At 44.8% G+C, this 72089-nt stretch overlaps 1 protein-coding gene across 1 annotated transcript; it reads right to left on the bottom strand.

Annotated features, from left to right (window-relative positions):
* Nucleotides 1-27660: 27660 nt before the first annotated feature.
* On the bottom strand, nt 27661-57958 carry LOC112257542 (glial cell line-derived neurotrophic factor-like). The gene is made up of 3 exons (XM_024431189.2): nt 57114-57958; nt 55376-55606; nt 27661-30756 (listed from the first exon to the last, which is right to left on the bottom strand). Exons 2-3 carry the CDS (start codon nt 55578-55580, stop codon nt 30179-30181), a joined length of 783 nt encoding a protein of 260 aa, XP_024286957.1. The 5' UTR covers nt 55581-55606; nt 57114-57958; the 3' UTR covers nt 27661-30178.
* Nucleotides 57959-72089: the final 14131 nt, after the last annotated feature.

Genomic DNA, 72089 nt, shown 5'->3' with positions numbered 1-72089 from the left:
TGTCATACAGTACAGTATGCACAGCTCATCGTTGGGAGTATGTTCTCTCTGTTGTCTGTGATGTCATACAGTACAGTATGCACAGCTCATTGTTGGGAGTATGTTCTCTCTGTTGTCTGTGATGTCATACAGTACAGTATGCACAGCTCATCATTGGGAGTATGTTCTCTCTGTTGTCTGTGATGTCATACAGTACAGTATGCACAGCTCATCGTTGGGAGTATGTTCTCTCTGTTGTCTGTGATGTCATACAGTACAGTATGCACAGCTCATTGTTGGGAGTATGTTCTCTCTGTTGTCTGTGATGTCATACAGTACAGTATGCACAGCTCATTGTTGGGAGTATGTTCTCTCTGTTGTCTGTGATGTCATACAGTACAGTATGCACGGTGCAGCTCTTTTTCTCCCTCCCTTCTTCCACCTCAATCCCTTTCCATCGCTCCTTCTGGATATCTGAATACAGAGACTAACCTGTACCCCCGCACATTGACTCGGGAAACGGTACCCCCTGTATACAGCCTCATTATTGTAATGTGCATTTCTTGTGTTACTTTTTGATTGATTAGATTTTTTTAATACTTTAGTTTATTTAGTAAATATTTTCTTGATCTGTATTGTTGGTTAAGGGCTTGTAAGTAAGTGCTTCACAGTAAGGTCTACACCTGTTGTATTCAACGCATGTGGCAAATGCAATTTCATTTGATTTGTCTCCCTCCCTCTCTCTATCTCCATCTCTACTGTCTCTGTCGGCCAGGGGATTTAGCAGAGTGTATTTGTAGTCATAACAGTGAGGTCTGGTGGAGGCTAATAGCTTCCTCAGTATCCCTCTGGTCCAGGCCTGACAGCCAGGTTCGGCTATCCTCTCCTTGGGGTTACAGCGGCCATGTTGCACCCTGCTTGCCCTGCCTCTCTCCTCTTCCAGCCGGCTGCCATCACCTCTCCCTCTCCTGTCTGACAGCAGGCCTGGCACAGCCTACAGAGAGAGACACACCTCTAAGTGCATGTACCCATGTATATTTAGTACCTTCCCCATCCCAAACCAGATAAGCAGAGCTAGGTAGTAAAGTTAATTTTGGGGGGGTGGGAGGTGCACTCAGGGGACCTGACGAATGAGCAATTTACTGTGTTTACACTAGCCCGTCCCGCTCTGAGATGGGTTAAGAATTTAAGTGCTGTCTTTATGAAGTGGTGTACCATACAGTCGAGTGAAAGGCAAAGTAACTAAACAGTCTGCATAAACCTAGACCTGGGCCATAGGCTGTGCTAAGGAACGGAGGATTTTAAAAATCCTCGATAAGGTAAATACTCCATCCTCTCTTAACTTATCTCTGTCTATCACAGGAGGCCATGAACCAGGTGACAACTCACAGACTCACTCCCACTGAGGTACAGTGGGACATTTCTCAGAGAAATACCTCTCAGTGAGAGTACTAGTGGATGTGGCAGTCCTGGAAATCCTACAGTAGATTGCCCTGGGGAGAAGTGGTGTCCCTGCCTCACATTCCCATAGCGTGTCTGTGTGTTGATGTTTGTACTCTACACGTCACTTCTCACGCGTGGTGGCTCTCAAACAGAAGCCTGCCTCTCCCTCTCCTTCTTTCTTTGATGGACAGGTTTTAGGCTTTCATCTTTAGAGGGAGGAGGAGGGTGAAAGGTGGGACAGGGGCAAATGGGCTATGGTTCTCCTCTTTGTGGGTCAGTACTCTGCTCCTCCACAAAAGCCTATTTGGAGTTCATTCTGATGTCGGTTATGGGGTGCTAAGGCAAACTCACACTTTAATTGAGATTTCCCCCTTTAGTTATACCAAAGCTAGATGTTTGGCTGCTGTGGGTAAATAGTCAGCTGTGGTCCTTTCTCCCTTCTGTTTCTGCCGGGGAACCCTTTATCTCTCTCTGTCAACAGCAATACCCCTGTTAAAATGAACACACTGGCAGCTAACCAAGGGCCAGGAAGTTCTTTCTGAAGATCAAAAACATGCTCAGTTTGACTAACCAAAATCTAACCAATTTGTTTCTCTTCATCAGCCACACATTGATAGATACTATCCACTACATGTTCTCTTTTCAGACAGAAGGCAGAGAAAGAATGCTATTGAATAGCTGATTAAAGTGCCTCTCTCATCTCCTTCATGGTGTGATGTAGTGTAGTAGGAGTGTAAACAGTGTATTCCCCACACTATAAACACACTATAAACACATGGCTCTGAATATCCACATTTGAACCCTACTCCTGGGTCGCCTGGGTGAGGCTACCACATAGCTCTGCTGGCATGGGCTATACTTGACTGGGCTATGTCAGTTGGGTTGGATCGGACTGGACTGTTGTTCTACTTGGTTATTGCCTGTGTTAGGCTACTGGGTCAAGTCTCTGAGCTCAACTGAAGTGTAATGGAAATCCTCATGTGATGTAAATGAAATGATCTATAATCTCCAAGCTGATAGGATAGATTACCTAAAGACCCAGTCCTGTTTGGGAGCGTTTTCTTGATCTTTCTAAATCATCAATTACTCCACCACATGGTCAATGGGGCAGATTAACCCCTATATGTCCAGTACACTTACTCACTCGGCACACACACAGCTGCTGGTGGTGCCTGCCGGGTCTGGGGGTGGGGGTGTTTGGCTGACTGTTTACGTAAGTGCATGATGTGTAATGCCTATGCATTGTGTAAGTATGTGCATTTATACGGGTGTTTTGTGTTGCTGTGTGTGTGGGGTTCCCCTCCTACCAGGGGGAGCCTGGTGGGAGGCTGTGCGTTAAGCAGCTTTGACGCTGTCACAAACCCTTCCCACAGCACAGCACCCTTAGTCCTGCCTTTCCCCATCCTGTCCCACCCCCCACAGGGCTACCCTGATCCACCCGCAGGGCCAGGGCACGCCATGCCACAGCTATACCACTCTCTCTCTGGCAAACACACCTCACACAAAAAACACCACACTAATACACATGTACAGACAATCAGTCCCTCCACCCACATGCTCACGTTGTCAAACTGGGGTTAACTAGGGTCAACTAGGGTCTTCCAATCCACACTAATACTCCATCCATGCCCACTGCTTGTTATACTGCCCACTGCTTGTAATACTGCCCACTGCTTGTTATACTGCCCACTGCTTGTTATACTGCCCACTGCTTGTAATACTGCCCACTGCTTGTTATACTGCCCACTGCTTGTTATACTGCCCACTGCTTGTAATACTGCCCACTGCTTGTAATACTGCCCACTGCTTGTTATACTGCCCACTGCTTGTTATACTGCCCACTTCTTGTAATACTGCCCACTGCTTGTAATACTGCCCACTGCTTGTTATACTGCCCACTGCTTGTTATACTGCCCACTTCTTGTAATACTGCCCACTGCTTGTTATACTGCCCACTGCTTGTAATACTGCCCACTGCTTGTAATACTGCCCACTGCTTGTTATACTGCCCACTGCTTGTAATACTGCCCACTGCTTGTTATACTGCCCACTGCTTGTTATACTGCCCACTGCTTGTAATACTGCCCACTGCTTGTTATACTGCCCACTTCTTGTAATACTGCCCACTGCTTGTTATACTGCCCACTGCTTGTTGTATACTGCCCACTGCTTGTTATACTGCCCACTTCTTGTAATACTGCCCACGTCTTGTAATGCTCCCTACAGCTTGTAATACTGCCCACTGCTTGTAATACTGCCCACTGCTTGTTATACTGCCCACTGCTTGTTATACTGCCCACTTCTTGTAATACTGCCCACTGCTTGTTATACTGCCCACTTCTTGTGTTATACTGCCCACTGCTTGTTGTTATACTGCCCACTGCTTGTAATACTGCCCACTGCTTGTAATGCCCACTTCTTGTACTGCCCACTGCTTGTAATACTGCCCACTTCTTGTAATACTGCCCACTTCTTGTAATACTGCCCTTCTTGTAATACTGCCCACTTGTAATACTGCCCACTGCTTGTAATACTGCCCACTGCTTGTAATACTGCCCACTTCTTGTAATACTGCCCACTGCTTGTAATACTGCCCACTGCTTTGTACTGCCCACTGCTTGTATACTGCCCACTGCTTGTAATACTGCCCACTTCTTGTAATACTGCCCACTGCTTGTTATACTGCCCACTTCTTGTAATACTGCCCACTGCTTGTAATACTGCCCACTTCTTGTAATACTGCCCACTGCTTGTAATACTGCCCACTTCTTGTAATACTGCCCACTGCTTGTAATACTGCCCACTTCTTGTAATACTGCCCACTTCTTGTAATACTGCCCACTTCTTGTAATACTGCCCACTTCTTGTAATACTGCCCACTTCTTGTAATACTGCCCACTTCTTGTAATACTGCCCACTTCTTGTAATACTGCCCACTTCTTGTAATACTGCCCACTTCTTGTAATACTGCCCACTTCTTGTAATACTGCCCACTTCTTGTAATACTGCCCACTTTTGTAATACTGCCCACTTCTTGTAATACCCACTTCTTGTAATACTGCCCACTTCTTGTAATACTGTTCTTGTAATACTGCCCACTTCTTGTAATACTTACTGCCCACTTCTTGTAATACTGCCCACTTCTTGTAATACTGTAATACTGCCCACTTCTTGTAATACTGCCCACTTCTTGTAATACTGCCCACTTCTTGTAATACTGCCCACTTCTTGTAATACTGCCCACTTCTTGTAATACTGCCCACTTCTTGTAATACTACCCACTTCTTGTAATACTGCCCACTTCTTGTAATACCCCACTTCTTGTAATACTACCCACTTCTTGTAATACTGCCCACTTCTTGTAATACTACCCACTTCTTGTAATACTGCCCACTTCTTGTAATACTACCCACTTCTTGTAATACTGCCCACTTCTTGTAATACTACCCACTTCTTGTAATACTGCCCACTTCTTGTAATACTGCCCACTTCTTGTAATACTGCCCACTTCTTGTAATACTACCCACTTCTTGTAATACTGCCCACTTCTTGTAATACTACCCACTTCTTGTAATACTGCCCACTTCTTGTAATACTACCCACTTCTTGTAATACTGCCCACTTCTTGTAATACTACCCACTTCTTGTAATACTGCCCACTTCTTGTAATACTACCCACTTCTTGTAATACTGCCCACTTCTTGTAATACTACCCACTTCTTGTAATACTGCCCACTTCTTGTAATACTACCCACTTCTTGTAATACTGCCCACTTCTTGTAATACTACCCACTTCTTGTAATACTGCCCACTTCTTGTAATACTACCTACTGTGCCCAGCATCAGTCATAAACCTTTTTCATTATGTGTAGGATTATTGCATCCTCTTCCATTCCTACATTAGGACTCTTTGTTACAGAGGATCTTAGAGAGACGGAGAGAGCACAACACGCCTGAGTGAGAAGACTGCTGTGCATTCAGAATTATCCAACGTCCAGCCACTAATGTGTTACCTGCCACACATCTGCTGAAAGTCTCTCACAAAAATAGTGCTCAAGTGCTTCATCACTGCTAAACATGCACACTTGCGTGTGCACACACACCACACACACTCTGGATGAGCGTGGTCACATTTGCACTTGGCAGCAAGCCATCTGTCACACACAGACTGAGGGATCCAGGCCCCGTCCTGACGACCAAATATAGTCAACTAATGCAGAGACCACTCAGACTGATAAAAACCTGCCCGCGTCCCACTTTACATCTACAGTCTACCGCAGTCAATAGCACAAACTACTACCACAATGAATCCGCTCCATCGCTACGAATCATTTCAATCTCATGTTACGATGAAATGTTCAGTATGTCTCTGTATAGCTCATCTCCTGTCTCTGTTTCTCTCTCAGGGTGTGGTGCGCTGTCTCTGGCATCCCAAGCTGAATCAGATTATGGTGGGGACTGGAATCGGATTGGCTAAGGTCTAGTCATAGGTACACTGAGCTGATAATGTTTACCTTTGTGGTGGCTGGGACGACAGCTGTTTTTTTTATGACATGTTTTTACCTGTCCTGTACATTGTCTTTTTCTCACTTCACTGTACAAACTCCCAGCGAGAAACAATAGTGTGTATATGTGATAATGTGCCTGAAGTGGGTTGTCTAGACTCCATCCTGTGAGGAGCAGAGCAGAAGAGACTGGCCATCTCTATCCTACAGGCAGCCATGTTTGAGAACGGTGTATAAAGCTGACCTTGTCTCTCACAGAATGAAAGATGAACTGCGTGACGTCGCTAACTCTCTGTGTGCAGGGGGGCTAAGCTGTGTGTGGTGAAGAGCAAGATGAAAGAGAGACACTGATGCAAGAATACATCATCACACGTAAGTACCTCAACCCACACAGTCACACACACAATAGGGCTGGGCGGTATACTGTATTTGACGATATACCGGTATTGATGCACAGACCGGTTTGGGTTTTTACTTTACCTTCTTTAATATTATTTGAATGTTTGGTTTGTTCAATTTGATACGCTGTGTGTAACTTCCATAGTTACCTTCGCTACTTGAGTCATCTCTCCTCTCTCTCAAGAGAGAGAGAGCCCTTCCCTCTGTCACTCAAGTAGCACGTTTGTTGTTCCTCCAGTCTCTGCCTGGTCAATGCAGCACATGCAACAATTTTGACATCAACGATGCTGTTTTCACTTTGCTTCTTAATCAAAATCCCCTAGCATTCTATAATTACACTATTAGTTTGTGTTTCTTACATCTGGAAAAAGCTAGTTTGTATTTTCTTAATTAGTTGGGCCTAAATCTTCTTAGCCGCTAATGCTAATTACTAGCTAGCTCAAAAAGCTCTGAGTCAGAGCCAACATAACTAGCTATACAGCCTGATAATATCAGTGATGGTGTAGACCTACATCTGCATGCTTTTTTTGTGCAATAGTATCTTTTAAATCAAAGAGGAATAAGCAAAGCCCTAGGAAACACTTGTCAACACTTTGGTTCCTACCCTGTCACAATAACACCTTCCTGGCATTTTAATTTGCTGTCATGTCAAACACTGTAGTCAAAGTTCCCACTGTTATATTCTAACTGTAGAATTAGAATAATCATTATATTTCCATGATTCCAACAGTTCACCCAAGTGTTTTGCTCTAAATCACAAGTCAAATCGTAATTGCAACAATTTGGTTAAAAATAAGACCTAGATTGTTCGCCCAAATTGTGCCGTCCTACGTGGCCGTGTGGAAATGACCTCAAATGAGCGTATGAAATGCATACATTTATGAAAATGCTGAATTTTTGGGGGTGGGGTTGAATTGAACAGTATAAAACAATCAGAATGGAGAAAGACCCATTGAAATAATTTAGAATATATGTGTTGCCACCCTAGGGTCACGCACTACTCATAAAGCAAATGTAGAACTTTTATTAATCATAAACATAACATACCGTCACACCATCAAATTTTTATACAAATATTGTGATATTATATTTTGCCGATATCGCCCAGCCCTAACACACACACACACACACACACACACACACACACACACACACACACACACACACACACACAGTGTTCAGTCAGTGTTGTCACAGTGCAGGCCCATTAGCTGATGGTGACCATGAGTAAACAGACCGCCACAGGGCATGATGCCACGCGTCAACCACCAGGGCTCCAGTCATGCCAGGGACAGCCACCTCTCCCTCCTCAGGCAGCGTGATACCCCCCGCTTACACACACACACACACTCACCCCTCTCCTAAATCAACACCCCCCTTCCCTACAACCCACCACACTTGACCAGTCTTTAACCCAGACAGTCATTTCCACACTAATCACTGCTGCACTATGCATGGACGATGCGTGGCTCTCCTCTGTCAGCCTTGTATATCTCTCACTGAGGTATGAACAGGAATAGCAGGACCAGACACCTGGCTGAGCCGTGATTGACTAGTAGGGAAACACAGCTTATTGTTTAGGCGACAGAACCCTTTTTAATATCCATCATGTGATTTCATCGCCGCGCTGACAGGCTGTGAGAGTAAAGGTCATGGTCGCTGAGTGACAAGCCTGTGCCCTAGCGCTGGAAAATTAGAAGGAAGAGGAAGCGTGGTGATGGCCCATTGAGAAAAGAGTGGGGATCTGTTAACAGTAACCTTTTTGTTTAATGTAGCGTGGAGGAGAAGAATTAACACTGAGCAGTGACAACAGGAGCTCCTGAATGGAAAATCACTTCATCTAGCCGCCCTACACTAAGTATGTCTCTGTAATCCTTGAGGAAACACACACACACAGTGTTACTCAGATATTCAAGCATACGTATAATGTTGGGGACAGACACACAAAACGTGGATGTTTAAATATAAACCTGGAAGTGATAATGACCTTGTTGGGGTCCAACATGGCAGAAAGAGTACACTGAGAGGACATGGACCTCGCCAGAGGCCACTCGGTGTGTTTGAGTGTAATGCTATGTTATGCTTTGCTTTCCAGTATGGCCTGTTGACATGTTTGTTAGTCTATGTGTTTTGTATTTGTTCTCTCTATTCCTCACGTTCTGTTTCTCTTTTTATTTATTTTTCTCTCTCTTTTCTCTCTCTTTTTCTCTCTCTCTCTCTGTCTCTCTGTCTCTGGCTCTCTCTCTTTCTCTCTCGCGCACTCTCTGTCTCTTTCCCTCTGTCTCTCGCTTTCTCTCTGTCTCATTTTCTCTCTCCCTCCAGCCCATGCTCTTCCCATGTACCATGAGGCCCGGCAGCACAGCACTAAGAAACAGCTGGAGAAAGACAGAGTGGACCCTAATGAAGTCCCACAAGTCTGGTGTTGGTCTTGACCAATGTTAGAGTTCTCTTCCTTGAAATGGATAGGCAATATGTTTTTCTTTACCAGACACATTAATCCACTCACATTCAAGATTAGATTTAATACAATAATACCGTTGCAGTTCAGGGTCACAACAACACAATGCAACCCCTTTTGGGTTCCCCTACTAACACATTTGGTGATTGTCTCATTTACCTAACTGCTGAACCACCACTGCCCCAATGACCTCTGAGGACTCCTATGCCCACTGTGTGTACAGTCTATCACACACACAAACACTCTGCCTGACCCTCAGTCAATAAACTGAGGTGTAGTACATTTCCTGACTAAATGGCTCCCAGCTGTCTGTTTAGCTGTGACGCTTTGAGAGAAGTTTGCAGCCCAACGGTTCTCTTGAATGCTCACATATTCCCTTCCTCACTATTATATGAGTGAGAGAGACAGAGAGAGAGAGAGACAGAAAGAGAGAGAGAGAGAGAAAGAGAGAGAGAGACAGAGAGAGAGACAGAGAGAGAGAGAGACTTGTTGGATAATTCACTAATTTCTTTATCATCCTGATTTAAACTGCTCTTAAAAGTGTTGTGTAATGTTTGAGGGGTTGGCTGGGGGCTAGGGATGAATACTTCCCGTGAAATACCTGTAAGTGCCCATTTTAAATCGTTTAAAACCAACATATGGTCACCATGCCAATGTTCTCCCGAAATAAGAGGAGCGCTGCTATGTAAAGATTGCAGAGCAAAGTAAAGTATTTAGTAATGAGGGAGTAGGTTAACTATCGTTGATCTCCAATTACGTTGTGAATTGCGAAACAGGCCATTCATAACACAATGTCAAATGACCAAAGTTGCTAACCTTGCTAGATAACCTCCTTCAACGAAAGACAGAATACCTCCTACATTTGTCTAAATCGAGTTGATGATTATACAGACAGCAGATCAGCTCATTAATAACGGGGAGATAAAGAGTAGAGTAGACCAAAGAGCTGTCAAAGGACACCAGAAACAAAATTGTAGACCTGCACCAGGCTGGGAAGACTGAATCTGAAATAGGTAAGCAGCTTGGTTTGAAGAAATCAACTGTGGGAGCAATTATTAGGAAATGGAAGACATACAAGACCACTGATAATCTCCCTCGATCTGGGGCTCCAAGCAAGATCTCACACCGTGGGGTCAAAATGATCACAAGAACGGTGAGCAAATATCCCAGAACCACACGGGGGGACCTAGTGAATGACCTGCAGAGAGCTGGGACCAAAGTAACAAAGCCTACCATGAGTAACACACTACGCCGCCAGGGACTCAAATCCTGCAGTGCCAGACGTGTCCCCCTGCTTAAGCCAGTACATGTCCAGGCCCGTCTGAAGTTTGCTAGAGAGCATTTGGATGATCCAGAAGAAGATTGGGAGAATGTCATATGGTCAGATGAAACCAAAATATAACTATTTGGTAAAAACTCAACTCGTCGTGTTTGGAGAACAAAGAATGCTGAGTTGCATCCAAAGAAGACCATACCTACTGTGAAGCATGGGGGTGGAAACATCATGCTTTGGGGCTGTTTTTCTGCAGTCTGATGGCCAGAAGCTGTTTTTCAATCTCTCTGTCCCTGCTTTGATGCACCTGTACTGACCTTGCCTTCTGGATGATAGCGGGGTGAACAGGCAGTGGCTCGGGTGGTTGTTGTCCTTGATGATCTTTATGGCCTTCCTGTAACATCGGGTGGTGTAGGTGTCCTGGAGGGCAGGTAGTTTGCCCCCGGTGATGCGTTGTGCAGACCTCACTACCCTCTGGAGAGCCTTACGGTTGTGGGCGGAGCAGTTGCCGTACCAGGCGGTGAAACAGCCCGACAGGATGCTCTCGATTGTGCATCTGTAAAAGTTTGTGAGTGCTTTTGGTGACAAGCCAAATTTCTTCAGCCTCCTGAGGTTGAAGAGGCACTGCTTCACCTTCTTCACCACGCTGTCTGTGTGGGTGGACCATTCCAGTTTGTCCGTGATGTGTGCGCCGAGGAACTTAACTTACTACCCTCTCCACTACTGTCCCGTCAATGTGGATAGGGGGGTGCTCCCTCTGCTGTTTCCTGAAGTCCACGATCATCTCCTTTGTTTTGTTGACGTTGAGTGTGAGGTTATTTTCCTGACACCACACTCCGAGGGCCCTCACCTCTTCCCTGTAGGCCACCTCGTCGCTGTTGGTAATCAATTCTACCACTGTAGTGTCGTCCGCAAACTTGATGATTGAGTTGGAGGCGTGCATGGCCACACAGTCGTGGGTGAACAGGGAGTACAGGAGAGGGCTCAGAACGCACCCTTGTGGGGCCCCCGTGTTGAGGATCAGCGGGGTGGAGATGTTGTTACCTACCCTCACCACCTGGGGGCGGCCCGTCAGGAAGTCCAGTACCCAGTTGCACAGGGTGGGGTCGAGACCCAGGGTCTCAAGCTTGATGACGAGTTTGGAGGGTACTATGGTGTTAAATGCTGAGCTGTAGTCGATGTACAGCATTCTCACATAGGTATTCCTCTTGTCCAGATGGGTTAGGGCAGTGTGCAGTGTGGTTGCGATTGCGTAGTCTGTGGACCTATTGGGGCGGTAAGCAAATTGGATTGGGTTTAGGGTGTCAGGTAGGGTGGAGGTGATATGGTCCTTGACTAGTCTCTCAAAGCAATTTCTACGGGGCGGTAGTCGTTTAGCTCAGTTACCTTAGCTTTCTTTGGAACAGGAACAATGGTGGCATCCTTGAAGCATGTGGGGATAGCAGAATGGGATAAGGATTGATTGAATATGTCCGTAAACACACCAGCCAGCTGGTCTGCGCATGCTCTGAGGACGCGGCTGGGGATGCCGTCTGGGCCTGCAGCCTTGCGAGGGTTAACACATTTAAATGTTTTACTCATGTCGGCTGCAGTGAAGGAGAGTCTGCAGGTTTTGGTAGGTAGGCCGTGTCAGTGGCACTGTGTTGTCCTCAAAGCGAATAAAGAAGTTATTTAGTCTGTCTGGGAGCAAGACATCCTGGTCCGCGACGGGGCTGGTTTTCTTTTTGTAATCTGTGATTGACTGTAGACCCTGCCACATACCTCTTGTGTCTGAGCCGTTGAATTGTGACTCTACTTCGTCTCTATACTGACGCTTAGCTTGTTTAATTGCCTTGCGGAGGGAATAGCTACCCTGTTTGTATTCGGTCATGTTCCCGGTCACAACTGCCCTGGTTAAAAGCAGTGGTTCGCGCTTTCAGTTTCACGCGAATGCTGCCATCAATCCACGGTTTCCGGTTTGGGAATGTTTTAATAGTTGCTGTGGGTACGACATCTCCGATGCACTTTCTAATGAACTTGCTCACCGAATCAGCGTATTCATCAATGTTGTTGTTGGACGCAATGCGGAACATATCCCAAACCATGTGATCGAAGCAGTCTTGAAGCGTGGAATCAGATTGGTCGGACCAGCATTGAACAGACCTGAGCGCAGAAGCTTCCTGTTTTAGTTTCTGTCTGTAGGCTGGAAGCAACAAATTGGAGTCATGGTCAGCTTTTCTGAAAGGAGGGCGGGGCAGGCCCTTATATGCGTTGCGGAAGTTAGAATAACAATGAGGGTTTTACCAGCCCTGGTTGCACAATCGATATGCTGATAAAATTTAGGGAGTCTTGTCAGGTGAACAGAAGGACTTAAGTTCATGTATGTTGTTATGATCACACCACGTCTCGTTAATCATAAGGCATACCCCCTGCCCCTCTTCTTACCAGAAAGATGCTTGTTTTTGTCGGCGCGATGCGTGAAGACAAAAGCTGGCTGCACCGACTCCGATAGCGTGTCTCGAGTGAGCCATGTTTCCATGAAGCAAAGAGCATTACATTCTCTGATGTCTCTCTGGAAGGCTACCCTTGCTCGGATTTCATCTACCTTGTTGTCAAGAGACTGGACATTGGCGAGTAGTATGCTCGGGAGCAGTGCGCGATGTGCCCGTCTCCGGAGCCTGACCAGAAGACCGCTTCGTTTGCCTGTTTTACGGAGAAGTTGTTTAGGTTCGCCGGCTGGGATCCGATCCATTGTCCTGGGTGGAGGGCAAAACACAGGATCCGCTTCGGGAAAGTTGTTGCTCTTATATTCAGTAGTTCCTCCCGACTGTATGTAATGAAACCTAAGATTACCCGGGGTACCAATGTATGAAATAACACGTAAAAAAACAAATACTGCATAGTTTCCTAGGAACGCAAAGCGAGGCGGCCATCTCTGTCGGCGCCGGAAGTCACTTCTGTGGATCTGTGTTTCTGTTGGTGCGGTATGCAAATTGGAGTGGGTCTAGGGTTTCTGGGATGATGGTGTTGATGTGAGCCATGACCAGCCTTTCAAAGCATTTCATGGCTACAGATGTAGTCATTTAGGCAGGTTATATGGGCAGCAAGTACGAGACAGCGCAGAGAAGCATAAGAATTGTTATAGCTATAGTTATATTTTTCCATGCATAGGCAAGAGACTTGATTTGGTAATGCAACCTATCGATAATAAAGTTAGGAATTTTCGGGTTTCGGTGGGATTTGGACTGGATTTGGACTGGATATGAAAATAGCCGAGGCTCTAGAACAGGAGAAGATCTACTCATTAAGACTGCATATCTATGACAGAGATGCCTATGTAGTGAATTGTGCATATGCCTATGAAATTTGTGACATAATGACTGCTCAAAGAGGCACATGTTATTTTATAGGCTATAATGTAGCAGTTTATTAGGGTAGTAGGGTTTATTAGGGTAGTGGGGTTTATTAGGGTAGTAGGGTTTATTAGGGTAGTAGGGTTTATTAGGGTAGTAATAGTAGGGTTTGTTAACCGCATTCTGGTCACGACTCGCCTGTGCAGTCCAGCAGTGTCAATTATGTGTGTGCTTTGAATTCAGGGGGACTTTGTGTGAAGTAAATACGCTATGCTAATGGCTTCCATGTGACAACCTATTTTATTTTTGCTAATCTGCTGCTGTGCATATTGGGTATTTTGTGGAATTGCATTAGTGCGATATTGGGGATAATAGGATTTTGAATGGGAATCAATAGTTTGGTCCCCACAAGGATAGTGTGAGTGTGGCAGTCCATATTTTAACTAAACATAAATACTCTAACAACAATGAGTACATTTTTCCTAACATGCTCATGTGTGTATTTTTTGGAGCAGGAGGAATGTTTTTCAGGAGGATAGAATTGTGGTCAGATTTGCCAAATGGAGGGTGGGGGAGACCTTTGTATGCATCTCTGTGTGTGGAGTAAAGGTGGTCTCAGGTTTTTTTCCCCTGGTTGCACATGTGACAGGCTGGTAAAAATTTGGTAAAACTGATTTAATTTTGCCTGCATTAAAGTCCCTGGCCACTAGGAGCACCGCTTCTGGGTGAGCATTTTCTTTTTTGCTAATGGCCTTATAGAGTTGGTTGAGAGCGGTCTTAGTGCCAACTTTGTTTTGTGGTGTTAAATAGACAGATGAGAACTCTCTTGGTAGATAGTGCAGTCTACAGCTTTTTAGGTACTTTACCTCAGGCGAGCAATACCTCGAGACTTCTTAATATTAGACATCGCGCACCAGCTGTTATTGACAAAAAGACACACACCCCTGCCCCTCGTCTTACCAGAGGTAGCGTCTCTGTTCTGCCGGTGCATGGAAAATCCTGCTAGCTCTATATTGTCCGTATCCCCGTTCAGCTACGTCTCGGTGAAACATAAGATGTTACAGTTTTTAATGTCCCATTGGTCGGATAATCTTAATCGTATGTCGTCCATTTTATTGTCCAGTGATTGCACGTTAGCGAGAATAATCGAAGGCAGTGGGAGTTTACCCGGATTTTCAGAAGGATCCCTGATCTGTGGCCTCTTTTCTGGAATCTTTTTTTCATGCAAACGGCGTGGATCTGGGCCTGTTCCAGTGAAAGCAGGAGATGCTTCTCGTTGGACTCGTTAAAAGAACATTTTTCTTCCAGTCCGCGGTGAGTAATCACTTTTCTGATGTCCAGAAGTTATTTTCGGTCATAAGAGACAGTAGCAGGACATTATATGCACAATAAGTAAAAAAATAAGTTACACAAAATGCAAAAAAACCAAACAAAATAGCACAATTGGTTGGGAGAATGTAAAACGTCAGCCATGTTCTTCAGCGCCATTTTTCAAATACCCTACCAAAATGTTGGATATTCTAAACAGATATATATCTAAATTGGGGACCAAGAAAATGCAGCACTCCTGTCGAATAATCATTCTGCAGTCTTTGACTGTAGCCTATTGCTCTTTTTCATTATTTGCTGGTTAGAGTTGGGTGCGGGCCTCAGATTTTCACTTTATCACAGTCGGGCGGTTGCAGATTGGTTATTAGCAATTGCGGGCGGGTACGGGTGAACAAACAGCTGACCCGCGCACCACTAACACACACACACACACACGAGACAGAACACTATAAATATTGTATTACAACTCCCTCATCTGATCATTGAATGACCTGTAAGAAGGTTCTAAAAGAGAGGGTATGGTCTATAAAACATCTTAAGGAAAGTGTCATTGAGTAGGAGGCACACTACAAGTATTTTAGGAGGTGCTGCCTAGACCCTAGTGGAGGTATTGGAAGAACATATTCCTAATTTCCCTAATCTCTCCTTCCTATAGTCTAACCCCATGTGTGCTGTGCCTGTGAGTGTGTGTCATGTCCACTTTTTCACCTAGTGTGTGTCTGTATTTTATTTTTTTTATTTTCTGGCTGAGTGTGTAAAGTCATGTCCACTCCATGGAATAAACAAATTATTCACCAAAGGGGGAGTAGAAAAGGCAGATGTTGGATTTTAATCACTGCTAGAGATATTGGTGTGCAGAATGGGGGATGAGGTAGGTGAAAATGGGTGGGTTATTTACCAATAGACTATGTACAGCTACAGCGATCGGTTGTGATAACAATAAGGAAATGGTTTCATTTCCTGCCGACCTGCCTCACTGGTTAATGTCCTATCCCTTTCACTACGCCTCCTTTATTCTGTCTCTTAAAATCTTGTCCCATTATTCCTTCTCTCGGTCTGTATCAGTTTAATTTTCTGTCGTGTTGACGCTGAATAAGATTTGTATCGTGTAAGGATGGTTGTAATGTACTGTACCAACGTAAATTGTCTCCCCTCCTCCCTGTCTTCTGCCAGTACCCAACCAGTTGCAATCTTTCAAGATGAGGAAGAGTCTGATGAAGAGGCTGACAATGAACCAGATTGGAAGAAACGCAAGATTTGAGCCGCAACAACTCCTTTGTGTGTGCGTGTGCATGCAAGTGTGAGTATGAGTGTGTTTTTGTGCGATTGTGTGCTAGTGTGCTGGGGAGTGTTTCTAGATGAATATGTGTATTATTTTAACTTGCTGTACTTGACTCAAATTGTGTGTCGTTTATGATCTCCTGAGATACAGTAATTAAAGGGATAGTTCATCCAAATTATACATGTAGTGTGTACTTTACTCCACCTCACTTTATCCCACCTCATTGAAGCCTATAGCATGACTTTGGACCTTCAGACATAGATCAAGACTTTCAGCTAGATTTTATTGAGATGCAATCTCTTCCAATTAAAATCCATTTTGATCTATCTGGTGTCTATCATGGAGTTAACCTCTTAGACATCCACTCAGCCTGAAGGTCTGAAGGACATGCATGCATTTCCTTTGAGTCACTCCTTCAAATAAATATTTATTTAGATGCTATTTCTGTTGTGCAGTTTCACTTGCAGGATTTAACCAGTCCTAAATATTGATGGGAAAAAAGAACATTTAGCATAGAAATGGTTTATTGAATTCGGAAATACCAAGACAACGCAATGCCATGTGGTGTTACTTACGATTCATAATTTTCGGTATAGTTTTGGGGTATGAATTGAGTTTAGAAAGTTACTCCATGTATAATGTTTTTGTCAATATGAATAGGTACTTTATCTAGTATACAGTACCAGTCAAAAGTTTGGACACACCTACTCATTCCAGGATTTTTCTTTATTTTTACTATTGTCGAATAATAGTGAAGACATCAAAACTATGAAATAACACATGGAATCATGTAGTAACCAACACATTTTTAATCAAATCAAGTAATGTTTAATATTTGAGAATTTTCAAAGTAGCCACCCTTTGCCTTGATGACAACTTTGCACACTCTTGGCATTTTCTCAACCAGCTTCATGAGGTAGTCACCTGGAATACATTTCAATTAACAGGTGTGTCTTGTTAAAAGTTAATTTGTGGAATTTCATTCCTTCTTAATGCGTTTGAGCCAATCAGTTGTGCTGTGACAAGGTAGGGGTGGTATACACAAGATAGCCCTATTTGGTAAAAGACCAAGTCCATATTATGGTAAGAACAGCTCAAATAAGCAAAGAGAAACGGCAATCCAACATTACTTTAAGACATGAAGGTCAGTCAATCCGTAAAATTTCAAGAACTTTAAAAGTTTCTTCAAGTGCAGTCGCAAAAACCATTGAGCTCTATGATGAAACTGGCTCTCACGAGGACTGCCACAGGAAAGGAAGACCCAGAGTTACCTCTGCTGCAGAGGATAAGTTCATTTGAGTTACCAGCCTCAGAAATTGCAGCCCAAATAAATGTTTCACAGAGTTCAAGTAACAGAAACATCTCAAGATTAACTGTTCAGAGGAGACTGTGTGAATCAGGCCTTCATGGTCGAATTGCTGCAAAGAAACCACTACTAAAGGACACCAATAAGAAGAAGAGACTTTCCTGGGCCAAAAAACACGAGCAATGGACATTAGACCAGTGGAAATCTGTCCTTTCGTCTGATGATTCCAAATTTGAGATTTTTGGTTCCAACCTGTGTTTTGGGAGACGCAGAGTAGGTGAACGGATTATCTCCTCATGTGTAGTTCCCACCCTGAAGCATGGAGGAGGAGTTGTGATGGTGTGTGAGTGCTTTGCTGGTGACACTGTCTGTGATTTATTTAGAATTCCGTGACACACGTAATCAGCATGACTACCACAGCATTCTGCAGCGATACGCCATCCCATCTGGTTTGCGCTTAGTGGGACTATCAGTACTGAGCAGCCGTCTTCATCGACCTGGCCAAGGCTTTCGACTTTGCAGACAAGAATGCAGCGATTGACAGACTCAATAGCCTTGGCTTCTCAAATGACTGCCTCGCTTGGTTCACCAACTACTTCTCAGATAGAGTTCAGTTTGTCAAATCGGAAGGCCTGTTGTCCGGACCCCGGACCTCTGGCAGTCTCTATGGGAGTGCCACAGGGTTCACTTCTCGGGCCGACTCTTTTCTTTGTATATATCAATGATGTTGCTCTTGTTGCTGGTGATTCTCTGATCCACCTCTACACAGGCGACACCACCAGGCAGTTCTTTGGACACTGTGCTAACAAACCTCCAAACGAGCTTCAATGCTATACACTCCTTCCGTGGCCTCCAACTGCTTTTAAATGCTAGTAAAACTAAGTGCATGCTCTTCAAACAATTGCTGCCCGCACCCTCCCACCTGACTAGCATCACTACTCTGTACGGTTCTGACCAAGACTATGTGGACAACTACAAATACCTAAGTGTCTGGTTAGACTGTAAAATCTCCTTCCAGACTCACATTAAGTATATACAATCCAAAATGAAATCTAGAATCAGCTTCCTATTTCGCAACAAAGCCTCCTTCACTCATGCCACCAAACATACCCTCGTAAAACTGACTATCCTACCGATCCTTGACTTCAACGATGTCATTTACATAATAGCCCCCAACACTCTACTCAGCAAACTGGATGTAGTCTATCACAGTGCCATCCGTTTTATCACAAAAGCCTCATATACTACCCACCACTGCGACCTGTATGCTGTCGTTGGCTGGCCCTCACTTCATATCCGTCGCCAAACCCACTGGCTCCAGATCATCTATAAGTCTTTGCTAGGTAAAACCCCGCCTTATCTCAGCTCACTGGTCACCATAGCAACATCCTCCCGTAGCACGCGCTCCAGCAGGTATATTGCACTGGTCATCCCCAAAGCCAACACTTCCTTTGGCCACCTTTCCTTCCAGTTCTCTGTTGCCAATAACTGGAACAAATTGCAAAAATCTCTGAAGCTGGAGTCTTATATCTCCCTCTCTAACTTTAATTATCAGCTGTCTGAGTAGCTTACCCATCACTGTACCTTTACACAGACAATCTGTAAATAGCACACCTTCAACAGGACAATGACCCAACAAACCTCCAGGCTGTATAAGGGCTATTTGACCCAGAATGAGAGTGATGGAGGGCTGCATCAGATGACCTGTCCTCCACAATCACCCAACCTCAAACCAATTGAGATGGTTTGGGATGAGTTGGACCGCAGACTGAAGGAAAAGCAGTGCTCAGCATATGTGGGAACTCCTTCAAGACTGTTGGAAAAGCATTCCAGGTAAAGCTGGTTGAGAGAATGCCAAGAGTGTGCAAAACTGTCATCAAGGCAAAGAGTGTCTACATTGAAGTCTCAAATATAAAATATGTTTTGATTTGTTTAACACTTTTTTGGTTACTACATGATTCCATACGTGTTATTTCATAGTTTTGATGTCTTCACTATTATTCTACAATGTAGAAAATAGTAAACATAAAGAGAAACCCTGGCACTGACTGGTACTGTACATAAACAATAGAGCTATCTTACACAACATGTATGGTATGGCCACCCAAATGTGTCAGAGCTGAATAGCTAGAAATGTTTAAAATATCCTTTAATTGCTGCTTTCACCTCACCCAGAAACTAGATAAGTGATGACAGTCACCAGTGTTGTCCTAAATCTCCTGTCCAACCTGTAGATTGTCTATAATTATGTTAGTGTGAGGGAAAAAGCTACTTGGGTACAGTGCATGGATCACGTTTATGTTCATTACAATCCTCTGGAATGTAGCCTCAGGCTTTTACCCACCTTACAGTCTCATCTGTATTTTTCGTAGCTGACTATTTACCACTGCAAACCAATGCTGGCACTAAGACCACACTCAACAATTTGTATACGCTACCGTTCAAAAGTTTGGGGTCACTTAGAAATGTCCTTCTTTTTGAAAGAAAATCTTTTTTTTTGTCCATTAAAATAACATCAAATTGATCAGAAATACAGTGAAGACATTGTTAAGGTTGTAAATGACTAGTGTAGCTGGAAACGGCAGATTCTTTAAGAAATATCTACATAGGCGTACAGAGGCCCATGATCAGCAACCATCACTCCTGTGTTCCAATGGCACGTTGTGTTAGCTAATCCAAGTTTAGAATTTTAAAAGGCTCATAAGAAAACCCTTTTGCAATTATGTTAGCACAGCTGAAAACTGGTGTGCTGATTAAAGAAGCAATAAAACTGGCCTTCTTTAGACTAGTTGAATATCTGGAGCATCAAATCAAAGTTTATTTGTCACATACGCCGAACACAACAAGCGAAGTGCTTATTTACAGACTCTAACCAACCGTGCAGTTTAAAGGTCTTACTCATGTCGGCCACGGAGAACGTGATTACACAGTCGTCCGGAACAGCTGATGCTCTCATTCATGCCTCAGTGTTTCTTGCCTCGAAGTGAGCGTAGAAGATATTTAGCTCATCTGGTAGGCTTGTGTCACTGGGCAGCTCGTGGCTTTGTTTCCTTTTGTAGTCTGTAATAGTTTGCAAGCCCTGCCACATAAGACGAGAGTCGGAGCTGGTGTAGTACGATTCAATCTTAGCCCTGTATTGACGCTTTGCCTGTTTGATAGTTTGGCGGCGGGCATAGCAGGATTTCTTATAAGCTTCCAGGTTAGAGTTCCGTACCTTGAAAGCGGCAGCTCTACCTTTTATCACAGTGCGAATGTTACCTGTAATCCATGGCTTCTGGTTGGGGTATGTACGTGCAGTCACTGTGGGGACGAAGTCCTCGATGCACTTATTGATAAAGCCAGTGACTAATATGGTGTACTCCTCAATTATCATCGGAAGGATCCCAGAACATGTTCCAGTCTGTGATAGAAAAACAGTCCTATAGTTTAGCATCTGCTTCATCTGACCACTTTTTTAGAGACCGAGTCACTGGTGCTTCCTGATTAAATTTTTGCTTGTAAGCAGGAATCAGGAGGATTGAATTGTGGTCAGATTTACCAAATGGAGGGTGAGGGAGAGCTTTGTATGCGTCTCTGTGTGTGGAGTACAGGTGATCTATAATTTTTTTTCCCTCTGGTTGCATATTTGACATGTTGATAGAAAGCATTTGTGGGTTTGATTACATGCTCAAAATGGCCAGAAACAAAGTACTTTCTTCTGAAATTCACTTCATCTATTCTTGTTCTGAGAAACGCTGTGTACTACTCCCTTCGCAGAACAGCGCAAACTGGCCCTAACCAGAATAGAAATAGGAGTGCACAAATGAGCAAGAGAGCAAGTACATTAGTATAAGAAACAGACGCCGCACAAGTCCTCAACTGGCAGCTTCATTAAATTGTACCCACAAAACACCAGTCTCAACGTCAACAGTGAAGAGGCGACTCCGGGATGCTGACCTTCTAGGCAGAGTTCCTCTGTCCAGTGTCTGTGTTATTTTGCCCATCTTAATATTTTCTTGGTATTGGCAAGTCTGAAATATGACTTTTTCTTTGCAACTCTGCTTACAAGGCCAGCATCCCGGGTCGCCTCTTCGCTGTTGACGTTGATACTGTCAGAAACGTCTCAGGAAAGCTCATCTGCGTGCTCGTCACCAGGGTCTTGACCTGACTACAGTTTGGCGTCGTAATAGACTTCATTGGGCAAATGCTCACCTTCCTCGAAGCTGACATGCTGGAGAAGTGTGCTCTTCATGGATGAATCCTAGTTGAAACTGTACCGGGCAGATGGCTGACGGCGTGTATAGCGTCGTGTGAGCAAGCGATTTGCTGATGTCAACTTTGTGAACAGAGTGCCCCATGATGGTGAAGGGTTATGGTATGGGCAGGCATAAGCTAGGGAGAACGAACACAAATGCATTTTATTGATGGCAATTTGAATGCACAGAGTTACAGCGATGAGATCCTAAGGCCTATTGTCCTGCCATTCATCCGCCACCATTACCTCATGTTTCGACATGATAATGCACGGCCCCAGGTCGCAAGGATCTGTACACAATTCCTCGAAGCTGAAAATGTTCCAGTTCTTCCATGGCCTGCACCCATTGAGGATCTTTGGGATGCTCTAGATCGACGTGTATGACAGCGTGTTCCTGTTCCCGCCAATATCCAGCAACTTCGCACAGCCATTGAAGAGGGGTGGGACAACATTCCACAGGCCACAATCAACAGCCTGAACTCTATGCAAAGGAGATGTTGCGCTGCACGAGGCAAATGGTGGACACTGACTGGTTTTATGATCCACGCCCCTTCTTAAAAAAAAGGTGCATATCTTTATTCCCAGTCATGTGCCTCATGAATGTATTTAAATTGACTGATGTCCTTATATGAACTGTAACTCGGTAAGATCGTTGTGTTTATATTTTGTTAAGTATAGTTAGTCCGAGGAGCTATTTGGTTAACTATCTGCATTGACCCTTTTTGCACTCATTTTTTTGGACTCATCACATACTACTGTTGACCATGTGTCACTTTATTCCTAGTTATATGTGCATATCTACCTCAACTACCTTGTACCCCTGCACATCCACTTGGTACTAGTACCCTGTGTATATAGCCAAGTTATCGTTACTCATTGTGTATCTATTATTACGTGATTTACTTTTCTATTATTTCTCTTTCTTTCTCTCTGCATTGTTGGGAAGGGCCTGTAAGTAAGCATTTCACTGTTAGTCCACACCTGTTGTTTACGAAGCATGTGACAAATACATTTGATTTGAGTTCTGAGGGATTGAGAAGACCATTCAGTTTTGACAAACACTACTTTAGTGTCTTTATAAAGTAGCAGTTCTCATTCACCAGTGTGAATACCCAGTCCCCAGATTTAGTTAACGTTTTTAAGAAAACAGGCATGGAAAAGGTTCGTTTTGTCTTTCCTTAGTGAATCAAATAGCACTGTGAATCAAATTGTGCTGTGCTTTGTCCAGCACAATCATCCCAAGAGATCATGACTAGAAAGTGTGTTCTCAACACAAACCCTTGGAAACTGCTCATCATCTGGACTGTGGCCAGTTCGCCATGAAAAAGCCTCAAACGTCCTGAAAACCGCAATGAGTCCCAAAGGAGCGTGGCTTAGCCAACCGCCAAGCCCTAAGGCCTAATCTTCTTGCCCAGCACTACTATTCCAAGGGATGATGTCACCAGCCAGTGGCTGCAGCAGTGTCTGTTACCAGCCCAGGAATGCCAAAATGTTGGAATGCAGGATCAGTGAGTGACGTAACAGTCCAGCAATGTCCAGTGGGATCATCTGCCTCTTTTAGTAGTGGGCAAAGGGTGTGTTTTGGGCTGGATGTGGCACTACAATCCGTATAAGTCATGGAGCAATCAGAGGATCAAGTCTCTCCTCTGTCTTGGTCCCAGGTTTCTCCTCATCTCCTTGCCCCAATCTTTGGCTTGTTTTTTGTTTTTTTTTGTTCAAAAGAGGGGCATGTTTTGGACTAAAGAAATGTGCTTTGCCGATGGTCCAGGCCTGAAGTCATCATCCTCACACAGCTTGATGGACAGCTGTGTGTAGATAATCAGGGCTTTCCTTTTATCCACTGGAAAAACCAAGGTACATAAAACCACCTTGAGGTGTATACACACTGGCAGAAATTGACTGACTCACGCCGCCTGTGCCATTTTCTCATCAGTGTTTACACATCTTCTCTGTGCGGTGGAAACATTTTCCCTGAGTGCCTCGATTTCCAGCATGGTGTCGCTTTCCAGCAAGCTTTTGTTTACCATACAGACCTGGCCCTGGCATTCAGGAATACACAACAGGAGGAAGCAAAGCACAACCCCCTAACACACACCTAAAACCCTCAACCACCCCTCCCCTGACCCTTCCTATAAAACCTCAAATCTCCCCTTACCTGACCCTCCCCATAAAACCTCAAACCTCCCCTGCCCTGACCCTCTCTATAAAACCTCAAACCTCCCCTGCCCTGACCCTCCCTATAAAACCTCAACCCCCTCCCCTGCCCTGACCCTCCCTATAAAACCTCAAACCTCCCCCTGCCCTGACCCTCCCTATAAAACCTCAAACCTCCCCCCTGCCCTGACCCTCTCTATAAAACCTCAAAACTCCCCTGCCCTGACCCTCTCTATAAAACCTCAAACCTCCCCTGCCCTGACCCTCTCTATAAAACCTCAAACCTCCCCTGCCCTGACCCTCTCTATAAAACCTCAAACCTCCCCTGCCCTGACCCTCTCTATAAAACCTCAAACCCTCCCCTGCCCTAACATCTGCCCTTCAAGTGCTGATGGCAACCTCCAATGAGGTTATTCCACCATGAGAATTACATTTGCACTCAAATGTCTGTCAGGGAGAGACTACACATGGAGTACTTTGTTACGGAAGACCTTTCTTATAAACGACCAATAGGATTCTACAGAACTCGCACTGCATTTTGTATTGAGTAGCAATCAGATGCACAACATTTTGATAGAAACAAGTTTAATTCTGTAAAAAGTTATAAAATATTGTACAAAAATAAAATTTGTTGAGAGCTTTGGTTCAGTAACACAAAACAAGTGAGACATTACACCTTTTCTTTCACAGAGGCAATAACGACACAAACATAGGTCTGAAAACAAATAATGCATTTTTTCTGCCTGCCTGATGTTTGTACACTTTGAATGTTTAACTTCACAGAATAACTGCCGGAGTTATGAACACACAGGAAAAGATCACCGACTGTTGAGCAAACAACCATAAGACAGAGGGGTCAGTCAGTTAGTTCACACACACTTTAAAATATCATGCAGATGGGTAAGGGCCCAAGAGGCTGCTAGGTTGTCTCCAGAAGACTTACACAGAAATCCGATATTAAAGGGGAAGATGGTCCAAATGAAAAGTGTGCTGTGATAAAATGGTAGATTTTTCTCTGACAGTATTTTTTATTTTATTTAACTAGGCAAGTCAGTTAAGAACAAATTCTTATTTTCAATGATGGCCTAGGAACAGTGGGTAAACTGCCTGTTCAGGGGCAGAATGACAGATTTGTACCTTGTCAGCTCAGGGATTTGAACTTTCAACCACTTTGGCTGCTAGTCCAATGCTCTAACCACTAGGCTACCCTGCCGCCCCATTGGGCCTAAATTTCAGCTTGATGCCGTGGATTTGTTCTGTGTGCAGGGTGGATTATGAGACTAAAGCTGTCTTGGATGCAGTTGGGTGAGCAGATACTCTGGCCCGTAATCCATGCCTTTCATCAGGTCCTGGGGCTCTCTCTCTCTCTCTGTTTCCATCAGAAGCTCCTCTCTATGATAATGGGACAAAGGCATAGCAGTAATATTATGCTCTTAAAGAATTCTCTGTTAGTGTTCCCTTCTGTTTAGTAGTTGTTTTGGGTGAGTGTATACTGTATGCTGTATAATGCTCACACTGAATGCCTGGTTACCCAGTGGTCCCCTCTCTCCCCTTCAGTGATGTCACAAACACTGTCTGTCTGTCTTTTTGTTGTACTGTCTGGTCTTAAGACGCACACTTCCTTACGTATTTATTTGGACAGTGAATCTAAATAATCTGTACATTTGTCCCTATACTCCAGCATTTGGGATTTGAGATCAAATGTTTCAGATGAGGTGAGAGTGCAAAATGTCACCTTTTATTTGAGGGTATATTCATACATATCTGTTTTACCATTTAGAAATGAAATTACTTTGTAAGTAGTCCCCCCCTCCCCACATTTGAAGATATACAGTATATCACAAAAGTGAGTACATCCCTCACATTTTTGTAAATATTTGAGTATATCTTTTTTTAACCTTTATTTAAGCAGGCAAGTCAGTTAAGAACACATTCTTATTTTCAATGACGGCCTGGGAACAGTGGGTTAACTGCCTGTTCAGGGGCAGAACGACAGATTTGTACCTTGTCAGCTCGGGGGTTTGAACTCACAACCTTCTGGTTACTAGTCCAACACTCTAACCACTAGGCTACCCTGCCTCATGTGACAACACTGAAGAAATGACACTTTGCTACAATGTAAAGTAGTGAGTGTACAGCTTGTATAACAGTGTAAATTTGCTGTCCCCTCAAAATAACTCAACACACAGCCATTAATGTCTAAACTGCTGGCAACAAAAGTGAGTACACCCCTAAGTGAAAAGGTTCAAATTAGGCCCAATTAGGCATATTCCCTCCCTGGTGTCATGTGACTCGTTAGTGTTACAAGGTCTCAGGTGTGAATGGGGAGCAGTTGTGTTAAATTTGGTGTCATCGCTCTCACACTTCCTCATACTGACTGGTCACTGGAAGTTCAACATGGCACCTCATGGCAAAGAACTCTCTGAGGATCTGAAAAAAATAATTGTTGCTCTACATAAGGATGGGCTATAAGAAGATTGCCAAGACCCTGAAACTGAGCTGCAGCACGGTGGCCACCAAACGGTTTAACTGGACAGGTTCCATTCAGAACAGGCCTCACCATGGTCGACCAAAGAAGTTGAGTGCACGTGCTCAGCTTCATATCCAGAGGTTGTCTTTGGGAAATAGACGTATGAGTGCTGCCAGCATTGCTGCAGAGGTTGAAGGGGGGGGTCAGCCTGTCAGTGCTCAGACCATACGCCGTACACTGCATCAAATTGGTCTGCATGGCTGTCATCCCAGAAGGACGCCTCTTCTAAAGATGATGCACAAAAAAGCCCGCAAACAGTTTGCTGAAGACAAGCAGACTTAAGGACATGGATTACTGGAACCATGTCCTGTGGTCTGATGAGACCAAGATAAACCTATTTGGTTCAGATGGTGTCAAGCTTGTGTGGCGGCAACCAGGTGAGGAGTACAAAGACAAGTGTGTCTTGCCTACAGTCAAGCATGGTGGTGGGAGTGTCATGGTCTGGGGCTGCATGAGTGCTGCCGGCACTGGGGAGCTACAGTTCATTGAGGGAACCATGAATGCCAACATGTACTGTGACATACTGAAGCAGAGCATGATCCCCTCCCTTCGGAGACTGTGCCCTGCTGGGCCGCAGGGCAGTAATCCAACATGATAACGACCCCAAACACAACTCCAAGACGACCACTGCCTTGCTAAAGAAGCTGAGGGTAAAGGTGATGGACTGGCCAAGCATGTCTCCAGACCTAAACCTAATTGAGCATCTGTGGGGCATCGTCAAACGGAAGGTGGAGGAGTGCAAGGTGTCTAACATCCACCAGCTCCGTGATGTCATCATGGAGGAGTGGAAGAGGACTCCAGTGGCAACCTGTGAAGCTCTGGTGAACTCCACGCCCAAGAGGGTTAAGGCAGTGCTGGAAAATGATGGTGGCCACACAAAATATTGACACTTTGGGCCCAATCTGGACATTTTAACTTAGGGGTGTACTCACTTTGGTTGCCAGCGGTTTAGACATTAATGGCTGTGTGTTGAGTTATTTTGAGGGGACAGCAAATTTACACTGTTATACAAGCGGTACACTCACTACTTTACATTGTAGCAAAGTGTCATTTCTTCAGTGTTGTCACATGAAAAGATATACTCAAATATTTACTCAACTGTGAGGGGTGTACTCACTTGTGTGATATACTGTATATTTTCACTTGTAGTGTATTAAAGTAGTCAAAAGTGTAGTATTTGTTCCCACATTCCTATCAAACCTGTGACTCTACAAAGTTGTTGGATGCATTTGCAGTTTGTTTTGGTTATGTTACGAATGATGATGTCATCATGTATTGTGGAATTTTGAAGTCACTTTTATTGTAAATAAGAATATAATGTGTTTCGGGAACACTCCTGCATTAATGTGGTTCCTAGCAATGATTACGGATAATCATGAATGAATCGTGAATAATGATGAGTGAGAAAGTTAGACATAAATATCATACCCCCCAAAAAAAAAAAATGTTAACCTCCCTGTTGGTAAAGATGAGAGGTTAGAATGTCTTGGAGGTATGACCTTCGTATCTCTAACTTTATCATTGTGTGCTAGGAATATGTGACCAAATACAACATTTCTGACCACTTTAATACACATGTGTGATTCTGTACAAATATTTATGACACCTTCAAATGGGAGGAGTAGATACACAGAGCTTACATTTTTAAACGGATAAACAGAATGTTGGAAAATACCCTAAAATAAAAGGTGACATTCTGTACTGTCACCTCATATGAAGTATTTGATCTCAAAGTGAAAATGTTGGAGTATAGACCCAAATGAAAAGTTTAAGCTTCACTGTCCAAATAAATTTGTAGAGGAGTGCATGTCGATTTGGCTAAGAGAGGCAGAGCCTAGATCGCCCTTAAATGGTCTTAAGCACTGGTGTTCCAGTGGGAGTAGTGGGCTAAGCTGCATGTTAGAGGATTGTTTTCAAACAAACCCCAGATCAGTAAGAAAAACCTGTATGTCTGTCAAAGCAGAGACCACAGAGACAGAGACACTCCCAAGAACGCTAAAGCCTACTGGGACAGTAACCACTACGAAGTTTTTGCCCAGACTTGGTGTAGAGCCAGGACCAGGCTGAAGGGTTGAGGGTAACAGACCCTGGCAGCCAAGTGTACATGCATACCATCAACTTCTGCATTGCACTGTGATGGCCAAAGGACAGTGGGTCCCTTTTCCACAGTCTAGCGTCAAGGTTTTTACTGACTGCTTCTATGATATCAGAGATTTTCTGTGCTACCATCACTCCTGGCTAGCTTTTATGTAGCATTTTGTAAAGAGTTTAGTAACACATTACTTTGCAAATGGTGTGATAGAAAGAGAATGTAAGTGAATTGAAAGCAGTGGGCCTGAAGGCTGGCCATATCCAACCCGTCCTGCACCACTTCTCTAGCAATGAGGTCATTTTGTTATTCTGTCTATACAAAAAGTGGATGTCTTGAAATAATGTGGAGAGTATCATTGTAAAGAAAGCTACACAGCTCTCCGGGATAACCACTGGCAGTGCAACTTTATTCCTAGAAAATAAACAATGAATGCAGGCTTTGTATGTTCCTTTGTAAACCGATAATGGCATGCCATGATTTTGGCAGTAGTCTTGTTTACCCATCTACTTGGTTAGCGTGAGGAGTGAGGAGCAGCTGACTGGTGTCTCCCAGGCCCTCAGCCCCTAACGTCCCAGGCTGCTCAGTCCTCTCTGCTTTCCATTAGTGACAAATGAGGAACACTGTCAAAGACGCTCAAACCTGGCATCATTGAAAAGGATCGAAAGCAGAGATAAGATCTGTACGTTTTGAAAAAGGTTGGAATTGGTCCGCTCCACCATGTCTCTTCCTTTCTGCGCCCCCTCTCTAAATCGATAGCTTCTGTTATTCTCATAAATCTATGATGTTTTGGAATCGGCAGTGGGTTTAGGATTAACTACCATGGATTACAGACTTTGTACAGCATTTTGAAACTGAAGGATGAGTTTAATTAGTTATGGCTGCACCTTGAATCTGGTTGTTTCAGCACAATCTGATTCTACTTAGAAAACACATGCTCCACTTTGGTACCATCCGGGACAAAACAGAGCTCAAATAAATAAGAAAAACAAACATTTCTTTCATAAAATGGACTGCAATAAATAACAATAAGTTAATTCAATCTTAATAAATACATCTTGTGTGTGTATATATATATATATATATATTTATATATATATATAAATTGTAAATATATTGGATTTTACATCGATGTGTCGTACCAGACTGTCTCTTTGCTATAGGACTAAACCAGTCAACAGGTTCCCTCGTTCATTGTGAATGTAAACGTTAAGCTCCAGTCTGTGCAGTGAAACCAGAACACTCTGGACTGCAGCTGGAAATACTTGTCAAGAAGAGTTCTGCTCTCACTGTATGCCTCATGATCTGACTACGGAAAAACAGACGTTTTTGAGGAACAATATCCTGAATTCCTCTGATTCCGTCTAAGCAGCTCCATTGCAGGCAAGCCTGTGAGTGTAACAGCATGGTTCCACAGGGAAATGAGAGCGTATCCCCTGTAGACGTCCAAGAACGCGATCCAATCATGAAGTGAATACTGAGCTGAATTGACAACGTCTCTTTTAAAGACCGTTACGCTGAATTTCTAAGTAATTAAAATTCTATGTAATTATAGCATAGAGGAGTCCCTTCTCCACTGTGACCTGATCTGGGCTCTAAATTAGCTTAACTACTGGAGGTTTGGGGACCACACCATCCCTGTTCACCCCACAGCAGCCTCTCAGGAGTGGGACACAGGACATGCTAATACTGTCCATGGTTCCTAAGACACCACAGGAGTGGACTGTATCCGTCTCATGTTCCCTTCTTTTCCCATGTGTTCCTTCATTCCAAGAGGCAGTACCAGCCTCTGAGAGGCTTTATGTTACTGCTCCTTCTCCTTTCTGTCTGTCTGTCAGCCTTTCTTTCATTCGTCTCTCCCAGAGTCAGACACAGCCACATTTGCGGGCGGAATGCTTCCGCAGAATGTGGTAGTCCTCGTTGTTGTCATCCAGGAATGACAGATCATCGTCAAACGTGATTGGTCGACAGCAGGTGCGGGAGGGTGTGTCCTTGACCAGCTTCTTGTTGTGGGTGAGGTTGTTGAGGATCTTGTCATAGTTGGTCTCTGCATCTGAACAAGGGCCGCTGCAGTACCGGAAGATCATCTCCTCTTTGGTCCGGTAGCCCAACCCCAAGTCTGTGACGTTGAGATGGACTTCTTTTAGCAAGCAGCCTCGGCCTTCAACCGGCTTCATCCGCTGCTCCCCTCTTTCACTGCTCCTCTCTTTGCCCCCTCGCCCCCGACCCTTCTTCTCCCCACGTCCTCCTCTCCCCACTCCTCTCCCTCCTCCCCCTCTTCGGTCTATGTTTGCTGCTCCTCTCTGTCTCCCCTGCTCTCTCTGCTCCCTCCTTCCCCTTGAGCCGCCGGCGGACTCGGATGATCTCCTCAGTCTGCCAATGGTAGCCTTGATAAAATCCATTACATCCTCAAACTGGTCTGGATATGGGCCTGTGATGTCATCTTTAAGAGAGAGAGGATGCAAAGAGGAAATTACTGATAATGCAATAGTGAATTCAATGCAATAAAATGACAACACATAGTCGTAATAAACAATAGAAGTAAAAATAGTAATGACAACAATTTGAATGTTAAATCAATATTGAGCATCTCCATGACAAAGTAGCAATGCTTTGATAACTGTAACAGCTGACAGTGCCATACAGAGGATTGTTTTAGTCTTCCTCAGTCATTTTAGGCAAAGCCATATATTAAGAGTTCAGCCAGGTTTTATTCTCGCCATGTTGGTGATGTAACAATATGTCAGTGCCTCTGACAGTTCCCTATGAAATGACCCGCTGCAAACAAGCAAAACAGAGTAGCGAATTTAACAGATGTTTTTATTGATTGGCATTCGGGATAATGTGTCTCCAAGTCTGTACTGTGTTGTGGTGTCAACAAATTGCATATCTGCTTTCACTGGACATCTTCATAGGTTTTGAAACTATCAGAGATAAACAGTACAACATCAATTATCACTTAGCTACGGCTATGGAGGAGAAAGTGGCGCTCTCAGAACATTCAGACACAAACCGTATTGGCACAAGTTTTCTCTAAATGTGACTCTGATCTTAGTTATAGGTCTTGGAATGGACATCCTTCTCCTTCCCTTTTAAAACATTGAATCAGAGTTTACAGCACCTCCAGAAGGGAATCATACGGAATGTGACATTGAGTTAGAGCAGATCTCTCAGAGCACCTATTCTGCTTCAAATTCAAAACATGCAGGGAGCCCTCTGCCCTCTGCAGAGGGGAACAAGAAGAGACCCAGAGAGTCCTGATCCTTATGTAATACATGTTGATTCTATTATAGTGTAAACCCCCTCCTGCTCCACAGCGCATAAGCATCTTGCAACCCACTCAGAAGAAAACATTATTGTGAAATGACTCAATTAGTATGGCACTATTACCCAACAGCAAACAGGTGTATGACGTTTTTATTATGTTTTAATGTGCGTGCGTGTATGTTTGTGCATCTGTGCATTTGGCCGGTGGAGGTAAGGTTAGTAGAGGGGCTATGCTGGCCTTGACATGTTTACTCCAGGCCTCAGTTGACTTGCCTGTGTGTGGTGGGCACAGGGCATCCAGACAGGTTCTGTAGTGTGTCTGTCTGACAGGTGGAGGTGTCAGTAACCCAGCCTCTCTATGGTGGTGGGTGTCACCTGTCTCACCTGTCCCACTACCAGGGAACAGGTAATCTGATCCACCCAGGTCCAAAGCTGATTGGACCGTATCGGGTGAGCCAGGGGCCAATCTGTTTAGACACCCTGTGTCTTTTTGATTTAGACACCTCCTATTGTGTGGCTATCAGCTGATACACTATAGAGCAGACAGACAGGGGTAGGTACTATTCTATGTTAGCAGACAGACAGGGGTAGGTCCTATTCTATGTTAGCAGACAGACAGGGGTAGGTACAATTCTATGCCAGCTGACAGACAGGGGTAGGTACAATTGTATGCCAGCTGACAGACAGGGGTAGGTAGGCTGACAGACAGTGGTAGGTACTATTCTATGTCAGCTGACAGACAGTGGTAGGTACTATTCTATGTCAGCTGACAGACAGAGGTAGGTCCTATTCTATGTTAGCAGACAGACAGTGGTAGGTACTATTCTATGTCAGCTGACAGACAGGGGTTGGTACCATTCTATGTTAGCAGACAGACAGGGGTAGGTACAATTCTATGCCAGCTGACAGACAGTGGTAGGTACTATTCTATGTCAGCAGGCAGACAGTGGTAGGTACTATTCTATGCCAGCAGACAGACAGTGGTAGGTACTATTCTATGTCAGCTGACAGACAGGGGTAGATACTATTCTATGTTAGCAGACAGACAGGGGTAGGTACTATTCTATGTCAGCTGACAGACAGGGGTTGGTACCATTCTATGTTAGCAGACAGACAGGGGTAGGTACTATTCTATGTTAGCAGACAGACAGTGGTAGGTACTATTCTATGTCAGCTGACAGACAGGGGTTGGTACCATTCTATGTTAGCAGACAGACAGGGGTAGGTACCATTCTATGTTAGCAGACAGACAGTGGTAGGTACTATTCTATGTCAGCTGACAGACAGGGGTAGGTACCATTCTATGTTAGCAGACAGACAGTGGTAGGTACTATTCTATGTCAGCTGACAGACAGGGGGTAGGTACTATTCTATGTCAGCTGACAGACAGGGGTAGGTACTATTCTATGCCAGCAGACAGACAGGGGTAGGTACTATTCTATGTCAGCAGACAGACAGGGGTAGGTACTATTCTATGCCAGCTGACAGACAGGGGTAGGTCCTATTCTATGTCAGCTGACAGACAGTGGTAGATACTATTCTATGCCAGCTGACAGACAGGGGTAGGTCCTATTCTATGTCAGCTGACAGACAGTGGTAGGTACTATTCTATGTCAGCTGACAGACAGGGGTAGGTACTATTCTATGCCAGCAGACAGACAGTGATAGGTACCATTCTTTGCCAGCAGACAGACAGGGGTAGATACTATTCTATGTCAGCAGACAGACAGGGTAGGTACTATTCTATGTCAGCAGACAGACAGGGGTAGGTACTATTCTATGACAGCTGACAGACAGGGGTAGGTACTATTTTATGCCAGCTGACAGACAGGGGTAGGTCCTATTCTATGCCAGCTGACAGACAGGGGTAGGTACTATTCTATGCCAGCAGGCAGACAGGGGTAGGTACTATTCTATGCCAGCAGACAGACAGGGGTAGGTACTATTCTATGCCAGCAGACAGACAGGGGTAGATACTATTCTATGTCAGCAGACAGACAGGGGTAGGTACTATTCTATGCCAGCAGACAGACAGTGGTAGGTACTATTCTACGTCAGCAGGCAGACAGGGGTAGGTACTATTCTATGCCAGCAGACAGACAGGGGTAGGTACTATTCTATGCCAGCTGACAGACAGGGGTAGGTACTATTATATGTCAGCAGACAGACAGGGGTAGGTACTATTCTATGTCAGCTGACAGACAGGGGTAGGTACTATTCTATGTCAGCAGACAGACAGGGGTAGGTACTATTCTATGTCAGCAGACAGACAGGGGTAGGTACTATTCTATGTCAGCAGACAGACAGGGGTAGGTACTATTCTATGCCAGCAGACAGACAGGGGTAGATACTATTCTATGTCAGCAGACAGACAGGGGTAGGTACTATTCTATGCCAGCAGACAGACAGTGGTAGGTACTATTCTACGTCAGCAGGCAGACAGGGGTAGGTACTATTCTATGCCAGCAGACAGACAGGGGTAGGTACTATTCTATGCCAGCAGACAGACAGGGGTAGATACTATTCTATGTCAGCAGACAGACAGGGGTAGGTACTATTCTATGCCAGCTGACAGACAGGGGTAGGTACTATTCTATGCCAGCAGACAGACAGGGGTAGGTCCTGTTCTATGTCAGCTGACAGACAGTGGTAGGTACTATTCTATGCCAGCTGACAGACAGGGGTAGGTAATATTCTATGCCAGCAGACAGACAGGGGTAGGTACTATTCTATGCCAGCAGACAGACAGGGATAGGTACTATTTTATGCCAGCTGACAGACAGGGGTAGGTCCTATTCTATGTCAGCTGACAGACAGTGGTAGGTACTATTCTATGTCAGCTGACAGACAGGGGTAGGTACTATTCTATGCCAGCAGACAGACAGGGGTAGGTACTATTTTATGCCAGCTGACAGACAGGGGTAGGTCCTATTCTATGTCAGCTGACAGACAGTGGTAGGTACCATTCTATGTCAGCTGACAGACAGTGGTAGGTACTATTCTATGCCAGCTGACAGACAGGGGTAGGTCCTATTCTATGTCAGCTGACAGACAGTGGTAGGTACTATTCTATGTCAGCTGACAGACAGGGGTAGGTACTATTCTATGTCAGCTGACAGACAGTGGTAGGTACCATTCTATGTCAGCTGACAGACAGGGTAGGTACTATTCTATGTCAGCTGACAGACAGGGGTAGGTACTATTCTATGCCAGCAGACAGACAGGGGTAGGTACTATTCTATGTCAGCAGACAGACAGGGGTAGGTACTATTCTATGCCAGCTGACAGACAGGGGTAGGTACTATTTTATGCCAGCTGACAGACAGGGGTAGGTCCTATTCTATGTCAGCTGACAGACAGTGGTAGGTCCTATTCTATGCCAGCTGACAGACAGGGGTAGGTCCTATTCTATGTCAGCTGACAGACAGTGGTAGGTACTATTCTATGTCAGCTGACAGACAGGGGTAGGTACTATTCTATGCCAGCAGACAGACAGTGATAGGTACCATTCTTTGCCAGCAGACAGACAGGGGTAGATACTATTCTATGTCAGCTGACAGACAGGGGTAGGTACTATTCTATGCCAGCTGACAGACAGGGGTAGGTACTATTCTATGTCAGCTGACAGACAGGGGTAGGTACTATTCTATGTTAGCTGACAGACAGGGGTAGGTACTATTCTATGTCAGCAGACAGACAGGGGTAGGTACTATTCTATGCCAGCTGACAGACAGGGGTAGGTACTATTTTATGCCAGCTGACAGACAGGGGTAGGTCTATTCTATGTCAGCTGACAGACAGTGGTAGGTACTATTCTATGCCAGCTGACAGACAGGGGTAGGTCCTATTCTATGTTAGCAGACAGACAGTGATAGGTACTATTCTATGTCAGCTGACAGACCGGGGTAGGTACTATTCTATGCCAGCTGACAGACATTGGTAGGTACTATTCTATGCCAGCTGACAGACAGGGGTAGGTCCTATTCTATGTCAGCTGACAGACAGGGGTAGGTACTATTCTATGCCAGCTGACAGACAGGGGTAGGTACTATTCTATGTCAGCTGACAGACAGGGGTAGGTACTATTCTACGTCAGCAGGCAGACAGTGATAGGTACTATTCTATGCCAGCAGACAGACAGTGATAGGTACTATTCTATGTCAGCTGACAGACAGGGGTAGGTACCATTCTATGTTAGCAGACAGACAGTGGTAGGTACTATTCTATGTCAGCCTACAGACAGGGGTAGGTACTATTCTATGCCAGCTGACAGACAGTGGTAGGTACTATTCTATGCCAGCTGACAGACAGTGGTAGGTACCATTCTATGTCAGTTGACAGACAGGGGTAGGTACAATTCTATGTCAGCTGACAGACAGGGGTAGGTCCTATTCTATGTCAGCTGACAGACAGTGGTAGGTACTATTCTATGTCAGCAGACAGACAGTGATAGGTACCATTCTTTGCCAGCAGACAGACAGGGGTAGATACTATTCTATGTCAGCTGACAGACAGGGGTAGGTACTATTCTATGCCAGCTGACAGACAGGGGTAGGTACTATTCTATGTCAGCTGACAGACAGGGGTAGGTACTATTCTATGTTAGCTGACAGACAGGGGTAGGTACTATTCTATGTCAGCAGACAGACAGGGGTAGGTACTATTCTATGCCAGCTGACAGACAGTGGTAGGTACTATTTTATGCCAGCTGACAGACAGGGGTAGGTCCTATTCTATGTCAGCTGACAGACAGTGGTAGGTACTATTCTATGCCAGCTGACAGACAGGGGTAGGTCCTATTCTATGTTAGCAGACAGACAGTGATAGGTACTATTCTATGCCAGCTGACAGACAGGGGTAGGTACTATTCTATGCCAGCTGACAGACATTGGTAGGTACTATTCTATGCCAGCTGACAGACAGGGGTAGGTCCTATTCTATGTCAGCTGACAGACAGGGGTAGGTACTATTCTATGCCAGCTGACAGACAGGGGTAGGTACTATTCTATGTCAGCTGACAGACAGGGGTAGGTACTATTCTACGTCAGCAGGCAGACAGTGATAGGTACTATTCTATGCCAGCAGACAGACAGTGATAGGTACTATTCTATGTCAGCTGACAGACAGGGGTAGGTACCATTCTATGTTAGCAGACAGACAGTGGTAGGTACTATTCTATGTCAGCCTACAGACAGGGGTAGGTACTATTCTATGCCAGCTGACAGACAGTGGTAGGTACTATTCTATGCCAGCTGACAGACAGTGGTAGGTACCATTCTATGTCAGCTGACAGACAGTGGTAGGTACTATTCTATGCCAGCTGACAGACAGGGGTAGGTCCTATTCTATGTCAGCAGACAGACAGTGGTAGGTACTATTCTATGTCAGCTGACAGACAGGGGTAGGTACTATTCTATGCCAGTTGACAGACAGTGGTAGTGGTACCATTCTATGTCAGTTGACAGACAGGGGTAGGTACAATTCTATGTCAGCTGACAGACAGTGGTAGGTACTATTCTATGTCAGCTGACAGACAGTGGTAGGTCCTATTCTATGCCAGCTGACAGACAGGGGTAGGTCCTATTCTATGTCAGCTGACAGACAGTGGTAGGTACTATTCTATGTCAGCTGACAGACAGGGTAGGTACTATTCTATGCCAGCAGACAGACAGTGATAGGTACCATTCTTTGCCAGCAGACAGACAGGGGTAGATACTATTCTATGTCAGCTGACAGACAGGGGTAGGTACTATTCTATGCCAGCTGACAGACAGGGGTAGGTACTATTCTATGCCAGCTGACAGACAGGGGTAGGTACTATTCTATGTTAGCTGACAGACAGGGGTAGGTACTATTCTATGTCAGCAGACAGACAGGGGTAGGTACTATTCTATGCCAGCAGACAGACAGGGATAGGTACTATTTTATGCCAGCTGACAGACAGGGGTAGGTCCTATTCTATGTCAGCTGACAGACAGTGGTAGGTACTATTCTATGTCAGCTGACAGACAGGGGTAGGTACTATTCTATGCCAGCAGACAGACAGGGGTAGGTACTATTTTATGCCAGCTGACAGACAGGGGTAGGTACTATTCTATGTCAGCTGACAGACAGGGGTAGGTACTATTCTATGCCAGTTGACAGACAGTGGTAGGTACAATTCTATGTCAGCTGACAGACAGTGGTAGGTACTATTCTATGTCAGCTGACAGACAGTGGTAGGTCCTATTCTATGCCAGCTGACAGACAGGGGTAGGTCCTATTCTATGCCAGCAGACAGACAGTGATAGGTACCATTCTTTGCCAGCAGACAGACAGGGGTAGATACTATTCTATGTCAGCTGACAGACAGGGGTAGGTACTATTCTATGCCAGCTGACAGACAGGGGTAGGTACTATTCTATGCCAGCTGACAGACAGGGGTAGGTACTATTCTATGTTAGCTGACAGACAGGGGTAGGTACTATTTTATTCCAGCTGACAGACAGGGGTAGGTACTATTCTATGCCAGCTGACAGACAGGGGTAGGTACTATTTTATGCCAGCTGACAGACAGGGGTAGGTCCTATTCTATGTCAGCTGACAGACAGTGGTAGGTACTATTCTATGCCAGCTGACAGACAGGGGTAGGTCCTATTCTATGTCAGCAGACAGACAGTGATAGGTACTATTCTATGTCAGCTGACAGACAGGGGTAGGTACTATTCTATGCCAGCTGACAGACAGTGGTAGGTACTATTCTATGCCAGCTGACAGACAGGGGTAGGTCCTATTCTATGTCAGCTGACAGACAGGGGTAGGTACTATTCTATGCCAGCTGACAGACAGGGGTAGGTACTATTCTATGTCAGCTGACAGACAGGGGTAGGTACTATTCTACGTCAGCAGGCAGACAGTGATAGGTACTATTCTATGCCAGCAGACAGACAGTGATAGGTACTATTCTATGTCAGCTGACAGACAGGGGTAGGTACCATTCTATGTTAGCAGACAGACAGTGGTAGGTACTATTCTATGTCAGCCTACAGACAGGGGTAGGTACTATTCTATGCCAGCTGACAGACAGTGGTAGGTACTATTCTATGCCAGCTGACAGACAGTGGTAGGTACCATTCTATGTCAGCTGACAGACAGTGGTAGGTACTATTCTATGCCAGCTGACAGACAGGGGTAGGTCCTATTCTATGTCAGCAGACAGACAGTGGTAGGTACTATTCTATGTCAGCTGACAGACAGGAGTAGGTACTATTCTATGCCAGTTGACAGACAGTGGTATGTACCATTCTATGTCAGTTGACAGACAGGGGTAGGTACAATTCTATGTCAGCTGACAGACAGTGGTAGGTACTATTCTATGTCAGCTGACAGACAGTGGTAGGTCCTATTCTATGCCAGCTGACAGACAGGGGTAGGTCCTATTCTATGTCAGCTGACAGACAGTGGTAGGTACTATTCTATGTCAGCTGACAGACAGGGGTAGGTACTATTCTATGCCAGCAGACAGACAGTGATAGGTACCATTCTTTGCCAGCAGACAGACAGGGGTAGATACTATTCTATGTCAGCTGACAGACAGGGGTAGGTACTATTCTATGCCAGCTGACAGACAGGGGTAGGTACTATTCTATGCCAGCTGACAGACAGGGGTAGGTACTATTCTATGTTAGCTGACAGACAGGGGTAGGTACTATTCTATGTCAGCAGACAGACAGGGTAGGTACTATTCTATGCCAGCAGACAGACAGGGGTAGGTACTATTTTATGCCAGCTGACAGACAGGGGTAGGTCCTATTCTATGTCAGCTGACAGACAGTGGTAGGTACTATTCTATGTCAGCTGACAGACAGGGGTAGGTACTATTCTATGCCAGCAGACAGACAGGGGTAGGTACTATTTTATGCCAGCTGACAGACAGGGGTAGGTCCTATTCTATGTCAGCTGACAGACAGTGGTAGGTACCATTCTATGTCAGCTGACAGACAGTGGTAGGTACTATTCTATGCCAGCTGACAGACAGGGGTAGGTCCTATTCTATGTCAGCTGACAGACAGTGGTAGGTACTATTCTATGTCAGCTGACAGACAGGGGTAGGTACTATTCTATGTCAGCTGACAGACAGTGGTAGGTACCATTCTATGTCAGCTGACAGACAGGGGTAGGTACTATTCTATGTCAGCTGACAGACAGGGGTAGGTACTATTCTATGCCAGCAGACAGACAGGGGTAGGTACTATTCTATGTCAGCAGACAGACAGGGGTAGGTACTATTCTATGCCAGCTGACAGACAGGGGTAGGTACTATTTTATGCCAGCTGACAGACAGGGGTAGGTCCTATTCTATGTCAGCTGACAGACAGTGGTAGGTCCTATTCTATGCCAGCTGACAGACAGGGGTAGGTCCTATTCTATGTCAGCTGACAGACAGTGGTAGGTACTACTATTCTATGTCAGCTGACAGACAGGGGTAGGTACTATTCTATGCCAGCAGACAGACAGTGATAGGTACCATTCTTTGCCAGCAGACAGACAGGGGTAGATACTATTCTATGTCAGCTGACAGACAGGGGTAGGTACTATTCTATGCCAGCTGACAGACAGGGGTAGGTACTATTCTATGTCAGCTGACAGACAGGGGTAGGTACTATTCTATGTTAGCTGACAGACAGGGGTAGGTACTATTCTATGTCAGCAGACAGACAGGGGTAGGTACTATTCTATGCCAGCTGACAGACAGGGGTAGGTACTATTTTATGCCAGCTGACAGACAGGGGTAGGTCCTATTCTATGTCAGCTGACAGACAGTGGTAGGTACTATTCTATGCCAGCTGACAGACAGGGGTAGGTCCTATTCTATGTTAGCAGACAGACAGTGATAGGTACTATTCTATGTCAGCTGACAGACAGGGGTAGGTACTATTCTATGCCAGCTGACAGACAGGGGTAGGTACTATTCTATGCCAGCAGGCAGACAGGGGTAGGTACTATTCTATGCCAGCTGACAGACAGGGGTAGGTCCTATTCTATGTCAGCTGACAGACAGGGGTAGGTACTATTCTATGTCAGCTGACAGACAGGGGTAGGTACTATTCTACGTCAGCAGGCAGACAGTGATAGGTACTATTCTATGCCAGCAGACAGACAGTGATAGGTACTATTCTATGTCAGCTGACAGACAGGGGTAGGTACCATTCTATGTTAGCAGACAGACAGTGGTAGGTACTATTCTATGTCAGCCTACAGACAGGGGTAGGTACTATTCTATGCCAGCTGACAGACAGTGGTAGGTACTATTCTATGCCAGCTGACAGACAGTGGTAGGTACCATTCTATGTCAGCTGACAGACAGTGGTAGGTACTATTCTATGCCAGCTGACAGACAGGGGTAGGTCCTATTCTATGTCAGCAGACAGACAGTGGTAGGTACTATTCTATGTCAGCTGACAGACAGGGGTAGGTACTATTCTATGCCAGTTGACAGACAGTGGTAGGTACCATTCTATGTCAGTTGACAGACAGGGGTAGGTACAATTCTATGTCAGCTGACAGACAGTGGTAGGTACTATTCTATGTCAGCTGACAGACAGTGGTAGGTCCTATTCTATGCCAGCTGACAGACAGGGGTAGGTCCTATTCTATGTCAGCTGACAGACAGTGGTAGGTACTATTCTATGTCAGCTGACAGACAGGGGTAGGTACTATTCTATGCCAGCTGACAGACAGGGGTAGGTACTATTCTATGCCAGCTGACAGACAGGGGTAGGTACTATTCTATGCCAGCAGGCAGACTGGGGTAGGTACTATTCTATGCCAGCTGACAGACAGGGGTAGGTACTATTCTATGCTGACAGACAGGGTTAGGTACTATTCTATGTTAGCTGACAGACAGGGGTAGGTACTATTCTATGTCAGCTGACAGACAGGGGTAGGTACTATTCTATGCTAGCTGACAGACAGGGGTAGGTACTATTTTATGCCAGCTGACAGACAGGGGTAGGTCCTATTCTATGTCAGCTGACAGACAGTGGTAGGTACTATTCTATGCCAGCTGACAGACAGGGGTAGGTCCTATTCTATGTTAGCAGACAGACAGTGATAGGTACTATTCTATGTCAGCTGACAGACCGGGGTAGGTACTATTCTATGCCAGCTGACAGACATTGGTAGGTACTATTCTATGCCAGCTGACAGACAGTGCTAGGTACCATTCTATGTCAGCTGACAGACAGTGGTAGGTACTATTCTATGCCAGCTGACAGACAGGGGTAGGTACTATTCTATGCCAGCTGACAGACAGGGGTAGGTACTATTCTATGCCAGCTGACAGACAGGGGTAGGTACTATTCTATGCCAGCAGGCAGACAGGGGTAGGTACTATTCTATGCCAGCTGACAGACAGGGGTAGGTCCTATTCTATGTCAGCTGACAGACAGGGGTAGGTACTATTCTATGCCAGCTGACAGACAGGGGTAGGTACTATTCTATGTCAGCTGACAGACAGGGGTAGGTACTATTCTACGTCAGCAGGCAGACAGTGATAGGTACTATTCTATGCCAGCAGACAGACAGTGATAGGTACTATTCTATGTCAGCTGACAGACAGGGGTAGGTACCATTCTATGTTAGCAGACAGACAGTGGTAGGTACTATTCTATGTCAGCCTACAGACAGGGGTAGGTACTATTCTATGCCAGCTGACAGACAGTGGTAGGTACTATTCTATGCCAGCTGACAGACAGTGGTAGGTACCATTCTATGTCAGCTGACAGACAGTGGTAGGTACTATTCTATGCCAGCTGACAGACAGGGGTAGGTCCTATTCTATGTCAGCAGACAGACAGTGGTAGGTACTATTCTATGTCAGCTGACAGACAGGGGTAGGTACTATTCTATGCCAGTTGACAGACAGTGGTAGGTACCATTCTATGTCAGTTGACAGACAGGGGTAGGTACAATTCTATGTCAGCTGACAGACAGTGGTAGGTACTATTCTATGTCAGCTGACAGACAGGGGTAGGTACTATTCTATGTCAGCAGACAGACAGTGGTAGGTACTATTCTATGTCAGCTGACAGACAGGGGTAGGTACTATTCTATGCCAGTTGACAGACAGTGGTAGGTACCATTCTATGTCAGTTGACAGACAGGGGTAGGTACTATTCTATGCCAGCAGGCAGACAGGGGTAGGTACTATTCTATGCCAGCTGACAGACAGGGGTAGGTCCTATTCTATGTCAGCTGACAGACAGGGGTAGGTACTATTCTATGCCAGCTGACAGACAGGGGTAGGTACTATTCTATGTCAGCTGACAGACAGGGGTAGGTACTATTCTACGTCAGCAGGCAGACAGTGATAGGTACTATTCTATGCCAGCAGACAGACAGTGATAGGTACTATTCTATGTCAGCTGACAGACCGGGGTAGGTACTATTCTATGCCAGCTGACAGACAGTGGTAGGTACTATTCTATGCCAGCTGACAGACAGTGCTAGGTACCATTCTATGTCAGCTGACAGACAGTGGTAGGTACTATTCTATGCCAGCTGACAGACAGGGGTAGGTCCTATTCTATGTCAGCAGACAGACAGTGGTAGGTACTATTCTATGTCAGCTGACAGACAGTGGTAGGTACTATTCTATGTCAGCTGACAGACAGGGGTAGGTACTATTCTATGCCAGCTGACAGACAGGGGTAGGTACTATTCTATGTCAGCTGACAGACAGGGGTAGGTACTATTCTACGTCAGCAGGCAGACAGTGATAGGTACTATTCTATGCCAGCAGACAGACAGTGATAGGTACTATTCTATGTCAGCTGACAGACAGGGGTAGGTACCATTCTATGTTAGCAGACAGACAGTGGTAGGTACTATTCTATTTCAGCCTACAGACAGGGGTAGGTACTATTCTATGCCAGCTGACAGACAGTGGTAGGTACTATTCTATGCCAGCTGACAGACAGGGGTAGGTCTTATTCTATGTCAGCAGACAGACAGTGGTAGGTACTATTCTATATCAGCTGACAGACAGGGGTAGGTACTATTTTATGCCAGCTGACAGACAGGGGTAGGTCCTATTCTATGTCAGCTGACAGACAGTGGTAGGTACTATTCTATGCCAGCTGACAGACAGGGGTAGGTCCTATTCTATGTTAGCAGACAGACAGTGATAGGTACTATTCTATGTCAGCTGACAGACCGGGGTAGGTACTATTCTATGCCAGCTGACAGACATTGGTAGGTACTATTCTATGCCAGCTGACAGACATTGGTAGGTACTATTCTATGCCAGCTGACAGACAGTGCTAGGTACCATTCTATGTCAGCTGACAGACAGTGGTAGGTACTATTCTATGCCAGCTGACAGACAGGGGTAGGTACTATTCTATGCCAGCTGACAGACAGGGGTAGGTACTATTCTATGCCAGCAGGCAGACAGGGTAGGTACTATTCTATGCCAGCTGACAGACAGGGGTAGGTCCTATTCTATGTCAGCTGACAGACAGGGGTAGGTACTATTCTATGCCAGCTGACAGACAGGGGTAGGTACTATTCTATGTCAGCTGACAGACAGGGGTAGGTACTATCTATGCCAGCAGACAGACAGTGATAGGTACTATTCTATGCCAGCAGACAGACAGTGATAGGTACTATTCTATGTCAGCTGACAGACAGGGGTAGGTACCATTCTATGTTAGCAGACAGACAGTGGTAGGTACTATTCTATGTCAGCCTACAGACAGGGGTAGGTACTATTCTATGCCAGCTGACAGACAGTGGTAGGTACTATTCTATGCCAGCTGACAGACAGTGGTAGGTACCATTCTATGTCAGCTGACAGACAGTGGTAGGTACTATTCTATGCCAGCTGACAGACAGGGGTAGGTCCTATTCTATGTCAGCAGACAGACAGTGGTAGGTACTATTCTATGTCAGCTGACAGACTGGGTAGGTACTATTCTATGCCAGTTGACAGACAGTGGTAGGTACCATTCTATGTCAGTTGACAGACAGGGGTAGGTACAATTCTATGTCAGCTGACAGACAGTGGTAGGTACTATTCTATGTCAGCTGACAGACAGGGGTAGGTACTATTCTATGTCAGCAGACAGACAGTGGTAGGTACTATTCTATGTCAGCTGACAGACAGGGGTAGGTACTATTCTATGCCAGTTGACAGACAGTGGTAGGTACCATTCTATGTCAGTTGACAGACAGGGGTAGGTACTAATCTATGCCAGCAGGCAGACAGGGGTAGGTACTATTCTATGCCAGCTGACAGACAGGGGTAGGTCCTATTCTATGTCAGCTGACAGACAGGGGTAGGTACTATTCTATGCCAGCTGACAGACAGGGGTAGGTACTATTCTATGTCAGCTGACAGACAGGGTAGGTACTATTCTATGTCAGCAGACAGACAGTGATAGGTACTATTCTATGCCAGCAGACAGACAGTGATAGGTACTATTCTATGTCAGCTGACAGACAGGGGTAGGTACACAGACAGTGGTAGGTACTATTCTATGCCAGCTGACAGACAGGGGTAGGTCCTATTCTATGTTAGCAGACAGACAGTGATAGGTACTATTCTATGTCAGCTGACAGACAGGGTAGGTACTATTCTATGCCAGCTGACAGACAGTGGTAGGTACTATTCTATGCCAGCTGACAGACAGTGGTAGGTACCATTCTATGTCAGCTGACAGACAGTGGTAGGTACTATTCTATGCCAGCTGACAGACAGGGGTAGGTCCTATTCTATGTCAGCAGACAGACAGTGGTAGGTACTATTCTATGTCAGCTGACAGACAGTGGTAGGTACCATTCTATGTCAGCTGACAGACAGGGGTAGGTACTATTCTATGCCAGCTGACAGACAGGGGTAGGTACTATTCTATGTCAGCTGACAGACAGGGGTAGGTACTATTCTACGTCAGCAGGACAGAGGTACAGTGACAGACAGTGGTAGGTACTATTCTATGCCAGCAGACAGACAGTGATAGGTACTATTCTATGTCAGCTGACAGACAGGGGTAGGTACCATTCTATGTTAGCAGACAGACAGTGGTAGGTACTATTCTATGTCAGCCTACAGACAGGGGTAGGTACTATTCTATGCCAGCTGACAGACAGTGGTAGGTACTATTCTATGCCAGCTGACAGACAGGGGTAGGTCCTATTCTATGTCAGCAGACAGACAGTGGTAGGTACTATTCTATGTCAGCTGACAGACAGGGGTAGGTACTATTCTATGCCAGTTGACAGACAGTGGTAGGTACAATTCTATGTCAGCTGACAGACAGGGGTAGGTACTATTCTATGTCAGCTGACAGACAGTGGTAGGTACTATTCTATGTCAGCATACAGACAGTGGTAGGTACTATTCTATGTCAGCTGACAGACAGGGGTAGGTACTATTCTATGCCAGCTGACAGACAGTGGTAGGTACCATTCTATGTCAGCTGACAGACAGGGGTAGGTACTATTCTATGCCAGCTGACAGACAGGGGTAGGTCCTATTCTATGTCAGCAGACAGACAGTGGTAGGTACTATTCTATGTCAGCTGACAGACAGTGGTAGGTACTATTCTATGGCTGTAGGTACTATTCTATGCCAGTTGACAGACAGTGGTAGGTACCATTCTATGTCAGTTGACAGACAGGGGTAGGTACAATTCTATGTCAGCTGACAGACAGGGGTAGGTACTATTCTATGTCAGCTGACAGACAGTGGTAGGTACTATTCTATGTCAGCTGACAGACAGGGGTAGGTACTATTCTATGCCAGCAGACAGACAGTGATAGGTACTATTCTATGCCAGCAGACAGACAGGGGTAGGTACTATTCTATGTCAGCAGACAGACAGTGATAGGTACTATTCTATGCCAGCAGACAGACAGTGATAGGTACTATTCTATATCAGCTGACAGACAGGGGTAGGTACTATTCTATGCCAGTTGACAGACAGTGGTAGGTACCATTCTATGTCAGCTGACAGACAGGGGTAGGTACTATTCTATGTCAGCTGACAGACAGGGGTAGGTACTATTCTATGTCATCAGACAGACAGTGATGTCAGCTGACAGACAGGGGTAGGTACTATTCTATGCCAGCCAGACAGGGTAGGTACCATTCTATGTTAGCAGACAGACAGTGGTAGGTACTATTCTATGTCAGCCTACAGACAGGGGTAGGTACTATTCTATGCCAGCTGACAGACAGTGGTAGGTACTATTCTATGCCAGCTGACAGACAGTGGTAGGTACTATTCTATGTCAGCTGACAGACAGTGGTAGGTACTATTCTATGCCAGCTGACAGACAGGGGTAGGTCCTATTCTATGTCAGCAGACAGACAGTGGTAGGTACTATTCTATGTCAGCTGACAGACAGGGGTAGGTACTATTCTACGTCAGCAGGCAGACAGTGATAGGTACTATTCTATGCCAGCAGACAGACAGTGATAGGTACTATTCTATGTCAGCTGACAGACAGGGTAGGTACCATTCTATGTTAGCAGACAGACAGTGGTAGGTACTATTCTATGTCAGCCTACAGACAGGGGTAGGTACTATTCTATGCCAGCTGACAGACAGTGGTAGGTACTATTCTATGCCAGCTGACAGACAGTGGTAGGTACCATTCTATGTCAGCTGACAGACAGTGGTAGGTACTATTCTATGCCAGCTGACAGACAGGGGTCTATTCTATGTCAGCAGACAGACAGTGGTAGGTACTATTCTATGTCAGCTGACAGACAGGGGTAGGTACTATTCTATGCCAGTTGACAGACAGTGGTAGGTACCATTCTATGTCAGTTGACAGACAGGGGTAGGTACAATTCTATGTCAGCTGACAGGTACTATTCTATGTCAGCTGACAGACAGGGGTAGGTACTATTCTATGTCAGCAGACAGACAGTGGTAGGTACTATTCTATGTCAGCTGACAGACAGGGGTAGGTACTATTCTATGCCAGTTGACAGACAGTGGTAGGTACCATTCTATGTCAGTTGACAGACAGGGGTAGGTACTATTCTATGCCAGCAGGCAGACAGGGGTAGGTACTATTCTATGCCAGCTGACAGACAGGGGTAGGTACTATTCTATGTCAGCTGACAGACAGGGGTAGGTACTATTCTATGCCAGCTGACAGACAGGGGTAGGTACTATTCTATGTCAGCTGACAGACAGGGGTTACTATTCTACGTCAGCAGACAGACAGTGATAGGTACTATTCTATGCCAGCAGACAGACAATGATAGGTACTATTCTATGTCAGCTGACAGACAGGGGTAGACAGACAGACAGACAGTGGTAGGTACTATTCTATGTCAGCCTGACAGACAGGGGTAGGTACTATTCTATGCCAGCTGACAGACAGTGGTAGGTACTATTCTATGCCAGCTGACAGACAGTGGTAGGTACCATTCTATGTCAGCTGACAGACAGTGGTAGGTACTATTCTATGCCAGCTGACAGACAGTGGTAGGTACCATTCAGTCAGGACAGAGGTACTATTCTATGCCAGCTGACAGACAGGGGTAGGTACTATTCTATGTCAGCTGACAGACAGGGGTAGGTACTATTCTACGTCAGTCAGCTGACAGACAGGGATAGGTACTATTCTATGCCAGCAGACAGACAGTGATAGGTACTATTCTATGTCAGCTGACAGACAGGGGTAGGTACCATTCTATGTTAGCAGACAGACAGTGGTAGGTACTATTCTATTTCAGCCTACAGACAGGGGTAGGTACTATTCTATGCCAGCTGACAGACAGTGGTAGGTACTATTCTATGCCAGCTGACAGACAGGGGTAGGTCCTATTCTATGTCAGCAGACAGACAGTGGTAGGTACTATTCTATGTCAGCTGACAGACAGTGGTAGGTACCATTCTATGTCAGACAGGACAGACTATGCCAGCTGACAGACAGGGGTAGGTACTATTCTATGCCAGCTGACAGACAGGGGTAGGTACTATTCTATGTCAGCTGACAGACAGGGGTAGGTACTATTCTATGCAGCAGACAGACAGTGATAGGTACTATTCTATGTCAGCTGACAGACAGGGGTAGGTACTATTCTATGTCAGCTGACAGACAGGGGTAGGTACTATTCTATGCCAGCTGACAGACAGTGGTAGGTCTTCTATGTCAGCTGACAGACAGGGGTAGGTACTATTCTATGCCAGCTGACAGACAGTGGTAGGTACTATTCTATGCCAGCTGACAGACAGGGGTAGGTCTTATTCTATGTCAGCAGACAGACAGTGGTAGGTACTATTCTATATCAGCTGACAGACAGGGGTAGGTACTATTCTATGCCAGTTGACAGACAGTGGTAGGTACCATTCTATGTCAGTTGACAGACAGGGGTAGGTACAATTCTATGTCAGCTGACAGACAGGGGTAGGTACTATTCTATGTCATCAGACAGACAGTGGTAGGTACTATTCTATGTCAGCTGACAGACAGGGGTAGGTACTATTCTATGCCAGTTGACAGACAGTGGTAGGTACCATTCTATGTCAGTTGACAGACAGGGGTAGGTACTATTCTATGCCAGCAGGCAGACAGGGGTAGGTACTATTCTATGCCAGCTGACAGACAGGGGTAGGTCCTATTCTATGTCAGCTGACAGACAGGGGTAGGTACTATTCTATGCCAGCAGACAGACAGTGATAGGTACTATTCTATGTCAGCTGACAGACAGGGGTAGGTACCATTCTATGTTAGCAGACAGACAGTGGTAGGTACTATTCTATGTCAGCCTACAGACAGGGGTAGGTACTATTCTATGCCAGCTGACAGACAGTGGTAGGTACTATTCTATGCCAGCTGACAGACAGTGGTAGGTACCATTCTATGTCAGCTGACAGACAGTGGTAGGTACTATTCTATGCCAGCTGACAGACAGGGGTAGGTCTATTCTATGTCAGCAGACAGACAGTGGTAGGTACTATTCTATGTCAGCTGACAGACAGTGGTAGGTACTATTCTATGCCAGTTGACAGACAGTGGTAGGTACCATTCTATGTCAGTTGACAGACAGGGGTAGGTACAATTCTATGAGCTGACAGACAGGGGTAGGTACTATTCTATGTCAGCTGACAGACAGTGGTAGGTACCATTCTATGTCAGCTGACAGACAGGGGTAGGTACTATTCTATGCCAGCAGACAGACAGTGGTAGGTACTATTCTATGCCAGCAGACAGACAGGGGTAGGTACTATTCTATGCCAGCAGACAGACAGTGATAGGTACTATTCTATGCCAGCAGACAGACAGTGATAGGTACTATTCTATATCAGCTGACAGACAGGGGTAGGACACTATTCTATGCCAGTTGACAGACAGTGGTAGGTACCATTCTATGTCAGTTGACAGACAGGGGTAGGTACAATTCTATGTCAGCTGACAGACAGGGGTAGGTACTATTCTATGTCATCAGACAGACAGTGGTAGGTACTATTCTATGTCAGCTGACAGACAGGGGTAGGTACTATTCTATGCCAGTTGACAGACAGTGGTAGGTACCATTCTATGTCAGTTGACAGACAGGGGTAGGTACTATTCTATGCCAGCAGGCAGACAGGGGTAGGTACTATTCTATGCCAGCTGACAGACAGGGGTAGGTCCTATTCTATGTCAGCTGACAGACAGGGGTAGGTACTATTCTATGCCAGCAGACAGACAGTGATAGGTACTATTCTATGTCAGCTGACAGACAGGGGTAGGTACCATTCTATGTTAGCAGACAGACAGTGGTAGGTACTATTCTATGTCAGCCTACAGACAGGGGTAGGTACTATTCTATGCCAGCTGACAGACAGTGGTAGGTACTATTCTATGCCAGCTGACAGACAGTGGTAGGTACCATTCTATGTCAGCTGACAGACAGTGGTAGGTACTATTCTATGCCAGCTGACAGACAGGGGTAGGTCCTATTCTATGTCAGCAGACAGACAGTGGTAGGTACTATTCTATGTCAGCTGACAGACAGGGGTAGGTACTATTCTATGCCAGTTGACAGACAGTGGTAGGTACCATTCTATGTCAGTTGACAGACAGGGGTAGGTACAATTCTATGTCAGCTGACAGACAGGGGTAGGTACTATTCTATGTCAGCTGACAGACAGGGGTAGGTACTATTCTATGTCAGCTGACAGACAGGGGTAGGTACTATTCTATGCCAGCAGACAGACAGTGATAGGTACTATTCTATGCCAGCAGACAGACAGGGGTAGGTACTATTCTATGTCAGCAGACAGACAGTGATAGGTACTATTCTATGCCAGCAGACAGACAGTGATAGGTACTATTCTATGCCAGCAGACAGACAGTGATAGGTACTATTCTATGCCAGCAGACAGACAGGGGTAGGTACTATTCTATGCCAGCAGACAGACAGTGGTAGGTACTATTCTATGCCAGCAGACAGACAGGGGTAGGTACTAGACAGTGATAGGTCTATTCTATGCCAGCAGACAGACAGTGATAGGTACTATTCTATGCCAGCTGACAGTATTCTATTCAGCCAGAGACAGACAGTGGTAGGTACTATTCTATGTCAGCTGACAGACAGGGGTAGGTACTATTCTATGCCAGTTGACAGACAGTGGTAGGTACCATTCTATGTCAGTTGACAGACAGGGGTAGGTACTATTCTATGCCAGTAGGCAGACAGGGGTAGGTACTATTCTATGCCAGCTGACAGACAGGGGTAGGTCCTATTCTATGTCAGCTGACAGACAGGGGTAGGTACTATTCTATGCCAGCAGACAGACAGTGATAGGTACTATTCTATGTCAGCTGACAGACAGTGGTAGGTACCATTCTATGTCAGCTGACAGACAGTGGTAGGTACTATTCTATGTCAGCCTACAGACAGGGGTAGGTACTATTCTATGCCAGCTGACAGACAGTGGTAGGTACTATTCTATGCCAGCTGACAGACAGTGGTAGGTACCATTCTATTCTATGTCACTATTCTATGCAGCTGACAGACAGGGGTAGGTCCTATTCTATGTCAGCAGACAGACAGTGGTAGGTACTATTCTATGTCAGCTGACAGACAGGGGTAGGTACTATTCTATGCCAGTTGACAGACAGTGGTAGGTACCATTCTATGTCAGTTGACAGACAGGGGTAGGTACAATTCTATGTCAGCTGACAGACAGGGGTAGGTACTATTCTATGTCAGCTGACAGACAGTGGTAGGTACCATTCTATGTCAGCTGACAGACAGGGGTAGGTACTATTCTATGCCAGCAGACAGACAGTGATAGGTACTATTCTATGCCAGCAGACAGACAGGGGTAGGTACTATTCTATGTCAGCAGACAGACAGTGATAGGTACTATTCTATGCCAGCAGACAGACAGTGATAGGTACTATTCTATATCAGCTGACAGACAGGGGTAGGTACTATTCTATGCCAGTTGACAGACAGTGGTAGGTACCATTCTATGTCAGTTGACAGACAGGGGTAGGTACAATTCTATGTCAGCTGACAGACAGGGGTAGGTACTATTCTATGTCATCAGACAGACAGTGGTAGGTACTATTCTATGTCAGCTGACAGACAGGGGTAGGTACTATTCTATGCCAGTTGACAGACAGTGGTAGGTACCATTCTATGTCAGTTGACAGACAGGGGTAGGTACTATTCTATGCCAGCAGGCAGACAGGGGTAGGTACTATTCTATGCCAGCTGACAGACAGGGGTAGGTCCTATTCTATGTCAGCTGACAGACAGGGGTAGGTACTATTCTATGCCAGCAGACAGACAGTGATAGGTACTATTCTATGTTAGCTGACAGACAGGGTAGGTACCATTCTATGTCAGCAGACAGACAGTGGTAGGTACTATTCTATGTCAGCTGACAGACAGTGGTAGGTACTATTCTATGTCAGCTGACAGACAGTGGTAGGTACTATTCTATGTCAGCTGACAGACAGTGGTAGGTACCATTCTATGTCAGCTGACAGACAGGGGTAGGTACTATTCTATGTCAGCCTACAGACAGGGGTAGGTACTATTCTATGCCAGCTGACAGACAGTGGTAGGTACTATTCTATGCCAGCTGACAGACAGTGGTAGGTACCATTCTATGTCAGTTGACAGACAGGGGTAGGTACAATTCTATGTCAGCTGACAGACAGTTGTAGGTACTATTCTATGTCAGCTGACAGACAGGGGTAGGTACTATTCTATGGCAGCAGACAGACAGTGGTAGGTACTATTCTATGCCAGCAGACAGACAGTGGTAGGTACTATTCTATGCCAGCAGACAGACAGGGGTAGGTACTATTCTATGTCAGCAGACAGACAGTGATAGGTACTATTCTATGCCAGCAGACAGACAGTGATAGGTACTATTCTATGCCAGCAGACAGACAGTGATAGGTACTATTCTATGCCAGCAGACAGACAGTGGTAGGTACTATTCTATGCCAGCAGACAGACAGTGGTAGGTACTATTCTATGCCAGCAGACAGACAGGGGTAGGTACTATTCTATGCCAGCAGACAGACAGTGGTAGGTACTATTCTATGCCAGCAGACAGACAGTGATAGGTACTATTCTATGCCAGCAGACAGACAGTGATAGGTACTATTCTATGCCAGCTGACAGTCAGTGATAGGTACTATTCTATGCCAGCAGACAGACAGGGGTAGGTACTATTCTATGTCAGCAGACAGACAGGGGTAGGTACTATTCTATGCCAGCAGACAGACAGTGGTAGGTACTATTCTATGCCAGCTGACAGACAGTGATAGGTACTATTCTATGCCAGCAGACAGACAGGGGTAGGTACTATTCTATGCCAGCAGACAGACAGTGGTAGGTACTTCTATGCCAGCAGACAGACAGTGGTAGGTACTATTCTATGCCAGCAGACAGACAGTGGTAGGTACTATTCTATGCCAGCAGACAGACAGGGGTAGGTACTATTCTATGCCAGCAGACAGACAGTGGTAGGTACTATTCTATGCCAGCAGACAGACAGTGGTAGGTACTATTCTATGCCAGCAGACAGACAGTGGTAGGTACTATTCTATGCCAGCAGACAGACAGGGGTAGGTACTATTCTATGCCAGCAGACAGACAGGGGTAGGTACTATTCTATGCCAGCAGACAGACAGTGGTAAGTACTATTCTATGCCAGCTGACAGACAGTGGTAGGTACTATTCTATGCCAGCAGACAGACAGGGGTAGGTACTATTCTATGCCACCTGACAGACAGGTGAAGTGTTCTGCAGCAAAACCGCCCAAAATACAGAAACACCTCCTGGCTCTCCCATGCACCTGTTTCAAACGTTCTCTAGAATCATGTTTTTATGATTTAGGGATCAGCTCTGAAGGCTGCCAGTGTAAAGCTCCACTGAGACCAAAGTGAAGTCCTGACAAGGATCCGACAGGGACCAAAATATTATTTACTATTAACAACTTCATCCGTTTTCTAGCCTAGTTGTGCATGCTCCAGAAGCCTTGTACATGTTTTCTGTCCTGCCGACACAAGTATCTCTAGAGGCTGTGGATCACCTGCAGAGACACTTGCCTCCAAAGATTACTTGGAATGGGTACAAGAGTCATCGCTTACCACAGACATTGCAACTGAAACAAAAGGCCAAAACCTCCCATTGAGTTCCAGGGTTGTTTACACCTTGGTGCATTGTTAAGGGTCTTAAGTTACAGAACAGGCCGAGGGGATGTCACTCACCGCCGCTAACTGAATATGAGGTGAGGGGGAAACATTTCTCTGGTCTAAATGTTCCATATTTCATCTACAGCTTATACTGTGTAAAGACAAGACAGGTTCATGCTCTTTTATACAAATTGAATTCCTCGCCCTCGCAGCTGCTAAAATGCACGCTTGTTGCTTCTTACTCCATATAGTCCATTCTTTCTCCTGTGATCGGCATCTGTTTTGTGGTTCCTCTACTGTAACTTGGTTGGGGAAGGGGGGTGCTCAAATACCGCAGTCCCAGAGAGGCAGGGTTGAAGATAAACAAGGCAGTAGGAATGTCAGTGCTCAGCTCTGTTTAGGACTGAGGCGCTGCAGTCACTATTTCTTGCTCCTTCTGCCGCATGGATGTTTTGACCCCAGCGTGATGCTGCCCACAGCAGCAGAGAAAGCTGCTCAAACCTGCTGTTAGACAAACTACTGCTCCTCCTCTGAATCAGGCACTCAGCAGGATTCATCAATGACTGGTCTGGCCTCCGTTCAAGGGCGCTTCACACTATCAGGCATCAATTACATTGACTGCTGTCCCTTTATCTGGGATAAGCTTGCCTTGCTACATTGTGGTTCATAGGGCAGTAGCTTGCAAGACTTTACACACCAAAAACCAAGTGTAACCCCAGAGAGCCTGTTCTTACCAGGGGAGCACCACTGGTGCAATATGTAACACATGGCAACCTATGGCCATGGTAAACAGATGTGTATCCTCTCTGTTTGGGTTACATGTTTGGACTGAATGTAGCATGTTTGTTTTGGTAATCAGGCAATTTGAACACACTGAGTACCAAACAATACATGGTATGCTTAATGTATGGTGTGTCACCCTCTTTAAACCCATATTCACTTCAAGAAACTGAGAACCAGTTGAGGACTGAGTACTGCAGTCACATTAATGCTACGGTTTTGCAACAGAGTCTCATCAAGCAACTTTAATAGTCTTCCATAAGAAATTATAATTTTCCTGAAGACGGTCTGATCTTATGCAGACAAAAGTATGTTTGAAACTTCAGTAGGTGAAAAAACAATGTATCAGAATCTTGACTTACATTTTTCTTCCATGGAAATCTCTTGCAGGCTGTGAGACTCCGACTGGAACTCTGGCTCTGGTTCCTCCACAGACAGGGACAGAGAATCACTATGCCAATCCGAGTAGTGAGCTCTTTTGGCAGGCTGAAGGTTTTGGTAAAGGGGGCGTGTGGAGACGGAGCTCAGGAGCAACAAACACGTGGCCAAAACATCCCATAACTTCATCTTAGACTCAGTTCCTATGAAGGAATCTGCAAGAAAACGAGACGGATGTGTGAGTTGGATCCTACTTTACAATAATCAAACATTTCCGAATTGGATTGAACTATGAATATAAGTGTAGGCTGTAGACACAGTGCCAAAAGGGGGTTGGTTTGGTCATCTTTCAATAGGGGGTTGGTTTGGTCATCTTTCAATAGGGAGTTGGTTTGGTCATCTTTCAATAGCGAGAACTGGAAAAAATTACAAGTTGATCAAATGTATAAAAATGCTGGGCAGGCCATTATTGTGGCTACCATGGCTATGCCCCCATAGGATGACAATGCCTCTATCCACACGGCACAAGAGGTCCCTGAATAGTTTGATGAGCATAAAAACAATGTAAATCATATGCCATGGCCGTCTCAGACACCAGATCTCAACCCAATTGAATACTTATGGGAGATTCTGAAGCGGCGCCTAGGACAGCGTTTTCCACCATGGTCAACAAAACACCAAATGATGGAATTTCCCGTGGAAGAATTGAGGTCTCCGATAGAGTTCCAGACACTTGTAGAATCTATGCCGAGGTGCATTGAAGCTGTTCTGGCTGGTGGTGGCCCAACGCTCTAAGAAACTTTATGTTGGTGTTTATTTTTCCAGTTACCTGTCGTTATTTGTATGAGGATTTGTTGGCTAACTGGGGTTCCAAATTAACAAACTTCAGAGAGCATTATTTACATTTGATATTTTTCAATTTAAAGGTCAAATATGTCTAGAAGTTTATAAACACTATATGTAACTATAAACTGTTACCACATTGGTATTTAGGTTTAAATAGACTAGATATAATCTATTAATATAATTTAATACATGACTATCCTATTACTTTAGGGTCCTCCATAGCTTCTGCATGATACAAATATTGATAATCACAAGAATTTTTTAATGATTGTTTTTGTGCCAAGATATTTCTGCATGTCTATGAATTTCCATTCTGGCCCAAACAACACCTCGATTACAACTAATTTTAAACCTATTTCAGAGAGAATTTATGAGTGCGTGTTACTGAAATAGGTGGCCGCCACAGGCGTAGGGTGCGCCTTTACTCCAAAATGTGTTTATGGACACAACATGCATAGCGCATTGGCTACTGTCCAGCAGAAAGGTTACACAAGTGTTGACATGAATTCGCCAGATGGTGAATCCCTGGCCAATGAATTATTACCTGGACTCTTGTTAATTAATTGAACATTGTCTGCAGCTAAAGTTTGTCCATTTTTAATTGTGCAGCTAACACCGATTTTTTTATACCCAGCTAGTGCATAGTGTGTATATGCTATTATAAAACGGCCCTTTTTTTACACGTTTGATGCATTTGTCCTTTCGAAGATAATAATTGATGAATGATTTTTTGTATTTTGTAGGCTAGACATTCAGAATGTCCAATAGCCTCAAAATGAATGTATCAATATCATAGGCATACGACAGCCTACACACATGCATCTAAATTACTCAATACTACTGAACAACCAATAACTGTGAATGTACTGTGCTTACCTTAAATCTGGCCCTTGCAGACCTGCAATTGGTATCAGTATTAAAATCCAACACACAGCGATGCATTTAACGTTCCGTGGTGCGTCAGAAGCAGCCCTAGTTGTATCCAAAGGATATATTCAGACTGTAAAATTGTTTCTGATCACATATATCCGATGCGTTCATCCGATGCGTTTAATGTAATTTACAATGTAAAAATGACCCTGAAAATGAATGCAACAAGGCTTGAGTGGCTTCTCGCATACAGAGCAGCCAACCATGTGTCTGCCCACAGGTAGGCTACGCGCTGTAGTGACTGGCTGGGCAAAGTGCCGCTGCGCTCTCTCTCCAGGCGCTCAGTCGCAAACTAATTGGATTCTGGTTTCCACATTGGATATCCGAGATAGATCCACCATCACCAACTGCAAGGAGTCAAATGAAGACATCGGCTTTCCCGACGCAGGGAGTGGACCAGTTCGCCAAAGCCGAGGCGCAGGGAAACGTACAGAAAACTCGCGTTAGGGAGACCGTTAAGTGTTACTTTTGACCTTTTTCATGAGAGAAAATGTAATAAATAACGTTCGTAACATCCACCAGAGCAACATGTATGATCATGAAGATTTACGCGATGTTTTCATATCCCCAATGTATTCTAATAAAAAATTAGGGCAATGATGTGTATTCTCCATTATATCCAAGGTGTCCGCGTGAGGAGTGAGATGGCTGTCCACATGCGGGCTCTTCAGGCTGGCACTGGCAGTACAGATGTGCAGCTGTCTGCGCATTACACCATACCGGGCGCAGAGAGCGGTTTGTATAGATTTATAGCTTTAAGCACGCTGACGTTTCGAAGTGTCCGCCCTTCTTTTCTCGACCTCTGCACGACCAAACAGTAAGTAGAGACAGAAGTCCACTCCAACACACATCTCCAAAACACCCCTGGCACTCCATTTGCTGGGTCGCAGTTTTGGGATGTCTTGAGGATTATGTCACTCTCCTGATGTCCTCGGGTTAGATTTCAGTAATGCGGAAGGCGATTTGGAGACATTCGGTTGCGATACATGTTCCTTGCCTAAACTGATCTTCACCGCGCGCTCGGTGTCGGGTTCGGTCTGGTGGCTACACACAGCTCAAATTAGGATGCTCACCACTCGTATTTACTTGGAAGCGCTTGTAAATACATGTGATGGATATTTGGGGGGAAAAGAGAACATGTTTAACGACTTTTAACATTTTACGTATATAGCGGCAAACTATATAATTCTCCATCTGTAGAATAATCATAACTATTCAGATGCACGCTATAGGTCGCAGCAAATGGTCACTTAATAACCCGTGTTTGGTGTCGTTATCCCTGCAGGGGTCTATGTGAGCCACAATAGAGGCACCATAAGCCTTCTGGGATATGGCACCTGAGAGGCCTGGTCCATTAACCCTCATCATTTACACTCAACAATCTCCTTTCATCTTTAGGAGGTCCACATTCATCCAGGTTTAACCCAACTGTTTATGAATTTATGTGAATTTAGTATTGATGAGTTATAAGGTACCTGACCCCCCCAATCAAAATAGAAAAAACCGTCCAAACACAGCACACATGTTTTATTAGAGAGAGCAGGACTTCGTTTCTGTTTGACAGGCAAATTACAGAGGGAAATTTCTGAATGTCGACAAAAGGGATGCAAATCCTACTGTTGACACTGTAAATCCAAAGTGACTGGTGATATGATTTAGCTTGTTTAGATCATTCATTGGTAATAAAGGTGTGCACTTGTTAGCTCCAGGACTGGAATATCATGTCAATACATGCATTCTCTAATATGGTTTTGCCCTGGTTACCCTGTGTCCTCTTGGTATTGAGTCCTTTCTACATACACACAATACTGTAGATTCCTCACTGGCATGTTCTCTTCTGAAGCTATGCATTTCATTGTTGCTATATCATTAACAGACTGTGAGTAATAGGTGCACCAATAACCTGTCAAGAGGCATACAATTGTCTAAATCCATATAATGTAGGTGTAAAGACACCTATGACTGACTGTGTGCTGCTTACTACATCTCATCATTATGCCTAAACCACAGCATAACTATTTTTGCTCAGTGAATCACTTTTAAGTGTTGTGTCTGTGTAAGAATGTAGGATGTTTCAAAAGCCAAGGGAGGGATATCCTTTACCAAGGTGTAGTACAACATAATAATTGAATAACCAGTAGTTTATAAGTGCAGGTGCAGGCTAAGGGAGTATATGACATATTTACAGAGTGGATCATAAAAGAAAAACGCTTTTACAAAAACTATAGTAAATTGATTTACAGTACACAGAAGATGGGTGGGATTATTCTTATTTGCATTCTCAGTATCTTCTCTCCTCTGTCCATGGTACATCCCTTTCTTGATGTTAACTTTTAAGCATTTGCACAACCCCACTGACCTGTTTTAACTCCATTGTCTAGAACCTTAAAACCAATAGGGGTCAAAAGTGACCTATTCTGCCTGTGCTTACTCTGATGCTGAGAGGTTATGGCCTACATCTGCACCCTGGATCAAGTTTACACAGCTAAACAGTATAGTCTCCCATCCACTAGCTCTACATGTGCTTCATCTCAGGATGATCTGTATTCACTATTAATTTCTGTTGGTATTCCAAATGGTTGTTTGATGTCATTAGTCACTAATTGATTCACTAATTGATTCACTAATTGATTCATGTCATGTTACAGGATTAAAGGTTGATAGTCATGTATTTTGTCACATACACACCGGATAGATGCAGTGAAATGTGTTCTTTTACAGGGTCCGCCATAGTAGTACAGCGCTCCTGGAGCAAATTAGGGTTAAAGGGATACTTCAGAATTTTGGCAATGAGGCCACTTATCTAATTCCCAGAGTCAGATGAACTCGTGGATACCATTTTTGTCTCTGCATGCAGTTTAAAGGAAGTCGCTAACTAGCTCTAGCGTAATTGCTAACTAGTGTTAGCGCAATGACTGGAAGTCTATGTGCTAGCATGCTGCTGTAGTAGATAGTCATTGTTCTAACTTACGCTAGTTAGGATTGGCTCATGTAACAACCTATAACTTCCTCCATGCTGGACACAGAGACATTAACATGGTATCCAGAGGTTCATCTGACTTTGGGGAAGTATATAAAGGGCTTCATTGTAAAAATCCCAAGTATCCCTTTAAGTGCCTTGCTCAAGGGCACTTAAATAGTGTTGACAGTAAAAGATGGCAGAAACCATTTAACTCCAGGCTGATACAAGTACCATGTGTCTGTGGGTGAATCTGTTGACATTTGAAGGGAGGCACTCATTCCATAGTGAAGTCTTATCCCCTGCTTCTCCACTGAGATGGCATTATATTTAAAGGTCCAATGCAGCCATTTTTATCTCAATATCAAATCATTTCTGGGTAACAATGAAGTATCTTACCATGATTGTTTTAAATTAAAATGCTCAAAAACAATCAAAAATAATCTTCTTAGCAAAGTGCAATTTCTCAAGCAAGAATTTTGCTAGGACTGTCTGGGAGTGGTTTTAGTTGGGAAGGGAAAACTGAAAATTTGCTGTTATTGGCAGAGAGGTTTAGAACTCTTTCTTATTGGTCTATTAACTAATTTACCGCTTGGTGATGTCGCCATGGAAGGCCAAAACTCCCTCTCACCAAAACAGGCAGACATTTCAGGTGTTCTTTTCAAACAGCTGTTACACTAAAAGGGCATAATCATAATTTTCACAATTTCACATTATAATTGCAACCTCATAGTGTGGAAATATATATAAAATACAAGAAGATCACGTTTTTGACTGCACTAGGCCTTTATGTGGTGCAGTCATAACTGGCGCACTGCCCAGTCCCCCTGATTTAGGTCTTGCCATGAGAGTCACTTTAACTGTCTCTTTCTTGCTCTATTTCTTCTGGGCATTATTGACTGTCAGAGCTGTGTGTGCATGTGTCTGTGCTGCTCTGGGTTTAGCCAAATGTTTGGCTTGGTATTGGTGCCTCCAGGATGGATGCCCATTGACCATGGACATCTAGATACAATACATCACATATCCTTTATGGAAGAAGCTGTTACTAGTGGTTACTATTAACAAACCATGACAAACAAACACTACCATAAAAACAGGAATAAACAGAATTACATATTGATGCCCATTTTCCCTCTTACGGTCAACGAGAATATCAACAATAATGACAACAATGATTCATATGCTGTCTGCTACCAACAAGCCCAGTAATGTCACAGTCAAGTTGGTGTGTTCAGTAACAGGTAGCAACAAAGCCAAAATATACAACAAAAAGTGGTCCTGAACTAGAGCCTTCATAGAGAGTTGGGTCTTTAAAAGTGATTTAAAGGGATGAGTATTTTTAATGTGGAGGGGCTGAGAATTCCACAGGCGGGGGGTAGAAGTGGAGAGGGGGCTGTCCCCTGTGGAGAGGGGGCTGTCCCCTGTGGAGAGGGGGGCTGTCCCCTGTGGGGAGGGGGGCTGTCCCCTGTGGGGTATGGGGGCAGTAAGGATGTCACGGCTCTCGTCATAATGAGAATCGGACCAAAGCGCAGCGTGGTAAGTGTTCATGATTTTATTTGATCACAAAACACTCAAACAAAATAAACAAGAGGGAAAACCAAAACTGTTCTGTAAGGAGCATAAACTCTACAGAAAACAACTACCCACAAAACACAGGTGGGAAAAAGGCTGCCTAAGTATGATTCCCAATCAGAAACAATGATAGACAGCTGTCCCTGATTGAGAACCATACCCTGCCAAAACATAGAAATAAAGAAACCAGAATGCCCACCCTACTCACACCCTGGCCTAACCAAAATAGAGAATAAAAGCCTCTCTATGGCCAGGGCGTGACAAAGGAGACCAGGGTCAGAGCCCAGGAGCTGCTAGAGTGACTTGAGGTCAGTTACCAGTCCACTCAAACTGATTCGTAGAGTACTTCTCACAATAACATTGTCACCAAGCCTCGAATACGTTACGGAAAGCCAGTGGAGGTGTTGGGTTGGTAGGGGAGAATAGTTTTTATGGTGTGATAACCTAAAAAAACAGCAGGGGAACTAGATATTTGGGAATTATCAAACAGCTTTCTCTGGCTGGCACTGGGGAAGTGTGTCTCAACTTTGCATGACTGGGCAACAACACAGGTTATGATTGAAGATGGTCATGCCAGTGCACAGAGCCAGTGAAGTTAGAAGAGATGCAATATTATTATTAATATCAAGTCTCGTCACAGAGAACAGCTGAGAGAGATTGATCCAATAGCAACTCTGGAATACAATCAACAATTATCATAAAAAGCAATCAATCACTTTCGGTGACGTGATCTTTTAATTTTAGATGCGTTCATAAGGATGTTAATCACAGAGCTCTGTGATGTCAGAGACTAGTTGAACATGACCAGCTGAAAGACAGACAGAGTGTGTATTGTTAAGTGGATTAGGCTGGAGCTAGACTGGGGTGACACCACAGACTTCCTCATACTGCCCTCTCTCTGGACCTCTGATACTAACATTAATGAGGTAGTAGTGGGTCCCAAAAAAAGTCCTCATTTTAGAAAGCGCCTTTGTTTGAGAATACAGCACAGACGGAGGGTGCCATTGCCCCCCCCCCCAGGGCTGAATTTCTCAAGTGCTTGTATGAAATATTAATTGGTTTGGAGGAGTAACATGAGTAAGCTGAACGAATCACCACCACATGGGGTGTGAGGAAGAGACTCGTGACTGAGTTGTAAAGTGCTTTCTTTTGTCATTAGGCGTGCGGTGCGACGGGGAGAACACCTCTATATTTAATGCCAACCCTCAGATCACTCAAACAGCCTGTCTCAGTAGGATGGTGACTGTTGGTTGATCTTTAGTATTTAAACTCAACCACAGTGTTTAAAATAACTAGTCACAAAGAGTTTGGGGACTTTTTGGGACAGCTTTGGGTCTTGTCATGTGGTGGGTTTCATTGTGTGTGTGTATCATACAGGGCAGAGGAAAGCTGTTTAACAGGGGTCATCACACTAAACTGTTGATAACTGTTGATAGTCGCAAAAACCATCAAGCGCTATGAAGAAACTGGCTCTCATGTGGACCGCCCCAGGAAAGGAAGACCCAGAGTTACCTCTGCTGCAGAGGATAAGTTCATTAGAGGTACCAGACTCAGAAATTGCAGCCCAAATAAATGTTTCACAGAGTTCAAGTAACAGACACATCTCAACATCAGCTGTTCAGAGGAGACTGCGTGAATCAGGCCTACATGGTCAAATTGCTGCAAAGAAACCACTACTAAAGGACACCAATAAGAAGAAGAGACTTGCTTAGGCCAAGAAATACGAGCAATGGACATTAGACTGGTGGAAATCTGTCCTTTGGTCTGAGTCCAAATCTTTATTTTTGGTTCCAACCGTCGTGTCTTTGGGAGACGCAGAGTAGGTGAACGGATGATCTCCGCATGTGTGGTTCCCACCGTGAAGCATGGAGGAGGAGTTGTGATGGTGTGGGTGTGCTTTGTCTGGTGACACTGTCAGTGATTTATACAGCATTCTGCAGCAATACGCCATCCCATCTGCTTTGCGCTTAGTTGGACTATCATTTGATTTTCAACAGGACAATCACCCAACACACCTCCAGGTTGTGTAAGGGCTATTTGATGAAGAAGTAGAGTGCTGCATCAGATGACCTGGCCTCCACAATCACCTGACCTCAACCCAATTGAGATGGTTTGGGATGAGTTGGACCGCAGAGTGAAGGAAAAGCAGCCAACAAGTGCTCAGCATACTTGGGAACTCCTTCAAGACTCTTGGAAAAGCATTCCAGGTGAAGTTGGTTGAGAGAATGCCAAGAATGTGCAAAGTTGACATCAAGACAAGGAAAGGGTGGCTACTTTGTAGAATCTAAAATATATTTTGATTTGTTTAACACTTTTTTGGTTACTACACAATTCCATATGTGTTACTTCATAGTTTTGATGTCTTCACTATTATTCTACAATGCAGAAAATAGGTTTACATTTTTTTTTTACTTGAATGAGTAGGTGTTTCTAAACTTTTGACTGGTACTGTATATCTAAAGATACTCCTAGAAGGCGTCAGTATGATCCACCATTGTGTTTAGTACATGGGACATATGTTAGCCACTCTTTGGCCTGTTATTTTTTGCCTGGTGTGTTTTATGGTCCTGCTGACCACAGTGACCAGCCCAGTGATACTGTTTGTGGACTATGAAAGGTCAGAATGTTAGCAGGATTATCAGGCTAGCACATGGAATTCACTCACATTATACACCCCTCACTAACATTATACACCCCCCACTCACATTATACACCCCTCACTCACATTATACACCCCTCACTCACATTATACACCCCTCACTCACATTATACACCCCTCACTCGTATTATACACCCATCACTCGTATTATACACCCCTCACTTGCACTACACCCATGGAGTGGACTGTACCTTCTGACATGATACGTGACACTGTATATGCATCTCTGTCCCAACCTCATCAAGTAAGCCTTTGAGGATGATGGTTTGACTCAGTTTGGACAGGTGTATTGACCTGCACCTGTGATGAAAACATATACACAGTTTGGGTGCTTCAGCAGTTTGTAGGCTTTATTTGAACTACTTGAAGGTGGCATGACCACTGACAGTACCACACATCCCTCTCTGAGCTGCCGAGTGAGCCGACCCTGAACAGATCCCACACTAGCCATATAGTATCAGGCAGTGTTTGTTTGATGTGGCTGGGGGACAGTCACATGGCATTGCATAGTGGTCCTGTCTCTAAATCCCCTTTGGAACTCTTGCGGTGTGCCTGGGCACTGATACCCTGGAGGGTAGTGTCTCAACTCCACTAATACCCAGCTGCTACAGGCTGCCAGACACCCGCCATGGATAACCCCTTGAACCAACAGCTTCGTGTTGAGAGAGTAGTAGGTAATGTAACAAAGTTAGATCAGTAGGTGATTGTTATACTACTGCTCAGTTGCTATACAGTGCCGTGTCTCCCTGTTTTCGCTCCCATTTTTTTTAATGAACTCATGAGGTGGTGTACAGGCATGAATCACACAGTCTACTGTATGTCATGGTACTCCATAAGAAACAGTCTAGGTCACTGATAGAGAGGTTAAATCTCTCAAACAGAAATATAATGTACAGAAAGGACACATTTTAAAAACCTACATGTACCATTTCTTTAAAATACTGTGCGCCTTGTATTTGTTCTATTTCTTTTGTCAGTGCAATATACTGTAGATTAAATGAGACAAAATAGCCATGTCCTTTCTCAAGTCTAGTACATTCTACATCTATATACTCAGGACAAGACAGTAAAGATCAGAAGTCTTCACAGGAGTTTCTCTTCCCCTGATCTACTCAGCTGTGCCATAGGCCACTGACAGGTTTTACCATGGAGATAAGGGTCAGTGATTGAACTGTCTGCTGTGTTATTAGAACAGCACACTGCAGAGGTGTGGGAACAGCTCATTATTGGTCAAGGGTGAATGATCACCGCATGGGGATCAAAGGGAGCAGATTGTCTTGATCTGGGGGGAAATATTCAATGGCTTTTCAAGACCTTGCATAGGTCAGATTCAAGGTTCTTAAGAAGGTGGAGTGTGCTAAAAGTGGTTGGGTTTGTTATCAAGGTGTGTTCATCTGACAAAGAGCCTACTTGATATACTTTGTGGAATCCTTTTGGAGTAGCAAGTCCCTTTACAATGACATAGTTGTGTGTATGTATGTTAGCCTCTGGATGTATGGGTTGCGGCTCTCTTAATTGTTGCAACAGGGATGGTCTTGACAAGTTCCTAGGATCACACAGGCTTCCAGGAGTCTCTGTGTCCAGCTGGACAGAATCAGTAGAGGTTTCTGCAGGGTCTGTACGGCCTCCAGCGCCTGGCATCTGTGCTGAGCATGTGCGTCTGGCGTTTGGTCCCCCATGTGTTATCTCTGTAAGCCTTCATCTGGCTATCAGACACATCAGCCAGTGCCTGCGGTCACAGGCACGGCGTCTGTGGTGGAGCAGATAGTTTCCCAGCAGAGCCTTTTAACTCAGCCCACAGCCAACCCCGAGAGTGTCCCTGTTGGTCGCCAGCATGCCTTTGGGCTGATATGTTACCTGTGATGGGCTTGACCTCTACCTTTGACCTTCAGCAGCTGTCAGTGTGAGGTGCCATCTCATAAGAGACATGTCGGACGGTCCCCAAGGTGGCACAGTATCAGAACCGATGCTGGTTTTACGGCTCTGACCATTGAAAGAGAGTCCGCCAGGCCGGGGGCGGCCCCCCCTCCTACTTCTGTTACTAAACAAACATGGACGGGCTAGTGCTGAGCAGCCTCACTGGAATCAGAGTCAAATATCCCTGTGGAAGGGAAATGATTACACTACTTGTTGTCCTGCTGCTTTATACACTCTCAATTTACAGGGCTGAGCAGTGCTATTTTAATGATAACCTCTAGCCTTCAGGGTTGCTGGCTTGCTTCTGCTGGCTAAAAATGTTGTACAGGCGGGGGGCTCGGTCTTGACTTTCACAACGTGTACCCGTCGCAAACGTAACAAGGTTGCATTAATTGGAGGGGGAAGGATGTTTTTTGAGGAGGGGTAGTGGGCCCAATGAGTGATCGGAGAGGGGGCCAGATCCTGTTTCTGCTCTCCTCTGCTCTGGTTCCCTGTTCTAATCCAGCCCAGTATGTGTTGAGAACAAGGTGGGGGCCGTTGGCTGTGTGATTCCATCCGGTGGTAGTGCAAAGAGAGTCGCTAACTCCATACTTCCTCCAACGCTTCACTCATAATGGACACACAGAGAGCGCCGAGAACACCTGATGGATCTATGTCAGGCAAATACACATACACACTGGCACACACACATACAGTACACACACACATGCACATGCACACACACATATATAGTACACACACACATATAGTACACACACACACACACACACACACACACACACACACACACACACACACACGCACATGCACATGCACATGCACATGCACATGCACATATAGTACACACACACCTATAGTACACACACACACACACACACACACACACACACACACACACACACACACACACACACACACACACACACACATGCACATGCACACACACACATATAGTACACACACACATATAGTACACACACACACACACACACACATGCACAATCATACAGTACACTCACACACACATACAGTGCACACACACGCACGCACACATGCACACACACATGCACATGCACATGCACACACACACTTCCAAACCTCCATGTCAGTCCATACCCAGGGGATATTATGTCTCTTTCTCAGCAGACTGAGCAGCTGGCTCCCCAGGCCGTAACTCTGGTGTCAATCAGCTTACATGCTGGTTGCATTCACTGCTACTGTTATGTTATCATGCATTACTTGCACTAGTATGCATATAATCGAAACCAGACATTTCTGCAAATAAATGATGCTTCCAGGTTCAATGTAGGCCTACTAATATCAGACTGAAAAAGAAAAAACAATGTTTTATATAAGTAGATCTGCACCTGGTTACCCTAAACTTTTGAGTACTTTGAGCAGAAAATGTTATTTACTAATTCCTTGGCCAACAGTACAATCTATGACCAACAATGTGGGAACACACTGGGACTACTCTGCACATCTGCATGTCATTGCTAGTGGTCTAGTTGGGCTCATATTAATAACAGGGCTAAATTTGTCTCACTATCACAGTGAGGAGACTGGGTGAGGAGGAGAACTGACACCGATCCAAAAGGGTCACTAGCACCATGTAAATCACTGACACAGAACAACAGTGGCGAGTTAGCATGGTCACTCTCAGTGAGACAACCCCATGGGACCAGTTATTCCTATCTATGAAGTGGAGGCTAAATTGGGAAACCTACGCATACTTTGATCCCAGCCAGAAAGGTACATTATGCACTGATGCCAGTATTGTTGCAGCTAGATGCCCTTTCTCTCTGTATACACTGGCTAGGATGTGAATGTTGTTCTACACATTCAAGGTAGGTCAGCAACAGTTATGTGAAATGACATAAAATGAAAAATAAGTCTGAGCTTTTCACATTCCCAGCAGTAAGTTGGTCTTGTATGGTGTTGAGAGTTAGTTACATTTAGAACATTGGGGAGCATATTTGTGATAGGGTTGGTATTTGAAGAGAACTTTCATTCTAGATCATTTCCATACCTGCTGTTCCAATGCAGAGCTGCTGTTGTGGGTGGAGACAGAAGCCTTCCAGTATCTCAGCAGTGATCAGCCACCCTGGCGTGATACACCTGGCATTTCTTTCAGGGTTCTGCCAAATTGAATGCTGCTGGGTCAGTGCTCATGTGGCCTCAGCCTTGAACTTTGCTTTCTTAATCACAAACAACAAGTAGCTCACATTCACAACAACATTCATTATGAAGTTTGCCAAGAGACAATTAAAAGTAACCTAATGATTATCTAATCTGTTACCTTTGGGACTGTAACTGTTATGGATAACCTAAGTATAGATAGCAATTCTAATTCAATTCCAAGGTCAGGACAGTGTGGGGGGATGATGACTGCCTATAAAGCCAGAGGAAAGAGCCAGCCAGGCACCAGTGAGTTTGCAGTTACACTTGTACTGTGTCAGATGTGCTTTCCGGACTGGACCACAAAGAGAAGCTGACCAACTGATCAGATATTCAGGAAATTAGCTTTTGGTTCAAGGGTCAAGGTTCAGGCGTCACAGATGACTCATGGTGAGTCAGAGCGGGTGGATCTGAAGTTCTGAACCTTGGAACGAATGAAAGATATAGCTTTACTTAGTGTAGCCATACAGTATTTCTGTACCACTCCTCTGCCTGTAATGTGTTTGTACCAGTCCATTTCTCTCACCACTAGGGTTAGTGTGTCCCATTTACCTGTGATAGAGGATCTGACTGACAGGGGGTTAGGACAGTGGTCTCATGTAACTAACCATTGGTGTCTGCTGTGCAGAGCAACGGCCCAAACCTATGTAGTCCCATCACAATCAGGGGTGTGTCTGTATGTAACCTACAACACAGCTGTCATGTGATGTGTAGTAACAGCTGAAAACACTATAATGAACATGACCTGTGACCTGTCATTACTCTGGGGTCCAGGGAGGGATGGGTGGATGAATAGGGAAATGAATAGACAATTTTGCTAAAACTAGCAGAGTGATCTGAGTGGCAGCATAATCTGGCAACAAATGCTTGACACTTGACAGCATCCTTATTTGCATGCACCTGGAGTAATGTGGAGACATTTTGTGAGCATTTAGGATACTGTATTTGTGTCAGAATGGTAAAAAACAAGATCTTAATTTCTGTTTATTTTATTTTTGTTTAAGTGTAGGTCAGCCAACCAAGGGGTCAATTATGCAGCTCTCAGGCAGGATCAACATACTGTTTTCATACCTTTCTGCCTTTCTTCTGCATGTCAATGTTTTCACCAGGTGATTGGTGTCACTACTGCCCAGAGGTGTCTCCAAAGGCAAAGGCTTTGGAGAGACAGACACCGCTCTGGCCCTCGTGGTGAAACCAATGAGGAGCAGAATTATTTTCTGTTTCTACACATTGCTATAACAACTGAAAGAGTTATACCTTTAACTTCCCGCATGCCAAGAAGCTATATTTCAAACGTGAAACATGATCTGTGTGTGTAACAAAGCAAATGTGCTGTATGGGACCATTTCATAGAGGGAAAGGCCTGAGTCTTTGGAGCAGGTGGGGCTTTATCATCGTGGCCGGGGGCAAGAAGGCACAGAGCAAGAGATAGGAGACCATAAGAAAGGTGTAGCGGGGACTGGACTGTGTCACGTCTCAGTGCGGGGGGCTTTTACTCACCTTTCCTTTGGAGTCTTATCATGTTACCAGCCTTCTGAAGACCGCCCTCCCCTGCACTGTATTGTACTATAGTGCACGTGGGCTGGGGAATAAAAGATACTAGACAATGCTCCAGATAATAGGGACTTGTTGCACGGTGGGGGTTTGCCTTGTCCCATTGTTGCTGATGTATCGTTTAATAAACCAGGAGATAAAGCTGATTGGATGGCTGCACGACCCTGCACTTGTTGCATGGTGGAGGTGGCGTTAATTTGCAGAAATGTAAAGGGGGGCATGCAGACACTGTAGACGTTGGAGATTTGATCAATTGCTCTTCCTTCATCCTTTTGTATCTCGCAATGGACAAAGACACACATACAAGACCAAATTGATAGTAGCTGAAATTTGTGCAGTTGACTTGAACCACCTGTGCTCTCTTGACGTTTGACAACCTATTCTTTACTTAACACCACCTCATCGTATTCAAAGAAATGTAGAATCCAGACTGATTTATTTATACTTTGTGATAAGCTTTCGTGCAAAATTCTGCTGTAAAAAAGAACAAAGAAAATATTTTATTTGATGCTGTACTGAAACCATTTGCCCAGCTCTTGTCACGCATGTGGCTGTCCGTACTTGCCATAATACCAGACCTCACTAGGAAGGTTACATTGCTAAACCTGCTACTACCATCACCTGCCATTGGACCTCTACACCAGGTGTGTCAGACGAGGAGGTTGTAATTCTTTACAGGGAGACGGAGCTCTCTCTCTCTCACTCTCTCTTTCTGTCAATCTGAGGGAGGTGATGGGAGTTCAAGAGCAGTGTTCCACCAGGTGGAAAGCTAAGCTGTCAGGGGTCAGAGACACATGAGTGGTCACACACTTGTAAGGACATTATTTACAGCTGTAGAGGGCCACCACAGACCACCAACGACTGCACTGCTCTACACCACTCTCTACAGTACATCAGTATATCTGACCCTATGGAAGTGTTTTCCTACTGGGACCACTAGGTGGGAGTAAACATTAAAACATGACAATGCTCTGGTAGTCTAACCCACTTATTGTATATTTATATCCTTCAAACAGTGGAGGCTGCTGAGGTGAGGATGACTTTTAATAATGTCTGGATCGGAGCTATTGAAATGGGATCAAACACTGGAAACCATTTGGTTTATTTAACACCATGACACTTATTCCACTCCAGCCATTACCACATGCCTGTCCTCCCAAATGAAGGTGTCACCATCATCCTGTGCCTTCAACAGTGGTTATATGCTGTATGTTGATCAAAGGTACTGCGCAGCAGTTTGCTCTTGTTTATGCCAAACAGCCAAGAACAATGCCCTGGTTATATGTTATACTGTAAACAATGCTACTCAAGTGTGTGTGTGTATGCGTGTGTGCGTGCTCGCGTATGTGTGTCTGTGTGTGTGCATACCTTGGCCTTTACTTGAAAAGGGTCCATAACCTTTGGGTTTCTTGTTCAAGGTTTGGAGGGAGTTAAGGCTAGGGTCAGTGTGTGAGTAACAGAGATGGGAATGTGCTTTAGCTGCCTATAGTGCTATGGCTTCCAGATCCTACATTTGTCATTCAAATACTGAAAATAGAAAAAACTGAGCATGCAGTATGAGAACACCATCTCTTATTCCATTTCCATGAACATGTTGGAGTGTATAATATGTAAACACCGACCAACTAATCTTACACAAATACACTCTGCCAAGTTGACCCTTTCTAACCGTGATAATAAAAACCTTTATTGATAGACCTAAGGAATGTTACACTAGATGACGCCCTTCTACTGCAGACTTCAATCTCAAATCCTCTTTGTCATATTGCATTCAGTGAGTTGATTGTATGAATGAATATATCGAGTTAAGTTGTAAATATGTGTCTCTAGTGGGCCAATACTAACCTTGACCAGACCAGAGACTCTTGTTTCTCATGGTTTGATAGGCATTAGGTGCCTTTTGGCAAGCTCCAAACAGGCTGCTAAGGAACTCGGGTTCATGGTTACTTTCATGACCAAGGCCCTTCTCCCCCGACTGCTCAGTTTGGTCGGGAGGACAGCTCATTTAATAATGATGGAGGCCACTGTGTTCTTGGGGATCTTCAATGCTCCTGTCTCGGAGCTCTATGGACAATTCCTTCCA

The sequence above is a fragment of the Oncorhynchus tshawytscha genome, linkage group LG09 (assembly GCF_018296145.1).
Source record: "Oncorhynchus tshawytscha isolate Ot180627B linkage group LG09, Otsh_v2.0, whole genome shotgun sequence".
NCBI lineage: Eukaryota > Metazoa > Chordata > Actinopteri > Salmoniformes > Salmonidae > Oncorhynchus > Oncorhynchus tshawytscha.
This window is presented reverse-complemented; position numbering and strand designations above follow the sequence as displayed.

Bases quoted from the DNA above. Each gene is read 5' to 3' on its own strand.
- LOC112257542 (XM_024431189.2), bottom strand. From the start codon at position 55,580: ATGAAGTTATGGGATGTTTTGGCCACGTGTTTGTTGCTCCTGAGCTCC. The intron at 30,757-55,375 runs GTAAGTCAAGAT...TCTCTCTTAAAG, and splicing joins GATTTCCATGGAAGAAAAAT to ATGACATCACAGGCCCATAT.